Raw genomic sequence first — 72,089 nt, 5'->3', positions numbered from 1 at the left:
GTTTAATATAGACTTTAAAAATTTACCTATTTTGAATAAAAAGCATAAAATTATGGTGAAAGAAACAATTTAATTCAGGAGATTAAGTCATCATTATAAGATACACTAAGAAAAATTTTAGTGATGAAAGAACGTTTTAAAAATTCAGAACACAATTCAATATGTCCTTCTCTGAAAGCCAGTCTCTACTCTCTAGATGCCCCTCCTTTTAGTATTCATCATAGTTCTAGAGACTCTTCTTCAGATTCAGAAATATTTGAAAATATCATGTGTGAGAATGATGTTCATGAATGATGGCCATAAACTAGAGCATTGTTATCTTCCTAAATGTATATAGTTAAATAAGCATTACTTGAGAAGTGTAGAATACAATTTTTGAGTTGACAGTACTTTTTATAGGAGAAAAATATCTACAAATATGATATAAAAATTACTGCAACAGAAGGTGTTAAATGCAGAAAAAATGACTTCAGTGGACCCATAATCAAAGGTTTTTAACCAGGATTTGCATCCTGGCAACATTTTGACTGCCAAGATATGCAATCCCGTGACCCATGGTGGTCTGGTGGTTAAAAGTCTGCCCTCAATAGGACATGGATTCCATCCCTGGTCAGGGAACTCAGGTCCCACAGCCGCAGGGCAACTAAGCTGGCACTCCACAACTAGAGACTCTGTATGCCACAGCTAAAAAGAAAAAAGGCTTATAATCCAAGTTTCTGGTGATCATTTCCATGTTTTGATTAAAACTGTGAATAAGTCACCTTCGGTGGGATAGCTTCATGACTGACTTTTATTCAAAGACTCATCAGGCCCTGCTTCTTGTTCATGTCCCCTGTACTCTAGGATGTCCCTGGATCTCTCCCCTTGTAGAGTATCTTGCTTTATCATTCTTCTCCCATATCTATTTGGTTCTTTAAGGCCAAAATCAGCAAAAAGATGTGAGATTTTTAAAAAACTCAAGAAGGAAAATTTATAGGTTAAATATTGGGCTTAGGAATCTTAGAGTCTGCTCCTGCTGCTAAGTCACTTCAGTCGTGTCCGACTCTGTGCGACCCCATAGACGGCAGCCCACCAGGCTCCCCCATCCCTGGGATTCTCCAGGCAAGAACACTGGAGTGGGTTGCCATTTCCTTCTCCAATGCATGAAAGTGAAAAGTGAAAGTGAAGTCGCTCAGTCGTATCTGACTCTTGCGACCCCATGGACTGCAGCCTACCAGGCTCCTCTGTCCATGGATTTTCCAGGCAAGAGTCTGCTCCTAAAGAAAGTTAAAGAACTTTAATTAAGGTTTGAAAGTCAAACACAAGAAATTCACTTCCCACACTGAAAATAAGTAAAAGTTAAAGTCTTTTGTTTATGTCCTCTGTGTTACATTATACAAGTTACATGAGGACATGAGTAATATCTTACTCATGGCTGCATCTCACCAAGGTCATGGCTAAATATTGGCTTGATGACCTAAAACAAAACACACACACACGCACAAGGAAGGAAGGAGGAAACATTAATTAATTTAATGATAAATTAAGCAACTTGGACTTTAAAACCATTTTAGTCTGAATCTTGGGGCAAAGCAATCAATCATATATTTAAAAATGTTTCTTGATTTTTTTTCAATGCATCACCTTATCCTTTTACAGACCCTTTCAGATCCTGTTTGAATCTCTCGCTGATTTGACATCTCATACGTGAATGTCCCTGTACTCTTTAGATACAAATCTGCAAACACTGTTTGGACTGAATACTGACTGGCATTTTATGTATCACTTGCTCTACATCCTTTCTCCTTAGAAGGTGCCAGTCTCTGACTCCCCACATACTCCCTCCTCTCTGGGAGTCCATCTTCATCCAGGGACTCTCCCAGCTGGTTGGTCACACTCATACATGTTTATTCTAGGAAACAGAAACTTCATCCAAACTGTTAAATGATAACAGAAATGTCCAAAAGTCAAGTAGGCTTTAAAGTTAGTTAGAAATCTCAGTGATGTCACTTTGGAACCTCTTATCTGTTTGATCTGTGTAGAATTGGCTTCCTCGATGATTTCAAGATGGCAGTCAATAACTCTAAGAGAAACATACTTTTTCTTCTAAAGTGACAGAGAGAAATCTGGATTTGGGTTGATTCAAAAACAAGAGAGAAGTTAGGAAGTGGAAAGAGTGAGTATGGACGAAACTGTTGAAGAGTTTTCTACAAAGGGAACAGGGTAATGGAGTGATAATTGGAGGGAGATGAGGAGTCAAGGGGGAATAAGAGACTGAGTGGGATATTAAAATTGTAATGGTGATGGTGATGATTTTTCCAGACAGTTGGGCCAAAAATAATTGTTTGAGCATGTTTTCCTATATTTACTCACTATTTGTGTCTCTTTGTTCTGAAGTACTTGTTCTTTGCCTATTTTATTGGATTATATGTCTTCATGCATTCTTTTTTTTTGGTCTTCATATATTCTTGATACTAAGTCTTTTTTCTACATATACTGCAAATATCTCTATAAACTGTCACTTAATTTTAAGTTGATATCTTACTACTGAAGAAATTAAAGGATGAAATCAAATGGTTATCCTCTAAGGGGATTGAAATTTGGTCTGGAATCAATTTTTTTTTTTAACATTATAGTATTGTCACAAGAGTGTATGTTCCTCGTGCTTTGTCTCATCACAACAAAGATTTGGAGCAACGGACATTAAAGCCCTTGGCGCGTCACAGCTCTCAGGTCTTGGACAAACCGTGTTATAGCTCTTAGGCAAATCAGTGTTACAGCTCTATTTTATTTAGAAGATAGCAGGAGAATCCATCCTCGAAGCATGAGGACATGCCAACCCAAAGAATCAAAGAGAAGAGAATGGAGGAGTGTGCAGGAGAGGGAGAGAGAGAGAGTGAGGGAGGGAGAGAGAGAGAAAGAGCGCACGCTCATGGGAGAGAAAAAGACAGAGAGAAAGTGCTTTGGCTCCTCCTTTGATATATTCTTTCCTCCAGCTGGGCCTGCCCTATGCAAACTGGGCTTAGCCAGGAGTGCTGTTTCTTCTACCTGAAGTCTTTACTCTGGTCGTCGGACCTTCCTTTGACCTTCCTTTGTTCTATTTTCGCAGGCTTTTCCCTTCCTTGTCTTTTAGCCACCGTCATTTTGGACTCCTTTTCCCTATTCTATCTACCTAACAGTACTAAAACAGGAGGAAAGTATGTAGTGCCAAGAACACCATATTAATAATATCTTATGTATTAGAACACTGAAGTGCTAGCCATGATTGGTTAAGGGTATGACTAGCATTGGGCACTGTGCTTAAAGGCTGCATACATGACCTTTTTTAATTTTCACAATCGTATAAATTAAACACAGTAATTTATATTTCACAGATGAAAAACTGGGCTTCAGAGAGTTTAGGTTCATCATCCAAGGTTACACATTAATGACAGGAGACAGTCCAAATTTGAACCCTGGTCTGACTCCAAATCACTACTCTAAATTCCTACAAGGTAACTTCCAAAATCAATGATCATTAGAATTTAAACTGACCTTGAAGATCTCTTATTGCAGCTACCTGAAGAAGCACTATAGAGTGGTTGTCAAAAGTGTGCAGCTCAATCTTGGCTATGCCTTTTAGGAGTAATTTTCTGAGGCCTCATTTTTCTTATCTATGTGATAAGCAGAATATCATCAATCTGTTACTGGAGTAATTGGGATACATAAGATGATACATATAAAGAAGTACCTGGGATACAATAAGAACTCATTATTGCCTATTGTTATTATTACTATGATTATTATTACTTTTTACCCCCGCCTGACGCCCTAATCTCTTTGTTAATAGGTCCAACAAATGATAACCTAGTCCCGAGATCAAAATCTCCTGCTAAAGTTAACTCATTATCTCTTATAGAGGTCCATTTTATCTCAGGAAAGTTCTGATTATTAGAATGCTCTTTCTTACAATCAGATGAAAACTGCCCTTCTTGAAATTGTTTTAACAAGACTTTATAGGATGGCATACAAGCTTTTGAAGTTGATTTTTATTATGTTTCTGTAAATTGTCTACTAACTAAGAAAAAAAGCCTAACAGTCATCTCCTCTCTGTTCAAGCTCATCAATGCTCCTCTTAACATTCTGAACAGAACCCTATGTCTATATAGGTGTGACTAAGACAGCCCACAGGTCAGTTCAGTTCAGTTCAATCACTCAGTCCTGTCCTACTCCTTGCCACCCCATGGCCTGCAGAACGCTAGGCTTCCCTGTCCATCACCAACTTCTGGAGCTTGATCAAACTCATGTCCATCAAGTCAGTGATGCCATCCAACCATCTTATCCTCAACTCTTCCTGCCTTCAATCTTGCCCAGTATCAGGGTCTTTCCAGTGAATCAGTTCTTCACATCAAGTGGCCAAAGTTTTGGAGTTTCAGCTTCAGCATCAGTGCTTCCAATCAATATTCAGGGCTGATTTCCTTTCTCATTGACTGGTTTGATCTCCTTGCAGTCCAAGGGACTCTCAAGAGTCTACTCCAACACCTCAGTTCAAAAGCATCAATTCTTCTGTGCTCAGCCTTCTTTATGGTCCAACTCTCACATCCATACATGACTACTGGAAAAACCATAGCTCTGACTAGACAGACCTTTGTCGGCAAAGTCCACGGGTAAGCAGGATTATATTCTTTCCTGCTTTGAGTCATTCATTATGTGGCCACGCCTACTTTGCTTACTTATGCAGACGTATTATACACTCACATATATGCTACTTATATGAATACATACTGTCCTGATTTAATGAGGTTTTGGACTCAGATGTAGAGTTCATATTTGAGTGACAAGCTCAAGTACCTGTTTCTGAATTATTGTTTCCCTATTCTTATAGTATAATTAATTTTTCAAATATAATCAAAATCAAATGTTTAAACTGGCAGTTAATAATAAAAACCATGGAACTCTTCCTTAATAGCTTTTTAAAAAAAGATTTTGATTAATTCCATCTAATTCTTTAGAATCATCACCTGTGCACATACTACATATGAAACTGCAATATCTTTTGATTATATCTATATACTGCCATGTTTCAGGAAACAGCTTGATTTCATTTCTTATTTCTTTCATTAGCCTAATAAATAATCATGAACTGTCCTTCCTCCTCCAGGCAATCTTTCTATGCCTTACATGTGCCATAAAATTCATTCTACTTGTCCTTGATATATAAGGAATTCTTGATTCCTTTTCCTAGTTTCCTTTCTTCTTTCCTTCCTTCCCTCATCTTTTCTTTGTTTCTTTTTTTTTTTTCTTAAATCTTGATTTAAATGAAATCAGAAACCTTTTGGTATGTGGGGCATTAGTATGTGAGAGAGGGAAATGCAAAAGAAGGTGCTGACATGTGACATGGTAGATAATCCAGCCCAAGCCATCACTACAGCATAAACAGAGAAAAACTCACTCTCCTAGAACTACTTAATAATTTGTATTGTCTAGTATTTACATGGAGAAGGTGATGGCACCCCACTCCAGTACTCTCGCCTGGAGAATCCCATGGGCGGAGGAGCCTGGTAGGCTGCAGTCCATGGGGTTGCTAGGAGTTGGACACGACTGAGTGACTTCACTTTCACTTTTCACTTTCATGCATTGGAGAAGGGAATGGCAACCCACTCCAGTGTTCTTGCCTAGAGAGTCCCAGGGACCGGAGAGCCTGGTGGGCTGCCGTCTATGGGGTCACACAGAGTCGGACATGACTGAAGTGACTTAGCAGCAGCAGCAGCAGCAGTATTTACAAGCCAATAGTCAATCACACATTGCTGTATCTTATTATCACTGTTTTTTCTTTTTTTTTTAATTCACACACCATGCCTCTCTGAACAAAAATATTTTAGATGCTTGCAGTAAAAGAATAATGCAATCTGAATGAACCATTGTCATGGAATCAATATAATATCAAGTGATGGAGAAGAATGTGATTTAAGGGTACATACACAATTGCAATAATGACATCAATGGCTGTTTTCCCTTCTTCTTCAAACACTTCCACTTGTCCTGCTAGAATTCCCACTCTGTCCAGAAAATTTTCCTCTATCTCTGCTTGTCAGACAATGTACCCCTTCCTTGAGTTTACTCTGTGGTTGTCAACTGAGGGTTCACATCAGACTTATAGAAACAGCTCAGGATAAAAGCTGAGGCCCTGTAATCCACCTCAATCCAACTGAATCAGTGTGTAGAAAGGGAGCGGTACCTGAGGGTACTGCTCCCTCCACAGTCCCTAAAGGAAGAGGATGCTTTATACTCATTCCCCAAATTCCTCAGGGTCAAGAACTCTGGTCACTGTTCTTGATCCTCAGTATCTCTTTTGACCATGATTTTCCTGTGCTCATAAAAAAGGCACTGACTCTCCACCTTCTTCTCTTTTATCTACAGTCATCCTTATCTTGCCCTCCAATTCAGGAAGATTTCGGAATCCAGCTCATGGTTTCAATTTCTTTCCTTACTCTTATTCTCATTCTTAAAAATACAGGGTGGTGAATATAAGAGTAAGTTCTGCATCCTGACTTTGAGAACTTATTCTCAGTTCTGCTATTACTGCTTGTGCTGCCATAGGAAGATTATTTAAACCTTCTTTGCCAGAAGATGGACAGGGTACAAGGAAGGAGTGATAGCTTTCAACGTTAGGATTAAATAAACTACTATGTTTATTTCTATGAGTTCTTACCTCATATTATGCTTTGCTTGAATGAGGGTCCTGAATCTGTCATTGACACCCTATCAGAATTCTCACCCCTCCTCTAATCAATTACCATTCTTTCACAAATACAAATCTAATCATATGACTTCCCTAATAAAACTCCCCTATCTACCATTGCCTATAAGGTACAATATAGTTCTCTAGGACCTGCATAAAAACCATTCAGTGAGCCAGTTTCTGCCAGATCTCCCTATTCTGTCTTCCTTCACTTAACACCTTCCCCCTTTTCCTTCTTTCCCACTCTGGTCATGTATATTATGGATCCCATAGATATAGCTTCATGCTTTTATGCAGTATACCTTGATCAAACTTTCCAAATACGTGGGCATCTTTCCTTGGGTAAGTTTTTCAAGCATTCAGTAATATCCTCAGTTATAAAATTAGAATAATAATAATAATTACCTTGAGAGATTGTGTGAACATTAGATGTATTTATAGACCCATACATATTTGAATACATATGTATATAGGGCTTCCCAGGTGGCTCAGTGGGTAAAGAATCTGCTTACAATGCAGAAGCCACAGGAGACAGAGGTTTGATCCCTGGGTTGGGAAGATCCCCAGGAGAATGAAATGGTAACCCACTCTAGTATTCTTGCCTGGAGAATCCCCATGGACAGGGGAGCCCAATGGGCTACGATCCATGGGGTCACAAAGAGTCGGACACGACTGAGCTCAACAGTAATTCAGACACATTTACAGGAGACACACGCAAATGATAGGGGCCGAAAAAATATCAGTAGCTGCATTGAATCTGGTCATTAAAATTGCTGCTTTTCTTCTTATCAGTAACATCATTATCACAGCTACTCTGCAAAGTTTGTCCTGTGTCCCCTTCTACTTATTCTCTGGGTCCCCCAGCCCATCGTCTCTATGGCTATGTGACACTTGTCCCCTGAGTTGTGATCGTTGCCTTTTATAACCACCATTCCACTCATACAGGATCATTTTGAGGGCATAGCCCATCCCGGACCTGCTCGTTGGAAAGAAAATAGTCCCTTGATCAGATTCACGGAGTGCTCACTTCAAAGAATTGTATATACCTCAAGGTCATCAGGGAGAGTGTGAATTACCTGACCCTGGAAAACCTGACGCTGACAGGCTTTTCTGTGGAGGCTCAGCTTTCTGTGAAAACAGGAAAACTGCCTCCGGAGAAGGTCAACGCCCCTTCTCTGTGCAACCCTTCCTCTGCATTCACACCTCCCTAATTTGGCTGTATCCTGAGCTTTCTTTCTTCTGCTGCTGCTGCCAAGTCGCTTCAGTCGTGTCGGACTCTGTACGACCCCATAGACGGCAGCCCACCAGGCTCCCCCGTCCCTAAGCGCCCCCAAATGGGGTTTACTTCTCATTAATAACCTTTCTCCCCGCCCCTTTTTGGCCCTCTCTTTCTCCTTCTGCCTCTATTTCTCTCCGCCTTTCTCTGTTTTCCGCCTCCCCTCCTCTCTTCCCTCACTCCATCAGTTTTGACCTTTTCTATTTCTGCATCTCAGCATACAGGGGCCCCCACCTCCTCCCCATCCTGCACTGGCAGTCTGGTACCTCTCTCTTTGCGCTCCTTCTCTGCCTGATCATAATCCAGCGGTGAAGATCTGGGCTTCCCAGGCAGCGCTAGAGATAAAGAACCTGCCTGCCAATTCGGGTTAGATCCCCGGCTCGGGAAGATCCCCTGGAAAAAGAAATGGCAAGTCACACCAGTATTCTTGCCTGGAGAATCCCAAGCACAGGGGAGTCTGGCAGGCTATGGTCCAAAGATTGGTTGCAAAGAGTTGGACAAGACTGCAGCGACTTCACGTGCAGGAAGATCTGACTTAGAATCTATACCTTAGAAAAGGAATGAAAACAAATGTATGGGTTTCTTTTTTTTTTTTTTTTGCTCCCAGCACATCAGGATTACAGCAAGTTATGTCTACAAAGCATAGAGGAGAAAAACTGTGTTGTAGCTCGTGAAAGCCAGTGTCCATACAGCCTTGAGAAGCCAGAGTTCTCGACGTGTCCAGAAAAGGTTTTGTCAGGTCGCTCCATCAAGACCTACTAAAGGGCAATTTCTCTTTCTTAGTATTAACCCTCAGTTGGGAGTCAGGGCAGGCAAGGCCTTGCTCTTCACAAACACTCCAGGATAAGGTGATAAGAAGATTACAAGTAAAGCCTCTCTTTAGCTATTCCACATCTCCTGTCAGACAGAGCAAGTTAAATTACAGCACAGGCCACACATCCATTGATCATCCACTCGGCGTGTACTACGCAGGGCTTTAAAAAACCATGCCGAGGATAAGTGAAGTCATCTCAGCCAAGTTTATTTTAGCAAGGAGGGTTAACCAAGTTCAAGGAGGTGAGGGACTTGGGCAGGCGGGGCTCTAACTCCTCAATGCTGAGTTCGATTTATATGTCATCTTCATCAGTGAATATTTTCTTACAGCCCAGGAGAGGTGTTGAGAGAATGCACAGATGAGGCCATAGCCCTTAAATGCTCTTAACTGGCTTACACGTGCCTCTATTGGTTCCTGGCCCCACCCTCAGCTTGGAAAGCCAGGCTCAAAACACAGAGAATATTGCTAAAATTGGCATTTATCCTATTTAGAGTTTGTACATCCGTGTTCAAGATGTAAGATTAGTTAAGTCTTAGTACATTTGAGGGGCCCTAATCTGCTTTATGAATAAAGATAAAAATTTAGTTTTTGTCTGTTTGTTTATTTGGACAAGATGCTCTCTTGAAAGAAGCTTCGATGATCTTAGTTCAGCTCATAAAACTTACCGTGTAGTTTAACAAAGATATAAATTCTTTGAATGGTTTTGAGAGTCCAGTCTTCATAGAAATACCATAGGCCATTTTGAGGCTAAAACAGAAAAAAAAAAAAAAAGATAAATTATTAGAAACACTTAAAAATTCTGTGCATGACACTCTTCTTTATTAAAAAGACCCATTGTAAATTGGAAAGTTCCGAAGTCTTTGTGGTGAGGGAGAATGAATTATAATGACATCACTGGGTCGTGAACTAGGCCCACTGGCTACTTTCCAGAATGAAATTGACTAAGAGAGATCAGATGAGCCCATTCGTAGCACAAGACATCTGGGAGGCAGCCAGGGAATCGAGGTTCAAGCCCCCTATTTAGGACACACTTCCTCTTCCTCTTCATCATCAAATATAATCACAATTTCTCAGGCAAGGCATCCAGCCTAGCAGTGCATTTCCATTCATATTCTAAAGAACACCCCAAAAGTTCTTCGCACTCACTCCTCAGTGAAAGGCCTCATGAGAAATAGTAACATGTCAACATCTGCCTGACACCTTTGGTGCATTTTCATCATGTTGCTGATGGGAAGCATTTTGCCTTCAAATAAGCATAATTTTCCAGTCTTTTCCATCTCCTTTTTTTTGTCTCTCTCCCAGCGTAATAAATGGTGTCTGAAGCCCAAGAGAAACTCATTTCTGTTAACAGATCATTTGTAAACCTTTAAGGGCAGCTGGTGAGAAAGGGGATTTTTTTGCTTCTGTCTTAACTTTCCTGGTTGTCTCTCTAAATGCAAAATGACACCTCATTCAAAGCTTTCTGGTGTCATCTTAATCTCCCTTATTTTACACTTTCTATCTTTTTGATATTGCTATAGACTGCATGGAGGCTTTTTACCTAATACTGTAATACCTATTATCTTAGGCATTTAGGTATATAGGCTCTTGCCAGCTAAGAATAATACAGATCAATTGGATGTCAGTAGCCCAATAAAGTCAGAGAATATATATATATATTTTCAGGGTAGAAAAAAAGACGCCTACCTGCTTGACCTTAAAGCCAGCACATTTCAATATTAATATATTTTATGCATGCATGTGATAACGTCTTACCATTCTTATGGATCTGTAGGGAAGTCTCACTTTTCTCAGTGGAGGATTATTACCTATACCAAGGGGGCTATGATTATAGATACTTACTAAGACAAGAATAATTGACCATAAAAAACCTTTTATATCCCCACAATTATTTTTGCATTGACTAAAAGTGTCAAGAAAATCTGATTTTATTAGCCAGCCCCTAATTTGGACTCCATTTAATTCTTTATCTGGCTTTTTCCCCCAATAAGTTTTTAGTCTGAGAGAGTTGGCAATTGTACAAAAGAACAATTTGTTACAGAACCTTTACTGAATGGAAGTTCTATAATCCAAGCATAACATCAAGTATCAAATAAAATAAAAATGTATGAGATCAGTAAAGGGGACATGCTCCAAGGTAAGAAACTGATCTAGGGACTAGGAAAAAAGAAGTTTAAATCAGAATTTGACTGCTCAGCTATGAAGTAAGGCTGTGGAACAAAGGGTCAAATGCAGTTTTGACCCCTCATTCCCCTCCACCCACCAAAAGATCAGATCCGGTCAGCACTGAGCCGATTTCCAGTAAGAAGCAAGAAGCAGAATTGTGCTTGTTAAGAAGCAGTGTGGGCATCTCTAAAGGACATTGGAGGGGATGAGTGAGGAAGTACTTTGGCTCTTCAGAAGCTAGGGGATGCCGTAGACAGGAGGAGCCCAATGATCTGGTACTCATTTGACTGGAGCAAAGGGCTGCTTACCACAGGTGTTTCTTTTCATGGCTCTCTTTGAAATATTAGAAACAAGGACAAAACAGTGATTACAAGTGGACCTTGTGGTCAAAAGTATGACTGCTTCTGGAAAGAACTCAGATGAAGAGGAGCACAAGTGTTTCGGTGTCCCTGCAGATGGTGGAGAATCCTTGGCAACTTCCTTCTAGGACTCGCATTCTGATGTTGGCAATCCTAAATGCATTGGCTTGTCATGCAGTAGAGGATTCAGTGGACAGGAAAAAACAGAAGTGACATGGCATCCATTATGGCATCCATTTCACCCTTGCAAATAAAACCCATCCTGTCTTCCATATGCAAACATATATATATATATATATATATAAACAAACATATATATATAACATATATATATATATACATGAATGAATGAAAGTGAAAGTCAGTCATCAGTCGTGTCCAACTCTTTGGGACCTCATGGACTGTAGCCCGCCAGGTTCTTCTGTCCGTGGTATTCTTCAGGCAAGAATACTGGAATGGGTGGGTTGCCATTCCCTTCTCCAGGGGATCTTCCCAACCCAGGGATTGAACCCAGATCTCCTTCATTGCCGGCAGATTCTTTACCATCTAAGTCACCATACATATATGGGTGAAGAGTGCTGTTATTTTATGACTGATTTAAGTGTATAAAACTTTAGTTTTTTGTATTTTCCTGAAAGCTGTGAGCATGGTATACAACTGGAAATGAGATTCGTGGGTGCCCCACACTCAAGTCACCAGTGAACCAACTGCGGTTGGGGCCAGACATTTCCCCTGGGTGATGTAAGCAGAGTCTGCTACCACCAAGCCAGTCTCATTTAACTCAATCTCAACCTCCTTCCCAGTCTACTGGTGGTGGACATCATGGAGGAGAAAATCTCTCAGCTCTATGAGTTGAGCAGGCTCTGGAGAGAGGCTATTTCCTCCCCATTCCCAAGGTAACTGGTTGCAAAATAAGGGATTCAAGGGGATAACTTACACAGCTTGGAGGCACCTGTGAGAAAAAGAACTGAGTTACTCTCTAGCTGGGTATTTTCTGGAACTGAGAAATTGCAGTATATCTTATTACCACCGTGACTGAGTGGAAGAACACAGTGAGGAAGATTCTGTGTGACCTAAAGTGAAAGTGAAAGTGAAAAGTGAAAGTGAAGTTGCTCAGTCGTGTCCGACTCTTTGCAACCCCGTGGACTGTAGCCTACCAGGCTCCTCCGTCCATGGGATTCTCCAGGCAAGAATACTGGAGTGGGTTGCCATTACCTTCTCAGAGGATCCTCCTGACCCAGGGATTGAACCCAGGGATTGAACCCAGGGATCAAACCCAGGTCTCCCACATTGGAAGCAGACGCTTTAACCTCTGAGCCACCAGGGCAGCCTGTGTGACCTCAACAAGTGCCTAATTGTGTTTTAGGGTGAAATTCCCATAGAAACTGGGCTCAAGGCTGGTCAAAAGAGGTCGTCAAGGGGGGAAGTCTACTAGTATGTGTGTAGGTATTTAGTCATGTCTGACTCTGTGACCCCATGGACCATAGCCCACCAGGCTTCTCTGTCCATGAGATAGAGAAGATAGATAGATTCTTGTCCTGGCAAGAATACTGGAGTGGATTGCCATTGCTTACTCCAGGGGATCTTCCCAACCCAGGGATCGAATCCAAGTGTCTTGCAAATCCTGAATTTGCAGGCAGGTTCTTTACCACCAGCACCACTGAAAGTGGAGCTTGCTGGAATCATGGTTCAGTGTGCCTGGGAAGAAGATAGAGCCACTGCCCTCACTCTAAGGGGCCTTCCTGCCCCCGGAGGGTGAGAAGAAGACTCAGTGGTTTCATCTCCAGTTGAGCAAGCACTGAAACTAAAGAGTGTTCGGGAAACTTAGGGCCACCCAGGAGGCTACTTGGCCAATGGAGAAGTAGACTAAGAATTTCTGGGGACATCAAGGAAATAGGCAAGGTCTTCAGAAAGTTGCCTGAGGTTAAGCTACACACCTCAAGGGGAAAGAATGCATCATGAGTGGTAGTTACCAGTTGCAAAGAGAATCAATGAAACCACGGGTCATGTCCCAGTCTGAGTTTTCTGCCAATTTAGATAAATCCTTCCTCCTTTACCTTCCTTCCCAACATCTTTTATCCAACAACAGAAGATCAAGTCAAGAACAGGGAAAGCCAAATGTGCTTTTAGCTCTTCCTGATAGGAGTCAGATAAGGCAGACCAGGAGAATTTGACCAGGAGGAGAGAGAATGATAAGAGTATCAATAAAAATTCTTAATCCCCTTTTCCAATCCAAGTAGTCATGATAGAGTCTGTTGTGGCGTCTGCTGGGGGAAAGAGAAGAATTTTTTTATATATATAATATAATAACAGTTATTTTCATTATTGTTTTCTGAAGAGAACTCTGTTTTTTTTAACCTTAAACTTATTATTTTGTATTGGGGTATAGCCAATGAACAATATTGTGGTAGTTTCAGGTGTACAGCGAAGGGACTCAGCCATATGTATGTGTGTGTGTGTGTGTGTGTGTGTGTGTATCCATTCTCCCCCAAACTTCCCTCCCATCCAGGCTGGCACATAGCATTGAGGAGAGTTCCCTGTGCTATACAGTAGGTCCTTGTTGGTTATCCATTTTCAATATAGCAGTGTGTACATGACCTTCCCCAACCCCCTAACTATCCCTTCCTTCTGGCAACCATAAGTCTGTGAGTCTCTTTCTGTTCTATAAGTAAGTTCATTTGTATTATTTCTTTTTAGGTTCCACATATAAGGGATGTCACACAATATTTCTTCTCTGTCTTACTTCACTCAGTATGACACTCTCTAGGTTCATGTGTGTTGCTGCAAAGGGCATTGTTTCATTCTTTTTAATGGATCAGTAGTATTCCATTGTGTATATATATGCCTCTTTGTAAATGTATCCATTCCTCTCTCAATGGATATTTAGGTTGCTTCCATGCTTTGGCTATTGTAAACAGTGCTGCAATGACCATTGCAGTGCATGTATACTTTCGGATCATGTTTTTCTCTGGATATATGCCCAGGAGTGGGATTGCAGGGTCATATATTTGCTTTACTTTTAGTTTTTTAAGGAACCTCTGTATCTTTCTCCATAATAGCTGAACCAATTTACATTCCCACCAACAGTGTAAGAGGGTTCCAAAAGAAGAAATTTGAATCCAATATGAGATTTTAGTTTCAAAATAGACTGCACTGAGTTTTTATATCTGAGAAGGACTAGAAAGTTATAGAGCCCTGCCAAGTTATTTTTCAAGAATGGAAAAGGGAGGTTTTGGCATTGCATGGTTGAAAATCAGAGTTGGAAAACAAAGTAAAACAACAACAAAAAGAACTTGTTTTGTTTCTTAACCCATTTAAGGTTATTTGATAAACCAACTTTACTGCTAAGGCATCCATTGTACTCTCTGTCAATCTGACCAAACTAATCACCTTCTGACTGGCTTAAGAATCTCATATAAGCAACAGGAAGACCTAAAGAGATTGTTAGAGGGTTATTTGTCATATAAGTAGCTGTTGATGATTCCAAAGCAAACCATGACTACTATGTCAAATTTAATTACATATATTTGCTTCCCTAGAACATTATTTATTTGGCAGAACTCACTGCCATTAAGTACAGCCACTTCCAGTCATCAGGTTTCATTTAAAAGGGACAACTGTTAAGAACCATCTGTAAATAAACACATACCACTGATTTTATTCTCAAAATAGAGAAGAAATACCTTACTTTATACATCCTGCTGTCTCTTTTGGTACCTCAGGGAATGAAAAGACAACACAGTCATTTCATCCTATATCATTGAAGGAAAGAAACACATAAAATAGATACTTCAGGTTAATTAGCAGAAGCTTCCTGTGGTGATTCATCAGTCCATTTTCAAGACTCCACGAATTTGATGGGTATAAACACAACCACCATAATGAAAAAGCAGGGGGCTGTCCATTTAGGATTCCAGAGCAATAGGTTACACTAGCAGCACTCAATCGACCACTTTTATTTTCCACCCATTTCCTACTGAACTCAACTCTGATCTCACAATCCAGACCAGCCTTCATTTCTATTTGTCTTCAGAGGGCTCTGCTTATTTCGGCCTGTGGGTTCAGGTGCCTACACCAGCCTTGGTTCTGGAAATGACATATCCATGGCTTCCTTTGTCTTTGATGTTTATCCACTCAGTATTTCAAAAGATGAACATGATCTTGGTATTCTGTGCTCTGTACCTTTACCCCTTTTTTGCTCTTTGACCTGGATTCTCGACTCCTTTTGTCCTGAACCTCAGCCTCAAGACTGGACCGTAACAAAATATAGTAAAGTGACTATAGTTTTCACTGCACAGCATAGTGGGTAAGTCATCTTCAACAGATCCTATAGGAAACATCCCTAATAGTTCAAATACCCTGAAATTAATTCACTCAGAGAGTCATCCCAGCCTCTTTCAGTTGACCTCAATCAATGACTTCTAGACTGGCTTCAGGAAGCCACCTTGTTCTCTTCTTCCTCAACCTAGGAAGCCCTCCTGATAAATCCCATAGGTAGGAGAAGGTACCATGTAGTCATAAGCAAAAGTGTTATAAACCTTGACCAAGAGTGAGAACCATAAAGATTTAGACTCAGGCTTTAGAGCTGGATGGACTCGGCTCCAAATCCTCGCTCTGCCTTTTTCCAATGTGTAGACTTAGACAAGTCATAGAAGTCATACTCTGTACCTTCTTTATAAAATAAAGACAATAATATTTCCTCAATCCAGGTGACATAGAGGATAAAAGCCCAGGCTGGATGGCAAATTGTTCTAGGTTTATGTCTAAGATCATCACTTATCAAGTGTGATCCACGGGAAAGTTACAAACACTTGAGTTCTCCATGTTTTGGCTTCATCACCTATTAAATGAAGATGCTAATGGCAACGGAGTCATTCAAACACTGTGGATACGAATTTAATTAGTATTGACAAAATGTTTAGAAAGTGCCTGGCCATGGTTAATGCTTAATAGGTGTAAGTATTTTGAAACAAATTGTTGTAATATACTATGACTCATTTCTACCTATAATAAGCCAGAGGATAAGGTGAATATTAATGATCTTCTTGACAGATTTGACTTGGAGGTAACTATAGCTCATTAGTTGACTGAAAGGGATCTAAACCCAAAAGACTGAGAAACAAAATGTCCCTAAATTGGTACATCATGAGAAACATTGGGCTGGAGGACGCACAAGCTGGAATCAAGATTGCTGGGAGAAATATCAATAACCTCAGATATGCAGATGATACCACCCTTATGGCAGAAAGTGAAGAAGAACTAAAGAGCCTCTTGATGAAAGTGAAAGAGGAGAGTGAAAAAATTGGCTTAAAACTCAACATTCAGAAAACTAAGATCAATGGCATCTGGTTCCATCGCTTCATGGCAAATAGATGGGGAAACAGTGGAAACAGTGGCTGACTTTATTTTGGGGGGCACCAAAATCACTGTGGATGGTGATTGCAGCCATGAAATTAAAAGACGCTTACTCCTTGGAAGGAAAGTTATGACCAACCTAGATAGCATATTAAAAAGCAGAGACATTACTTTGCCAACAAAGGTCCATCTAGTCAAGGCTATGGTTTTTCCAGTAGTCATGTATGGATGTGAGAGTTTGACTAAAGAAAGCTAAGTGCTGAAGAATTGATGTTTTTGAACTGTGGTGTTGGAGAAGACTCCTGAGAGTCCTTTGGACTGCAAGGAGATCAAACCAGTCCATCCTAAAGGAGATCAGTCCTGGGTGTTCATTTGAAGGACTGATGTTGAAGCTGAAACTCCAGTACTTTGGCCACCTGATGCGAAGAGCTGACTTGTTTGAAAAGGCCCTGATGTTCGGAAAGATTGAAGGCGGGAGGAGAAGGGGATGACAGAGGATGAGATGGTTGGATGGCATCACAAACTCAATGGACATGAGTTTGGGTAAGCTCCGGGAGTTGGTGATGGACAGGGATACATGGTGTGCTGCGGTTCTTGGGGTCTCAAAGAGTCGGACACTACTGAGTGACTGAACTGAACTGAAACTGACCCCTTAACCACTCAAGATCCGTCACTTTCTATCTCTGCTGAGAATTTAGCAAATCACATCTTATGGGGGTTTCGTGTCAGTCCCCAGGCTCTGCCTGAGAAGCCCTAAGTTGAGTGAGTAGTAAAGAGGAAATACCTTGACTTTTTTTTTTTTTTTTTAATTCTACAAGAATCAGTGGTATTAGAAGAAATCACTGCTTTAAGAGCAGGAAGAAAACAAGCTCAGCCAAATTTCCTGGGTGATGAGGAAGGTGTAGCACACTCATCAATGCTTAATATGCAACAAGCTGTGTAACAAAAAGCCGAGCTTCTTTTCACCCATGTAAAGTCCATAAATAAAATGACCAAGAACTCCTCTATGATAGACAGAGTGAAAGTGAAATACATTGGCTTTCATATATATGTATACATATAATTTTAAGTTGAATGCACTGTGGGGAATACCAGGATAAAACAGTCTCTAGTTTCTCTGCTGTGTAATGAAAGTAAAATAGGTACACAAATATCTCTGATGCAAAGCAGGAAGTAGTAATTGTCAAAGAAATCCACAAATGGAGAGCAGTTAGAGTGCTGAGCCTGTTGAGAGGGTTTCCTGTATAGGGGACCAGGCAATGGTCTGCAGCAGAAGTGGCATTTGAATCACTTTTAGCTTCTATTAGGGACTCTTACGCCAAATATTAACCTTCACCCCACCACCAATGGACCAAGCGCTAACTCATGCCAGGAACTCTCCTTTCCTGTCTTTGCCTGGCAAGCATGTACTCATAAAACCCATCTCAAGGGTTATTCCTCTGCTGCACCCTCTTCAAATAGATTTTTCCCTCCCTTATTTGGGAACACACACAGCATCGTACCCAGTTCTCTCTTTTTGACATTTTTGCACATTACTCCGTTACCATTCCTGTCTTTTTCACTGAACTGTGATTCCCCATAAGGGACTGGGCAATGCCTTTCAGTCCTCAGTACCTAGGGATACTTTGTCAAATCATTGAACTTTGTCAAAATATTGCACTCTAATTTTAAAAATGAGGTCATGTCCTGAAGAAAATGAAGCTTCCTGCCACCTGTGAAAAGTAAAAGTGTGGAAGAAAGTGAGAAAGGAGCTCTTGGCATGTGATTGCCTGGTGATACATAATTTGACTTGTCATGATCCAATGTTCCCAGTTAGCATCATTATCTCCTTTGACTCTTGTTGAGATTGAGGCTCAGAGAAATTCAAGGACTTGTCCCAAGTCACAGATCTGTTATAGTGAGTGGCTGGGATTCAAACCCGGGTGCTTTCTGTCACTGTGTGATGTTCCCAAATGAAGAGATGCTCCAGCAGATGTACCACCTCTGAAGGTTACTCAACATTAAAAAGCCAGTAACCACTTTGACAAAATCCACAATGAGTCCTTCCTATCACCCCCAAGACCACCATGGAGTTTGCTCTAAAAAAAATAGTTTGCCTGCCTAGAGAAAATTCATCTGTTTCTGAGAAAAAGAATCTGTGTCCTCTTTCTTGCCTTCTTCCTTCATCTTTTCTTCAGTTTCTTTTCCCTCTCTCTGTTTGTGCTTTTTTCTCTCTCTTCCTGATGCAGGGGAGGATTAACTCTCCCAAGTGAAGATGGTAGTGATGATGATGGTTGGGTCAAGCTTATGGTAGGCTGGCTTATTCCTTCAAGGATCTGCTCTGGGCTTCAGGTTCTAGAATGGTACAAGACTGATATTTAGATTTAAACTTTCTATACCATTGGAAATAAGACAAACAACGTTTTGTTTAAAAGTTGTTTTCTTAAGGAAAAATAAGAAATGAACAAAATGATCTACACACAAAATTGCACATCATTTATAATTTTAAAAACTAGACTAATTAGAAATAACATTAATGTTCAATGATAAGAGTTTAATAATTTGTGGTACTCTATACATATGGAATATTTTGTATTCATTAAAATATGTTTACAAAGAGAACATAAGAAAATACTGTGTTATGTTATTTCAGATGTCGGAATACAAACATATAAAAAGCAAAATTCAAATTTTATAAGCACTGTGTATATATCTGAAGAAAAAAGAAAGAGATTGGAAAAATATTAACAGTTGCTCATTCTGGTTCTTTAGCTGGTGATTCTTTCTATAGTTTCCTATCCTACCAGTAACATGGAATACCTTTGTAATCAGGAAATAAATTCAGATTTGATAAATGCTTGTCAAGTGCATGCAATTTCATCTTGCAATTCTTCCTAGGGAAAAAAAAAAATGAATTTTGGTATTTATTGCTTCATCCCAACCACTGTTCCAGGAAGGAAGCTCTGTCATCCTGTAGCTTGTGTTTATTCATACCTCTTCACTCGAACTCCCACCAGTCTGCCTTCCAAAAAACATCTTTGATATAGTTTGGTGTACTGAAAAGAATGTAAGCTTCAAAATGAGGCAGCTCTGGGTCTCAATCCATTTTCCTGTATTTCTTAGCTGTGAAATATTCATAAAATTCTATTTTCTTTGAGTTTCAGCTTCAGGATTCGGTGAGAATTAAATGGGGTTGCATATGTTGTGCTGCCGACACAGGTCCTGGGATACAATGTATTAGTCACTAACACAGCTCGTTACTTCCTCCCGCCTCTCCAGTTCTCTGCACCTCCCCAAACTTATTGACCTTTCAAGTTCCAACTGCCATTCTAGTTCAAAGTTCTTCATGACTTTCCCTGGGCGGCCATGGCGTCAATTTCTAACTTTGTTTTCTGGAGGACTCACTTAGCACTTACTCACAGCTTCGCACAGTTATTGAGTGCCTGGCAGGCCTCCTCCACCAAACAGAAGAAGCAATCCCATCCCCCACCCCATCTCATCTGAGACTCTCATTTATTACAAGCCTTCAATCAGCAGCTTATGCTGCAGAGCTCAGTCTACCATGTTGAGTTTTGAATGCTAAAGCAAACTTATGAGTCATAACATAGAATAGTTAAAACTGCAGTCTGGATCATGCCTCCTCTTGTTTCACCTGGAACAGGCTGAAAAGCTATCAGTGGCCGGTGGGTGGTACCTGGTGGCTGGATCTGAGTTGTCAAGATAGAATGTCACCATCCGGAGAGACAAGAGGGCTCCAAAAGCCCTGGAACAGTCCTGATTCTTGTCAGACTGTGGAAAAAGAGCATAAATTGGTGAGTGCATTTGATAAGGTGAAGTAAAGTAGTCGGGTCCTACAGCTATAATTTCTTTCCTTACAAGTCCGTCAGTCAAGTAGATTGCTTGGGAGCTCGGTTTCCATGGGATGGAAGCAGAAAAAAGAGAGAGAAAGACAGAGACACACAATAGTATCTCTCTCAGGTATGTTTCTATAAGTGCTTTTCAGTCTAAAATTATTGACATGCCAAGTCTAATGATTAAATTCCAAGCTTTAGGCCCAAATGCCTTAAAAGTCTTTATCTTACTTCTAAGATGTCACTGGTTCTTTTGTTCTCATAGATTTACTTATCTTCTAAGCAGTGAAAATCCTAAATAAAGCTATTTCAGTATTTGATCATTTAAAACCATCACTTAATTATATATCTTTAATATGGTGTTCTTTTTAACGGTCCTTTCAAAGTCTTATTTTTACATATTCAGAAAAAAGCAAGTCGTGTTTTCCTGGTGATGTCTACAATATAAATAGGAATAAATATATGGATAGGAATTACGTGTTGTACTGTCAATTGAGATTGATTCTTTTCTTAAAAAAGCTGAAACAAAAATGCACTGACTAGTGCATGAAAGAATCCCTTCTTACTACATTGTCCCCATGAATGAAAGTTGAATGTTTGGCCTCAAACATTAGGAAAATTACAAATAAAGAGGAAGGCAGGCTTTTACGAAAACTTTGGTCATAAATATAAGATTTTTATGCCAGAGAGTAATTAGTGTTTTGTTCCTCTTTTGAATAGCAAGGGAGGGGAGGGTTTGTTGGCTCTCTCTCATTTAATTCTATTGACCTGCCACAATTTTACAGAATTTAGTAACATCTATTATTTCTTTTTACATATAGTTGTCCTTGTCCCTTTAATGAGATCTTACTTGTATTATTACCTGTTTCTTCCTTCCTTTCCTTTATTTTGTATGTCATAAAACTGCTGAATTTGTACAACTTTCAGGTAATTATTTTTATGAGCTCACTGGAGGTTATCTTCAATGCTATCACAAAGTCTTCCAGTGGTCAATGAATCATGCAGTATATTTCATGATTCCTCTTCCAGGATTGCTAGAGAAGCATAGGTCAGTCCACAGAAATACTTTTGAAAGCTTGGAGCAAAATATATTATTGTAATACTTTTTTCCCCTAATTATACAAGCAGTATACACATTGTGAACAATTTAGAAAGTAGAAAAAGAGTAGAAAGAAGCAATTAACTTCCCCCAAAATATTTTTAATATTTTAATTTCTATATTTCAGTTACATATAGATCTACACACAAATGTAGGTTTGCACTCATTTTCGTTTACATCAGAAAGAGAATATTCTCCTTTGTCAACAAAAAGTTTTTGACTTTATTCAATAATTACTTTTATATTATTATTTGAATAAACTATAGTTTAAATTGATACTGACTTTTAGACTACTTGGGATTTTTACCTGAAAAATATAACATAGGAAAACCAGAAGACAGGATTTTATGCAGTTTAATTTGGTCTGGTTATGCAAATTCTCCCCCAATACCATACCTGAGTCACACATAATTAAGATTCTCCACTAATTTCAATGAGTTTGAAAACTTTCATGAGCCTTTTCTGAAATAACAAAAGATAAGATTAAAGTAAAGAACCTTTATTCTTAAGAGATGATAGTTAAATAATAAGTGACAGCTGTCACTGAACTGAGAGTAGCCAACAAAGGCCTGTCATTCTGTAGAATCTGATACACAAACTTGAACTAGAATTTCTGAACTCTAGAACCGAGAGTTCTATGCCAAACAGTGGCCCAACCGCCAAATCCAGGCCAATGGCTGCTTTTGTATTACCTGTGAGCCAAGAATAGTTTTTACATTTGTAAATGGTTGGAAAAAAAAATTAAAGAAGAATGATAACTTGAGATAACATGAAAATTCTATGAAATTCATAATTTCATGTCCATAATAAAGTTTTATTGATATGTGGTCAACACTCATTTGTTTAAATATTTCATTGGGTGTTTCATACTGTAACAGTCGAGTTTAGTAACTGCTGAACAAAGCACAAAATTATTTACTATCAGATCATTCACAGAAAAAATTTTAGAGAAAGAGAGTCTTACTCTAGATTGAACATCAGGTTTTAAGTAAAGTAGCATTAGAGAAGTCTAGGTTCATTTTCTTTCAGCCCTCTCATCTGAATCTCCTTCCTTTTAATTAGCAATAGTATTTGCTCCCTTCAGGGAAACGAGGATTGCCTGTATTCATTTGCTGTCAGAGCTGCCTTTGAACTTCAGGAAAGCCACCATCTTGTTTTGTTCACTTCGCTAAAGCTTAGTGTCTGCCACATGAAACACCAGTAAGTTCTTTAAACTTCTTGTTATCTTGAGGCAGGGCAAGACCTTTACCCAATTTATTTAGTTATGGAGGAGGAGGATGAAAGATTGGGTCCTAAGTGTTACTCAATGGCATGACATGGTTTTGCCTGGAAAGCAGCCAGAACTGATGCTTATGAGGTGTTTGTCTGATGAACTGCACCCCAGTGACTCTAAGCAGAGCCAGAGGAGGCGGCAGTCCGTCTTTCTAGCTCAGGTTTGACTCACAAATCAGAAGAATGTGCAAAGTCCATGGAAGCCAGACCCACCCCTAAGACGGTCTAACAGGGAAATAATAGCTTCTTTTGGATAACCATTTAGCAGGTGGGATGATTTGGATTATTGTTGATGTGTATTGTAGTATTTTCATAAGAGCAAAATAGACCCTAGGTAACTGCTGACTGTAATATTTGCTTTAGTAACAGGAAGTGTGGGAAGTAATTATTAGCCAATGTATAGGCTGCAGAGAACCTTTCTACATAAAGGAAGCCATGTGTTGAATGTATGGAAACTTCCGGCACAGCTGACGTAAACGGAAAAAATAAACCAAAAAACTGGGAGGTAGAGGGGAAAGGAACACTGGGTCACAATGCCTCCAGAATAAAATTCTACATGCAGAATAACGAGATGAACCCAAGACTTTGACAGTGAAATTCTCTTATAACAGGATTTCATTATTCCATAAATCTAGAAGTGCTATGAGGTACTTCCTGGTATCCCACTGTCCTCAACTTCAGTCTTATAGTCAGATTGGAATTGTACATGGTCTGTCCAATTTCATGAGGCTCTAAGAACTGGTTTTAGATCTAGCCATGAAAACAAAATTTAATAAGAATATTTGACAATGTTTATAAAAAGTGAAATTCTGGTTATCTGAGATCAGTATGAAATATAAGACACTTATCATGTATGCATTAGTATGTTTATTATAGAAAAATTTGAAAATACAGAAATTTTAAATGAAACAAAAATAACTTCTACAATCTCTCTACCCAAAGACAACATTATTTAAGTATTGTTTCCTCTCAGTCTTTTACTGTGATATTTTTTTTCACAGTTTTAATTATACTCAAAGTTCAGTACAGTCTCTTGCTTATTAAATTTAACTGTATCACATAATTTGTAAATAAGACATTTACAGTTATCTTGAAAAAGCCTGAGAGATGGCTAGTCAACCTGTTAGAATGTCTGGGTATTAAGAATAAAACTAAATTCAAAACCCAAAATGCATATTTTTTGGAGTCATGGAAAAGGCAAAGTTTTATAGCTTTCTTTTTTATCTCATGACTTCTTTTTTGGTAATGATGATATATGCTGGATGAACACCAAAACAAAACAAACAAAAAAAAGAGTGAGGGAATAGGACTGGGAGAAACAAAACAAAACAAAAAAAGTCAAGAAAAAAATGAGAAGGAAGAGCCAGAGAATTGAAAAGAAAATATACCAGTCCCCAAATTTCCCAAATACATCTGGTCCTGCTGAGAGTAATAGCATTGGTGTAAATGTGTAGACAACTCCCTGAGCTGAATTTTTTAAAAAAGCCTATCTCTTTGATACTGCATTAATTCCATGGTCCACGTAACTGACATTCAGTAAAGAAAAATAGAGCCAGAACAGAATTAATTTTTTTTTTGATACTGAAGTCTCTTAATTTGCATTTCATTTTCTCTTTCTTATGTAAATAAAGGCAAATTAGGTATGGAGATAGGTCCACTCCAGGGTGGCATGGCTGAGGTTGAGTTGTGGTGGGGCTGTTTCCATGTAATGGGTCAGTGGCTGGTCTTAGGAGCATCTTGTTTCCCAGCACAAAAGTCTGATGTCAAGAGGGAGCACTTGTTCTTTCCCAATTCCTTAACCTCCCCAAACCAGCTTTTCCTTGAGGTCTTCTTTTTGTGAAATTCCTTTATCAAGGCTGCATGTGGCCATGATATAAAACCCCAAGCCATTTGCCCTCTTCACAGGATCCAGGCGAGAATGTAATCCAAGCTTTTCTTGGTCTATCTCTACACTGCAAAATCATAACATTGAAGTGTAGATTTATAGCATGCTTTATGTATATTTTCTTAGTCCCAGGGCCCCCCTTTTCACAGATACATACACAACATGTCATGTAGAAAATATAAATCGTTGATGGTATAGGCACTTTCTTCCTTTTTAAACCTTTCCAAAGGTCTTTTTGTTAAATACACCCAGATGCCGTTTGACAGATGAGGGGCTAATTGCTCTGTGAATTACCTCTATCGATTCCTGTTTCATGTTGAGCCAAACAAACAAAAGATATTAATGCTTTGAAAAAAATGAATGATGACCTTTCTCTGCAAACACAGCTTGTGGTCTCTGATTATTGGTGATTCCGGAGAGCAGCGGTCAATGGCAATAGCTGTAACGCTATGATCACTATAATAAGCTTGCCTGACCTTCTCTGCCATGTTAAGTGGTTTAAATTTATTTGCCCAACAACAGAAGAGCTTTCATTTAAAGTCACAGAACATTCAATTCAATTTAAAGACATAGTGTCTTCTTTCCTCTCCTTCCTTTCCTGTCCATTTCCCCACTTCAAACACCTCCATCCCAAGTTCCTTAATCATTTTGCCACTGCAGAATAATCACCTTACCTGTGAAACTCATTCTTTCAGTTCTTTTGGGAACCCTGGATGACATTTTCTCTTTTGACTTGCTCTTTCTTGTTTTAAGACACTAGAATATTTTGTTTATCTCTTTGTATAAGTTTTGTTTGTGAATCAGGTTTGGGGTTCTAGATAATATGAGCTCTATAAGAAATCAAGAATACATATTATCTAAAATACCAAACTTGTATACTACTGTATAGCATAGAAGACTGTACTCACCATTCTGTAGTAACATATATGGGAAACTAATCTGAAAAAGAATTGATATATATATAGGTATATATGCACATATGTATAAATATATGAATATAATATGTATAACTGATTCAGGCAGCTATATACCTGAAACTAACACAACATTGTAAATCAACTATACTCTAGTAAAGATAAAAATAAAAAACTCAAATGTAGAGAATTGATTAAAATGAATGCCTTTAATATACAAAATCTGAACTCTTATAGGTAGGGAACTTTTGGACTGTGTTAAATGACAATAAAGATATAATCAAAGGAAAAACAGAATGAATGAATAGTGATGCTGAGTAATAATTCTAAAGAAACCAAGAAAATGTTTGCTCAGATAAATATTTGAAAACAGTTTCATTAAAAAAAAAAAAATGCAAGAGGGTATAGTTCTAAACTCGCTAGCCTGGAAGCCAAGAGATTCAGTTCCATATTGTCCTTAATTAATGAGATTTTTGAATCAGTCATTATTATTGTTATTACTACTTCACACCCAGAACAGGCTCATCCAACTTGGTAAATGGGGAGGACTGGACCCAACGAGTTCAGAGCTTCTTTCCAATTGAAACACACTAATTTTCAATATGTCTCTTAAAAAAAAAGTTTCTTGTAAATAATAGAGTTATAACTTGACAGCTAAGAAAATATGGTTCTGGGACCTTTAAGGACTTCCTGAGTTTTTCTCAACAATCTCCATGATAGTCAACATGAGTAAACCACAGATGGCCAAAGCCTTGAATGGTTAGGAAGTAGATGCAGCCCCCCTAGGTTCAAGTGGAAATCTCTTGAAAAGGGTACCCCTGACACTTCCACCAGTTTCCTGGTAAGAGACACGCCAAAAATACCAAGGAAGTGGTTCCCCTTAGAATAGCTTGGTCCCTGTGCTATAAGATTAAAGCAGGAAGCGAAGAGAAAAACACCACAAATAATCAAAAGGCTTCCTGCCTAAGTCTGACATTCTCAAGAAGTTAGGTCTGAGTTTAGATAGAGAGCTGGGAAATTTTAAGGTGACTTTCCTCAAGCATTATCTCTAGTTTCTTCTCAAGACATTAATCAACAATATCATCAAGGCACTCTTGAGCTTTACCCAGGTTTGCCATGTTAAAAACCATATGGAGTTCAAGAAAATAAGAGATATAGTTCCTGACTGTGTGAAATTCCTCATTCTGCCCTTAACGTACCAGGATCTTTCTCAGCAATAGGATATTGACAAACGCTGTGTGCTTTCTCAACATAGAATGCTTTTTTATCCTTCTCCTCTTCAAAATCTAAACTTAGGGCCTTCCCAATTCCTGTTGTTGTTATTGTTTAGCTGCTAAGTCGTGTTCACCTCTTTTGAGACCAACCAGTCTCCTCTGTCCATGCGGTTTCTCAGGCAAGAATACTGGAGTGGGTTGCCGTTTCCTTTTCCAGAGGATCTTCCCGACCAGGGATGGAACCTGCATCTCCTGCATTGCAGGCAGATTCTTTACCACTGAGCCACCAAGGAAGCCCTCCCAATTCCTACTCTTTAAAATTCCTCTATATTTATCTCTCCTTTTCCAGAATGCGCTCTGTAGCACCCTATGGGTTTCATCATAGCCCCGAAAATATGCTTTCATCTCAGCACTTTGCAAATGTATGTAATTTGCTGTTCCTTCTACCTCTTTCCCCTAGAAGTTAGACCTTTGTATCTCAGACTACTAACATAGAACTGGGGTCTTGTTAGGTGTCCAACTGATGTTGGAAGATGGGTGAGTGAACAAATGAGTCTTACTGTATCAGATAATTGCTGCTGTACAACAAACCACTCTCAAAGGCAGTGACTTTAGACAGTCAGTGACTGTTCATTATCACTTGTGAATCTCCAGGTGAGTGCAGGCTTCCTTGCTCAGGCTGAACTTGGCTGGGGTGACCCAGATGTGATGTCTCCAGTCTTTATGTTCTTCATCCTCCTCTTGGAACCAGGCACATGCTTCTCAAGGCCGCAGCAGAAGCACAAGAAGCAAAGCAGAAACTTCCAAAGCCTGTTAAAGCATACCATCATTTCCACCTTGTTCTTTCAGCCACAGCAAGCCATGTGGGGACCCTAAGCCAAAGGACAGTCAATATACTCCTTCCCTTTAGTCACATGACAAGGTCACATATTAAAGGGTATGGGTACAACTGCTACTGCTAAGTCACTTCAGTCGTGTCCGACTCTGTGCGACCCCTAGACGGCAGCCTACCAGGCTCCCCCATCCCTAGGATTCTCCAGGCAAGAACACTGGCGTGGGTTGCCATTTCCTTCTCCAATGAAAGTGAAAAGTGAAAGTGAAGTCGCTCAGTCATGTCCAACTCTTAGCGACCCCATGGACTGCAGCCTACCAGGCTCCTCCGTCCATGGGATTTTCCAGGCAAGAGTACTGGAGTGGAGTGCCATTGCCTTCTCCGGTATGGGTACAAAGAGAGACGAAAAATAAGTCTCAGTCATGAAACCAAACCATTAAGAAGGAAATACTGGGACTTCCCGGGCGGTCAAGTGGTTAAGATTCTGAGAATCTGATGCAGAGGGCACAGGTTCGACCCCTGGTCAGGGAACTAGGATCCCATGTGCCATGTGGCACGGCCAAGAATTTAAATAAATAAATGACATTTAAGAAGGAATACTGACGACCATATTAAGATAGAAATATAAAATTGGTTACCCACCATTTAAGCCATTTGGCCAAAGTCATCTCCTTCATTCTCACATCATCAACCCAATGATTTAATGACCTATGTGGCCTATAAATATGTACCAGATTAGATTACATTAACAGATGGTAAATAGAGTAATTAGAATTGGAAGAATCCTGATATCTTGATTTTAACTTTTTTTTTTTTTAATTAAAGAAAATAGGTATGGTGGCCAGATGTGTTTTGAATACAAACCAAAAGCTTTAAGCAACAAAATGTTTCTCCTTTATAAAGGAAGACACTTTTGCTTAAGCTTATATACTTTACTATGGAAGTTTGTTTAAAACTGTTCATAGCTCAGGCAATAACCTTCTTTTCACTTTTAAACAAGCTGGGAGAAATCTCATGTAGGCATTGTTGTGGCTTCTTTACAGAGCTTCTGCTCACTTCTCTGAGTTGAAGTTAAATTTCTAATGTCCAGGCGTTGATTTACTAGGAAGAGCACAGTTCACTTAAAATCAGAAAAAGCCCTGGCAGTAATCAAGCCCTATGAATTCCTGGCCCTTTTCCTTGAAGGCCCAGTGGGGCCCACTTGACTGGGCCAACCCCACACCACGCACACTGGATTGGTGGTCCTCTTATCATAGAAAATTCCACCAGTGCAGCCAAAAAACACAAAAGGAAGCACACACAGACAAAAAATGTGAATATAATATACAGGCCTGTGGATTGAGTTTTATGAAAAGGAAGAAAAAAGGGGGGTGGAATTTTTCTTAGTTCTTTTGCAAAATTCATTGGACAAGAAATAATGAGATAAATGGCTTATCAAATGTAAATACCTTCATTATTTTTAATGACACTACAAAGACAGTTTTAAAATGTCTCCTAATTTTGCCCCATAATCAGATCACTTGATTGTGACTATTTGGTAAATAGAATCATACATTTTCCCGTGATTTGCATTTCATGTCCTATGCTAAAGAGTTTATATTCATTAAAAGTATGCAGATCCAAGTATTCCCAACACTTCTTTCTTGCTTGACTTTACTTTGTAATAATGTATGGTATCAGGACTCTGCCCTATAGCTGAGAAATGTGAAGTTCTTGGAGGAAAAAGGATTCTTATGGTTGTTGTTTATTAAACCCAAATATTTCAGAATCTAGTCCTTCCAGTTTCAGGAGAGAAAAGTGAAAGATGATAATGTGATTTCCTGCTAGTCTCCTGGATTCATCTGTGTGTTTCAGTATGTAGAATCTTCTTTATATAAGACTAGCTCCTACGTAAAGGACTAGCTCCTTCTTTACATAGGACTAGCATTCTAATTTCTCTGCATTTCTGTTTATAATTCTTCTCCATTTTTATCAAGAAAACTTTTAACTAATCAGCTTAGAGAGTCTTTAAATGTTGAATCGTGATGCCATTTGAGCAAGGAATTGTGACAGAGTTCTCACGGCCATCAGTAAAATTCCTTCCGATGTGAGCCAGGACCTAGGAAATGCAAAAATCCCTAATAAATGTCAGGCAAGGCTCAACTGCTTATCTGTTGCCTACAAAACGTTCAAAAAGAAATGAGTTTGCTGCTAGGAACTGATATGATCCAACATTCTCATTCATTCTTTCCTGTTCCATCATTAACTCCAACACTGGATAAGACACTGGTTGAGGATGGAGGCTGGGAACAGGGAATTGCCAGAGATGGGAAACCAAGCTGCTTTACAAATATTCACAGCTGCAGCTTTCTGTAACCATGCTCCATTTCCAGTGGACTTTAAAAGACAAATTCATAAGTTATTTTGCCATAAAAGGGAATCAGCTCTTAAGTCCGTCTTCCCAAAGACCTCAGACATGAAATTACCACAGCACTCCCTAAGGTCCAGAACACAGAATTTTCCTCCCCTCCCACATGCCTATCCCTAAGAAAATAGTTTTCCCACTAGATAAAATAATTAAGACCATTCTCAGAATAGAAAACAAAACATGTATTGCTTGGACATGAGCCTATTTTCAGGCTTAATCAATTGATTTCATATTTACTGTTTGATATTCCAATAGCTGTGAAGCTATCATATGTAGGATTTAATTGCATGGAAGAATCAATAAATAAAGTGTACAAGAGTAATTGTGTGTGTGTATGTGTGTTTTCTTGTTCAGCCTACTTCTGATTTGTTAACTAATTTAGGAGAGAATCCATAAAAGCATAATACACCAGCTGCTGTGAAGTCCCTGGGTATCTCTGAACTGGAACCTGGCTTTTTAAATCCTGTCTAGGTAAATTACCTTTCCAGTGCAGGGTATTTCCTTTTAGGAGATTCCTTGGGAAGGGTCTCCAGGGAACTAAGTAACTTTTTAATGGTTCACTCAGATTAAGAGGAAGGAAATGTGAACTCCTCTCGGGGGAGGCACCACACTCTCGGCCGTCTGCATCCTGTAATTCTTCCCAAGTCCGTGAATCATACTTTTAAGACGCCTTTTCAAGGGCATTTGTCTTCCTTTAAGAGAAGGCCAACGCAGAAAAGATGAGGTTTAAAATAGGTCTCAATCAAGCTTTAGCTATAAAAACAGTCGCCCAAGTCTCCCCCATCTGTCTAGAGAAGGTTTCTCTGCATCCTTTACCTACACACCGCTCCTCACCTCACACAGTACTTGACTGGATCATTTTTACATTTATTTTGCTTTCAGATTTAGGATGATTTCTAATATCATCTGAGGGATTTTGAACTGTAATTCTGGATCACGTTGACCAGCCTCTGGACTGATTTCACTTATGCTGCAAGAATCTGAAGACGTGAGCTATCATAAGTAGCTTTCTCCAAGTCTTTTTAGACCGCAATCTTGTTTTTAAGCTATGTTTTTATTTAGTAAAAATCTTGTATGTGAGCAAATATAGACTATGTTTGCCCCTTTTCCCAAAAAACATGAAAAGTGTTCGTCATACAGTTATGTCTGACTTTTTGCAACCCCCATGGACTGACTGTAGCCTGCAAGTCTTCTCTGTCCATGAAATTCTCCAGGCAAGAATACTGGAGTGGGTTGTCATTTCCTTGTCCAAGGGATCTTCCCAACCCAGGGATGGAAGCCAGATCCCCTGCAATTCAGGCAGTTTCTTTACCATCTGAGCCACCAGAGAAGCCCACCAAAAAGCATGAACGCTACTGTAAATAATGTTGGCAGTGGATAGAATTGGACAAGGATTGAAGCATGAAGTCATTCAAAATTTCTCTACAAGAATGAAGTAACAAGGGCATATTCTAAATGGCAGTATCGAGTATATTGAAATATCAATAGCATTACAATATCAGTTACTCAATGAATAAACTATATTTTATTGATCATATACTTAATGGCAACTTCTAATGTTTTAAGCTACTACCAAGAGTGGAAATGCCCTGAAAAAGAACAAGTGTGCTATGATAAGGCATATCCATGTGAACTCTGTCAACTATGGACTTTGGGTGATATTGAGTGTAGATTCATCGATTCAGACAAACATACCACTCTGGTGGGATTTTGATAATGAGTGAGGCTAGGCATAAGTGGAAAATCTCAGTACATCCCACTCAACGTTGATGTGAAGTTAAAACTTCTCTAAAAAAGCAAAAATCTTTTTTTTTTAGATACCCAAAAGTAAGTTTATTTATTTTGGGGAAAGTTTGAGCAAGCTCCAGGAGTTAGTGATGGACAGGGAAGACTGGCTTGCTGTAGTCCATGGGATCACAAAGGGTCGGGCACTACCGAGCGACTGAACTGAAGTCTAAATTGTATTAACTGAATGTTCAGTGTTGGTTTGTGTAGATATGCATACAATCCCCTCTGTGTAATCCCTAATCTAAGAATCTTTGGTAAATCAACAGGTATTTTTCTGTGTGTGTGCCTCTGTGTGTGTGCACCTGTGTGTGTGTGTGTGTGCGTGTGTGCGTGTGTGTACGTGTGTGTGTTGGGGGCATGGCTGTGCGTGTGTGTTAGTTGCTCAGTAATGTCCGACTCTTTGCAACCCCATGGACTGTAGCCTACCAGGCTCCTCTGTCCATGGGATTCTCCAGGCAAGAATACTGGAGTGGGTAGCCATTTCCTTCTCCAGGGGATCTTCCCAACCCAGGAACCAAAGCTGGGTATCCTGCAATACAGGCAGATTCTTTACTGTCTGAGCCATCAGGCACTTAAAACTACAGCAAAATGTAACCCAGGCTGATGTAAGCTCTGCTTAGTCTTTACGCCCATTTACTGCGAGTGTTCATATGTGTTGTTGCAGACATATTCATATATGAAACTCCAGACTCCACTTGTGATAGGAGGGTAATGTACGGATATGTGTACCATGTTACTTTTCAACATCCTAATGGTTCTGATTTATAAAGCACATTTTATCCTAAGAGTTTTGAACAGGGATTGTGGACAAAATAAGTTGAAAGAGAGAAAGTAGGAAAGGAAGAAAATAGCAGAGAAGAGAACAGTTGAATTCTATTTTATTCCTTCCCTGATTTCTTGGCAAATTCAAGTCCTAGCTGTCTATATGCTGTGTTGGCTCCTCTGTCCATAGGATTATCCAGGCAAGAGTGCCAAAGTAAGTTGCCATGCCCTCCTCCAGGGAATCTTCCTGACCCAGGGACTGGACCCAATTCTCTTATGTCTCCTGTATTGGCAAGTGGATCCTTTACTGCTAGCACCACCTGGGATGTTCCCATCTCTAGTGACCTCTGAACACGGTTAGGAGACACAAAAATTCTCAATCGTCAATTAAGATCACCCAATGTTGTTGTACTGTTTCTTACAAATATCATTATCAATAGGTCAGTTCTTTCAGAGGGCCTGAATCTGGTGCTATGGAGACTGTTCTCAGTAAAGCACTGTTGTAGGCTTTGAGATATTTGGGTGCAGGAAAATTGTTTTCCTCATAAAATGTTGAATATTCAATTTTGTGTGAAAGGGTAAAAAAATAAGTGAGGCTAAGGATTGAAAGCATAAATCAGGCATTTGTTGATGAAAAGAATGGCAGGAAGGAGGGAAGGAAGAACGATCAAGGAAAGACGTTCTAGTTTGCAGGATCCTCATTAATTGTTTCCCGATGCTAGAGAATTGAAAGAAAGACATCATAGGCAGATTCTAATATTCTAAAACTGCAACCTGATTGCATTAAGGCATAAATTTAAATCTAAATCATTTGGGACAGAATATTTAAACATCTTCTATTTTTGTTTATGGCTGATATCTATAAAAATCTGTTCTGTTACACAGACCTATATTATAGAGATTATATATACAAATATTTTACTACTTATGCATAAAACATGATTTGTTGGGGGATATAAACTATGGCTTTCTCAGGTATCACTGCTACTTGATTGTTCTGAGTATTGGCTTTCTGACAGGGTTTGGAATGAAGCCATTTTTATTAATTTAGTTATTTTTGCTGATATAAAAGGCCGTCTATCATGTTAATGATGTATCGGTCTGCGGTCCCACCGAACAATAATTACAGAATGTTCCTAATAGTAAATCATTTGTCACAATCACAGCTCAGTACAACAACCTTTTGTGGAGCAGGGGAAGACATTATCCGAATAGCAATACACCTTTCTGTGGACGCACTGGAGGAAGTGAACACCAAGAACCCTGCAAAACCCTGAGCTTCAAGTCAGAAATGACCTCTCCCAAATCTCAGCTCGGGGATGAGCACAGGCCCTGCTGAATTTTCTGTGGTGTTGTTTAGCCTATTTGATTAGATGGAACCAAAACATTCTGCTGAGGACAGAACAGACTAGGTTCCATAAGCATCTTTAAAAAAAGAAGAAAAAGAAGAAAGCTCTCCTCTGAAAAAGTGGCAAAACAAAATGATTGGAAAAAGAAAAAGTGTTAAAGATTTTACTGCACTCTAGTTTTTACTAAGAACCAGAGAAAGAAAGGACCCAACACCCCACCCCACCTCATCCCTGTCAAAAAAAAAAAAATTGGGATTAACAAGAAGGTGTCAATGTCTATATTAAGTGAGAATTACACTGGAATAATGATCAGACTTCTGTTTTGTAAAGAGTCAGAACCTGATTTCGATTATTATTAAGCAACATTTGTAAATAATAAAAGCAAATATTATTGAGTATTTCTATGTTCAGGGAATCTTCGTTTTGTTGCTATTCTTTATTCTCTCTCTCTTTTTAATAGACTTTATTTTTGCTGCAGTTTTAGGCTCATAGTGAAACTGAGAGGAAAGTACAGAGTGTTCCCAGCTCCTCTTCCCAAAACACACACAGGTTCCCCCACTGTCAACATCCTCCACGTTTTTCACAATTAATGAACCCACATTGATATGCCATCATCACCCAGACTGTACCGTTTACATCAGGACTTCTTCTAAGCAAAAATTTGGAGACGAGCTCCTTTTGAGAAGAGAGTTAACTCAGCGCTGAACTGTGGAGGGCAACAAGGGAGATTTCCGAGATTTTTGCCAGTTTCAAGCCATAGCCCAGTTGATTAACCACAGTTTGTCATTGGGGTAGCAGTGAAATAAATGGGCATCATTTGTCCAGCACCCATACATTTATTGATTTTTGCCAAGGTGATGTCAACCATGCTTGTTGGGCAACAGTATCTTCATTTCATAGACAAAGTAACCAAACCTCAGAGGAGGGAAAGCCAGGATTTCAGTTGAGGTCCTTTGGCATGAACCTGCATTGTATCACACTGCCTCTGTCCCCAGGTTATGCAGGAAAAGCTGTCATGGAGTTGCTGACAAGTAACTGAGTCAGGGTTTGCTTTGCATGGTGACTGTGGTTTTTATAACATTGATACTCAAACTGAAAATTCGTGGATTTTGGTTTTTTTAAAAAAAAAAACTTTAAATTATATTTCTACTTTTATTTTTTCTAAATATGTGGATTCTTGGTTAGGAATTTTATTGAGTATGGAACACAAGGAATGCACACACAGGAGGAGATTTTAAAGTACTTGTTCACCAAGCCCCATGATTTGAAAATAGCCTCAAGATCAATTAGAACATAAAGAGTGAGGAGGGAGTCATAGCTGTGAAAAGCTTCTAAAAGACCACATAGCAAAATAAAGAGGTTTTCCTCGAGCATCAACAGTGGAAATTGTTCTAGAAGTGTATGCAGAGGACAATGGTGACGGGTGCAAAGTCCAGACTTTCCAATTCTCTTTGGGCTTTAAAAAGCCACAAATAGAGCTCTTTGCCCCACAACTAAATTTGTGAGCCTCAAATTAGCATTAAATGGAATAATTTGTATGTACTCTCTCCCTTCATATGTTTACCTATTTTTTTTAAATATCTAGAATTCTGTTAAAGGTATCCAAGGATTCAGCAAGCATGTCATACTTTGTATTTCTAGTATCACTAAAATGCACATTTCTATAGATTGTTGAGAGCTACTGGTAACAATGAAGAAGTCTGTAACTGAAGCTTGAAGCAAGGTATCAGAGGACACTATGGGGACCAGAAAGATGATTCTGGCCAAGTCTTTGCATCCCTTTTCCTCCAGTTCCCCAGACAACCAGCCTGAAGAACTTAGAGCATCTTCTCTGCGGACCCTGGTTCAAACACACAGGCGTCCTTGACATGGGTACCACTTTTCCAAAGGAAGGAAAGTCCCTTAAAAAATCAGATGGCTTCCTCTTGCCCCAACCCCGATGTCCCCTATCCCCTATGTTCTGTCCAGAAGAAAAATCCCTCAGCCGCAATGGTTGTTTTTATTAAATTCTCCTCAATAAAAAGCTCAGGCAGGATTTATTAGGTACTCAGGGCGGACGTTTAGTATTTCGCCAGTTATTAAGTGAAAATCAATAGAAAGCAAAGAAAATGGAACTCACTGCACTGTTAGCGCACCCGTTGTCGCCCAGATATTATGTCGGCTGTCTCGTAGATTCATGACAGACGAAAGAGGCCGGGAGAGAACTTTCTGCTTACATTGCACGCGCCAAAGTGGGGTTATTCATTAGAGCAGGCAGCCGGCCAGATGGATTTCCAGTTCGGGTTTACCATTTATCTTTAAAACGCCTGTATCGAGTGAGAAAGAACACTGATATTATGTGATATCAATGGCAGGTTTATGTATCTAAATCAGGATTTATTGTTATTTTGTTCCAAAGACCTTTTTTTCTCAAGAAATACCATTTCACTGGAAGAAAATAATAGCTAAAACCTTGTCAAAGATAACCTTTCATGCTGTCCGTGCAGCACTAGCTGTAAAACAAATAGAACCCGGTATATAAATAGTTTTAACCATATCCTTACAAATCATTTCTTCTGAATCTGTTTCTCCCATTTCAATATGTGTGTGTGTATGTGTTTTAAATACCGCAAACATGATTTTTGGTCATTTGAAGTTTTCTTTGCCAGGAGTTTACATAATGTTAGCAATTGTTAGAGTCGTGTTAAAAGGTTTGGCTGTTTTATGTACTTCCATGGAATGCTACTTTTCCAAAAAGCATTCTTTGGAAAAGCAGAGTGGTCTCTTCTGATTCTTTTCTTTCCTTACCTTAGAATAAGCTTTACAGTCAAAACCACTGATCACTTTTTTTTTTTTTTCCAAATTATTTCAGGGTCTTCAGAAGCAGGGATGTGTTTTCCTTTCACTTCAATGGACCTTTCGACAGCTTCTGAGTTTTCTATTCCTTCTCACTTAAAGGCTGGATTATAGTCGACCTGATCAGGTTGGATCTTCCGTCAGTCTTGTTAAGTAACTAAGCTGGTCAAGTGATAGAATGAACCCCTCTACCTTCTTTATAAATTGCTCAGAAGAAAAAAATGCAATCCGCATTTGCAAAATGTCATTAGTGACACTATGATGAGGAAGGAAAACTGATGCCTGTGTTTCGGTTGAAGCAGCTACTAATAGAACGTGTTTTTAACCTGCCTTAGTTTTGCTCTTTTTTTCTTTATGTTTGGGAAAAGGGACTGTAAATTTAGCTCTATACAGACCAATATCAGATGGTACCCAAATACAGATGGTTATTTAAAGATCAAAATTCACTTAAGTGACACCAACTTAGAATAGTTCTCTAAAGCTTTTTGCTCCTCTTGAAAAAAAGTGATGTTATAATAGAATTTTTAAAAGTATTCGAAGGATTCTGATTCTTTTTTAAACTGATCTCTTTCTTTATCAAACCAGGTAAATGCATCAAATTTTACCAGAAATCTTTTCTTGCATTTTCCTATTTAGACATGGGCACACGTGTTCTATTTTTAAATGTGTCAATAATCCAAACTGTATTGGCACATAGACGCTATCCTGAAATAAAAACACGGGAGGATCTTTCTGCTTTTCTTGTTCCTTTAGAAAGGTCATTCTTAACTTTTCCTGTGTGTGTAAAGCATCTGTAAGTAATTATATGTGTGTATCTGGACCTGTTGATGAGGAAGTGAGAAAGACCAGTGTGGTTAAGAAGTGGGTTCTAAAGTTACATTAAGTTCAACTCCCAACTCTGTCATTCACTGGCCATATGATTTGGGCGATTTGTCATAGTCCTGCACCTCAGTTTTGTCTTCTGTATAATGGACATAATAGTCTTACAGATTTTCAACTAGGAATAAATGGGTCAACATATGTAAGGTTCATAGAGTACTGTGGTTCTTGTTGTTTAGGCACTAAGTCATGCCCAACTCTTTTACCACCCCATGAACTGTAGCCTGCCAGGCTCCTTGGCCATTGAATTTCCTAAGCAAGAATACTGAAAGTGGGTTACGATTTCCTTCTCCAAGGGATCTTCCCAATCCAGGGATTGAACCTGATTCTCCTGCTTAGCAGATGAGCCCCAGGGAAGCCCCCAGGGTAGGGTTTCCCTCAAAACTCAATTGGTGAAGAAGCCCCCTGCAATGCGGGAGACATGGGTTCAATCCCTGGGTAGGGAAGGTCCCCTGGAGAAGGCAAAGGCTACCCACTGCAGTATTCTGGCCTGGAGAATTCCATGGACTGTACAGTCCATGGCATCGCAAAGATTCAGACACAGCTGAATGGCTTACACTTTCACTTTCTTTCACAAAATATAGAACATAAGCTTTCCCATTTTAATATTTTAGTTTCCTAACAAAATAGAATACAATCCCACTGGGGACTCAATGAATATAGCTTTCCCCCTATTTCCTCATGTATTTGAACTGTGAAGAAAGATATAAAGTCTTCAGTTTTAGTCATAACGAGAATCCCACTTAACCAAAATTTTGTATTAAGTACATTTATTTTAAAAGACGCTTTTCTTGTGGTTTCAACATTCAATCTGAAATAATAACAGCAACAGTAATAGTCAATGAGGATAGCTAAAATACTGATTTATCAGTAGCTGCAGTGATACAGTAGCCATGAGGCTTAATGTTGAGCGGGGACCTATTTATAGACGTCGTCTTAATTCGTTGAAAACAATGTCTGGTTATTTCATTATCTAACAATTAACATCAGTAACATATGCAGCTATGAGAAAGAAATGATGCCACTAATTAATATGACTTGGGCAATCAGAAAAAGAAAACATTAGAGCCAAGAAAAATCCAAGTCGATGACTCGGGTCCCTTGCCCACGTCCATCACGTCACTTGAACACTTGCCAAGACTGTTTGACTTTGACTTTACAGAGTTAGCCCACTAGCCTTTCATCTTGCTTCCCCTCTCTGAATGTTGCTGCTGCTGCTTCTGCTGCTAAATCGCTTCAGTCGTGTCTGACTCTGTGTGACCCCATAGATGGCAGCCCACTAGACGGCAGCCCACCAGTCTCCGCCGTCCCTGGGATTCTCCAGGCAAGAACACTGGAGTGGGTTGCCATTTCCTTCTCCAATGCATGAAAGTGAAAAGTGAAAGTGAAGTCGCTCAGTTGTGTCCGACTCTTAGCGACCCCATCCAGGCAAGAGTACTGTTTCTTAATTGTGCATCGGGTATACTCTGCCTTTTTTGTCCCCACTCCAGTGGAGAGCTGAAGGAAGAAAGTGGAAATCATTTATCAAAAGAAAACACTTCCTATCCTCAAGCTGGTGGGGAAATTGATATAATTTTAAACACAGTGTTGTTATGAAAGAGTAACTATTGTCTACTTTCATGCCTGTGCCTGGGTACTCCACATTGTTTCAACAAAACTGTGTGGGTGTTAACAACAGGGGCACGGTGTAAGAGCTGCCATCAGACTGCCTGTTCTAGCTCCCACTCTTCCTCTCCAGATCTGCAAGACTTGGGCTAGTGGTTTAGGTCTAGTCTTGCTCAGGCTCTTCATTTGCTGCATTGAGATGACAGCTAGTCCCCACTTATGCTCTAACTGAGATAAATAGCACTTATTCATGTATCAAGTGAGGCCATACATGTAAATTATACAGTGGCACCTAGAAATGCTCAATAAATACTTTTGTTACCATTTTTTCTCTAAGGGGGCAAAATGATGGTGGTCCATATTCTGATGCTGAAGCTAAAGCTCCAATACTTTGGCCACCTGCTGAGAAGAGCTGACTCATTGGAAAAGGCCCTGATACTGGGAAAGATTGAAGGCAAAAGGAAAAGGTGGCAGAAGATGAGATGGTTAGAAAGCATCACCGACTCAATGGACATGAATTTGAGCAAACTTCGGGAGATAGTGAAGGACAGGGAAGCCTGGCATGCTGCAGTCAATGGGGTATCAAAAATTGGACATGACTGAGTGACTGAACAACAATACTCTGATAAGTCCTTGACCTCACTGAGCTCATGGTTGCTCAGGCAATTCACATAAGCACCCAGGTAACTCCCATATAGTAGGATATTGGAGAGGACAATCCAACAGTTCATTAAGACACAGGGTGGGTGTGGGAAAGACTTCCTTGTGGAAAGGATACCTAAGCTGTAAAGTTAATGAAGGTAGGGATCTTCTGATCACTGTAGACCTGTGATGTCCAAGGGAAATCTCTGCAGGGATGGAATAATCAATAACAGCACCATCCAAGATGGTGGCCACTAGCCACATATGATGATTGAGTGCCTAAAATGTGCCAAGTGCAAGCTACATTTTTAATGCTATTTCATTTTAATTTTTTTTAGTTTCAATTTCAATAGCCACTTCAGGTTAGTAGCTAATGTACGAGGTAGCGCAGCTCTAGACAGAGAGAAAAACTCATGTGAAGATGCAGAGGTGAGGGAGTTCTTATACTTTTAAGACCTGATATTTTGAAGAGAAGATTTATGAAGGACGAGAGTTTCAGAAATTAACAGAGGCAATTCACGACTTACTAAAAAGTTCAGGCTTTCACCGAGGGCCATGGAAAAGTCATTGAATGACAGTAAGGAAAGAGATGTGATCAGATTGGCATTTTAGTAAAACCACTTCAACTGCTGTTATAAAAATATCTAGAACTATTAGCATTTTATATTAACAAACTTTTCTGATACCTCAACCTCATTTACCCTTCCAATCAACTATATGAGATAGATTTATAACACATCTCCCATCATACAGCTTTACATACCTGTCTTCAGCTTAGCAATTTATGTTCATACCATGACACACTCCCAGAAGACAGAGTTGACAAAAGTAAAACATTCGCCTGATATTTGTGCACAAATTCAGGCATAAGGATTTTTGATGAATCAATTTGGAAATGGCACCAGGTTAAAGTAAAGTGTGTTCATCACTCAGTCAAGTCTGACTCTTTGCAACCCTATGGACTATAGCCCACCAGGCTCCTCTGTCCACGGAATTCTCCAGGCAAGAATACTAGAGGGGGTTGCTATTTCCTCTTCCGGGGATCTTCTGATCCAGGGATCAAACCCTGGTCTCCTGCATTGCAAGCAGATTTTTTACCCTCTAAGCCACCTGGGAAGCACCAGACTACTTCAAAGAAATGTTGAAGATTTTTTTCCTATAATGTGACCTGATTTGGAGGTGTAAATCTGTCTGGCTGTGACCTGCGGGCTGCCCACCATCCTAGCACGTGTGTGATCTCCTCCGGCTGTTGGTGGTGAGAGGGATGAACTTGCCTGTGCACACAGGAGCCGTGATGATGCTGGAGCAGACTCGCCCTGCTTCACAAGCATTTCCTTTCCCTCACATGTGCATCTCCATCTTCTCCTCCCAGACTAGTTGAAAAGAGAACCCAGCCTAGACAAGGCTGGCCACGGCCATATGCCGCCAGGCCACGGTTGCTGACCTGACTCTCCATGTCAGGTCTGCAAAAATAAAAGATGGCACCTTTCCAAGTAGAAATGAGGGAAGAGCACAGTCACCCCATGCTGAGATCACCCCTCACAGACACACACAGACACACACACACAACTTTCATTCAGCAATTCTCTCGGTTAAAACATTTTGAAAAAAACACTAACATCTAATTTTATTAGATCAAGTCATTTTCTCACTCTTTTAAGGCAGATTATTCATAAAATCATAGTTCCTTAAAAAAAAAAAAAACTACAGGGAATGTAAATGCTGCACTAATTTAATTACACACTGGCTCTGTAAGACACTAATGTAAATATTCTGGTGAGGAGGCCTAAGACACTTGAAGTAATTACTTAAGGACTCCCTTTCAAAGAATCTCTCCCTTTTTTATTAAATGCCTTTTAACATTAGCACTTTCTTCCTGACAAATTAAATGAAATTTCATTACTCTCCCTGACTTAATGGCATGGGGCTCCTGCCGAGGTGTGAGTTAACCCTCCCCGGACAGCTGACAAGGGCTCCTCCGTTCAGTCAAAATGCCACTGTCCTCACACGCAGGAGAAAGGAGGCCCCGAAGAATCCTTTGTGTTTTCACCAGAGTGTCCGGAATCCTTCATCTCTTCAGTGTTTTTTCAGCTGTGAGCCTAACAAAAACTTAAAAAAAAAAAAAAACACAGCAAAATTGCTATTTCCCAGTCTTCTCCAGTTCAGAGCAACAACATTAAAAAATAAAAATAATGTAATCAACTGAGACCCTAATGATGGCCATGTCAAGGGCAATAACAGTAGCAAACAGTTATAGATTATGAATTTATAAATACACTTTAAGTCGTTTACCTCTTTAAACTCATGTAAACCCTGGCAAAAATACTAGAAGGTAAATACCGATTTCTCTGATATCTGAAAGTAGAGTATTCCTCTGAAAACTTTTGCAAACTGAAATGATGTAAACTGAAGAGGCACCTACCTTAGGATACAACTTGCAGATGGATGAGCAAAATACACTGAGATCAAGCCCAGATGCTTACAGACACAGAGCAGTGCCCTCATCCCCAGATGCTGAGTGTTGTTCCAGGGAAGGAGCTTGGTGGAGACGTACTCTCTCTAATTGGGGTGTGGATTACCTCTAGAAGGGGTCTCTGCAAAACAGATGCTGAACACTAATTTCACCCCCCTCCCCTTTTTTTTTCCTGTAAAGCAGGAATTCTCTTTGAATTTCTTTCTGTTAGCAAAAACAGGTAACTCATGCGAAGTCATTCAGAAAAGTGAAATGGTGTAAAGCAAGCCTTCAAAAATTGGGGAATACCAGAACTATTAATATCCCCAGTCTAAAAGGAGGAAATTAACATGCAGAGTGGGCAAGCCCCTGACTCGGGGTGACAGAGCTAACACGCACCAGAACTGAGATTCAACCCAGTTGTGCAGTAGTCACACACAACTACTGAATCCTCAAGCCTGGACAGACTCAGAATTCCTCCCATATCCCTTTTTACATTTGTGCAAACTAAGAAGCATCCGTTACACAACAGACCCAAGATCCTGCATCTCAGCTCCTTCCAGGGTCTCGCCCCAGCCATGGCTCCAAAACAGCTGTGTCTCAGAATGAAGTTTCCAAAAGATGAGTCCTGGAAAATTTATTTCTAGATCTGCTTTATTAAACCTGTGAAGAAAAAAAATAGTAGTAACTTAATCTTGAAATAAAATAAAGGAAACATTACTGGTAAGATTGGATTTATTCTTAATAGGTTAGGGATCAAGTTTTAAAAGTCGGAGAAAATATAGAGTAACTACTCAGGAACTATGGAGCTGAGGTTCTTATTCCACAGGATTCCATATGAACCAAGAATAAATCCAGGTCTACTTTTGTTAAAGTGGTCAAGAAAGCTTTTTACAAAACTAAACCAGCTAAAATTGTTCTACTTTGAGAGATATAGTATGGTTGAGGATATGCCAGAGAGAGATTATTGAGACAAGGTTGATGCTCATGAGAAAGGTCTGAGAATGGGCTCTGTAACCCATGTCCCTGGTATTTTTTATTTCACTTTTTGGGGAAAAAAAAAGTCCTATTTTTCTGCCCATCAAGTTTTGCTCCACTATGTTTGAAGACTATGTGTTACTTTTTGCTTAGACCTATTTTTCCTTCTCACTCTCTAAAGCGGGGTTTAATTTTACCCTATCTTCTTTAATTTCTTCCTGTTCTGTGGATTATATAGATGCATGATGAAAGAACATTTTATTTGGTTAACTTTGAATTTCAAGAGACAGAGCCAACCTTTAATGAGACTGCACTACGATTTTGTTTCCCTTTTCTCTATGTGACCCAGTGATATTTCTCTTTGGCTGAAATTGTTTTCTTGAAGCACTACCCTTTTCCTGTCCTTGTCTCCAGTAGCTCGAACTTCCCCAAATCATGCTGTATCTTCCCTAAAGGGTGTCCTTTCTAAGACCTCAGGCCATGTGGAAGAAAAATAATCAGCTCCAAGTTCAGAAGACACATGTTACAAGGAAGAATTTTGGGTTTTTTTCCTCTTCTTGGTTGTTCTTAAACATATGTAGTTTGGGGGGATCAGCATGTTATTGTTTTGAAAGAAGCAAGGGCTTGAGTTTATTTTGGTGCATCTATCACCAAAAGATCCAGATTTTGAGGGGCTGGATTAGTTTCTTTCCTCTTGTGAGGTCCAGGTAAAACTTCACTCCCTCCATGGCCAGGCTCTTCTGACAAGCAAAAATCAAGGACCCAGAATAAGTTTTTTTATCTAAAAAATGTGAACTATCCCAAAACAAACATGAAAAAGCGCAGCTGCCAAATTCCACAAGTAAAAAAGAGTTGAAGGTTGAGACAGTGCAGGATCTCGCTGGGGAGTAATGGGTAAAGTTTGGCCAGCTGCCCTTAAGGCCTTCAGGGACACTCAATCCAATTGCCATGTCTTAGCAGATGTGAATTTCAAGGTTACACCTGGGTGTTCAAGGGCAGGGCCAAGTGTAATCGGCACTTAGATCATAGATTAATCTTATTTGCCATCTATTAGGTTTGATTCCTCTTCCCTCTCTCCCTCCCTAAAGCCAGGATTATTGTGATAGTTTAAGATAATGGATTCTAACAGGAAGAAAGGTCACACAGGCATGGAGATTTGGAACCTTAAGATAATATGATTAATCTAAAAGCTTCTTTCTCAAAGGGGAGGGAGGACTTTTCATATGTCTAATTGAGAGAGGAGGGCTGAAAGACCAGGAAAGAGCAACAGAAAAGGGAGTGCAAAGGAACTGAGTCTTTGTCAACAACCGCAATTAATTATCATTGTCAGGATGATCTTTCATTAGTTTTCACACTAATAAGATAGATTTGCCTCGTGCCTGAAGCTGATAAAACCTTATTGGCAATGTTGATAAGACTATGTCAGTATGGAGAGGCATTCATGAATATCTTCATCTTATTTTATTTTTCTAGTTTTCCAAAACTCAATGACTCCGTGGATTTTGCTAAAAGTAACTACATCTGGGCCCTGAGGTGCAGGAAAAGTCCTTAACACAGTGGTTGGTGTATGTAGCAATAAGTAAATGCTGACCGTGGTTATAAATGTCACAAAACACATGAGTGAATATTATATACAGGATGCAGTTTGCTCCATCTCTTTTAGATATTTCCAGGTAACCCTAAGCAACAAACATGGAGAGGCCCACAGAAAGAAAGGCTGCTAATATTTATGTATTAATCATGATGGATCAAGAATCTAGGCTTTTAAAAAAGAAACCGTTATTCTTGGTCCATCTGCAAAAAAATGGAACTTATATGTGATTCTCTACTCTCTTATATTTTTCCATTCTTCTAGGAGAAATTGTTTTGCTCTTTAGTTATGGTAACCGCTAAATAGTTTTCATCATTGTGGCTCACTGTTACTTTGGTGTTATTTAAATGTATAGAAACACTTGTATATCCTTTTGCTTTATATACAGTTTACTCGATATGCACATATTATAATGTTTTATATATATTACATATAATATATAATTACATATATTTTCTTATATATATTTATTGATATATGCACCCTATGGGGTTTCCCCAGTGGCTCAGCTGGTAAAGAACCCAACTGCTAATGCAGGAGACGTAAGAGATGTGGATTCAATCCCTGGGTCCAGAAGATACCCTGGAGAAGGAATTGGCAACCCACTCCAGTATTCTGGCGTGAAAAATGCCATGGACTGAGGAGCCTGGCGATCGCAAAGAGTCAAACACAACTGAGTATGTGCACGTGTGTACACACACATATTGTAATGTTATATAATTAATATATAATTATACAATAATTAATATATATTACACAGTATAATATATACTATGACATTATATTATAACACTATGATGTGTATATCAAATATCTGTTTATATATATGTATATAAGAGATGTATCTTTTCCATTCAATTCAATTCTCCCTGCTTTCCTCACTTTCTTTAACTAAATAAAAATGTGCTGTTGGATTGTTTAAGGCGAACAACAGAGGAGAGGGATAGCTCTCTACTATAGCTGACTCCTTCCCAAAGGCTCCGAGTTGTAGTCTTAGGGAAAGAAATATGAGATTTTAATTTGTAATTTCATAAACAGATACTTTCTTTTACCACGTGGAGCTCCCTTGATTCCTTCACAAGGAATAAAAGCAGGCATGTGGTGTTTCCTTAACCAAGATGTTAGACAGAATAGAGAGGAGGCCATTCCTGGATTTAGGGAGCCCAGCACAAGGAAGGCATGCCGGGTGTCAGCATAGTTAGCACATAAGACAGGCTGCTTCATATAACTTGTGAGATGATAATAGATGTCTGTCAGCATCCTGGGAGATTCTCAGGGCTCTGTACAGTGTTAAAGCTATAGGAAATAATTACTTCTCAGTACAAATCCTACAGCCTTGCATGAGGACCAGCTGCCATAGGAGCAAAAACGCTTTTCTGCAAATCAGACTCACCAACAGTGGCTTCAAGATGAAGTGCAGAGAAGCTAGAATAAATTGATGTTGAACATATAGAAAAGTAAAACACTTTCCTCTGGGTGAAACTTCTCTTCTTATGAACTTTTTGAAACTTCTCACTAGGTAATGCTGTAATTCATGGACTACCCAACTGGAAAATGTAGTAGTCACTAATTTCTTCTGTAGCTAAGGGGGTGGAAGAAAATATACTTGTAATTTCTGGAATTAAAAAAAAAAAAAAAACCAGAAGAAGAATTGCTTTCTCATTCTCTAAAGCTAAATTTTGATTATTAAAAAAAAAAAAATCAGCTTTCAAAAATGTGTAAAATGGAGCATTGTGGAATTGCAGACTCAGAGAAATTAGTCAATTCCTGTCCGTTTGTTTAAACTGGTTGAGATTGAAATGTTCCAGGTTTGCCTGTGGTATCAGTTCTTCAGTGTTTTGTTTCATTTCGATTTGTAGTAAGTGGAAAGAGAAACAAATAATGAGGGCCATATCCTATTGCTTCTTTCCCAGTGACCACCAGAAAATCCAGCAAAACAAAAATGAAGAAAATACCTGCTTTGCCTGCTCAGTTTCTTCTGAACTGAGAGGTTCCGAGGGAACTGGTGGGATTCTGGTCTGTTAAGACTCTTTCCTACCCTAATCTCACTCCCACTTTCTGATCTTCCTTATCCTCAGAAAGAGGTGTTGGCGTTCAGCAACCCCCATACATCACAGCTTTACCTAATATATGATGTGTTTATTCTTCCCAGGCCTCAGGCTGTATCACTCTCAAATGACTGACAACAACTCTGAAATGAAGTGGGCCCAAAGTGGCCTCTAATAGGTATGGGATGCCTCTCTAGTCAAACATAAAGCAAATTAATGTGCGCCCCTCCTGCACCTTCAGTCTGGAAATGTCATAAAGTAATAAGCAAGGAACCCTTCGCGATGTGGAAGGCTGGATTTCAATCGATTTACATATTAAAGGGACAGGCCACATTTCATTTGCTCTAATATCAAAGGTATAAGTTTCTAAACTCTAAGTTCGGTTTTTCCTAAAGTAGTCCTGATTGTAGACTGAATGCAAGGATGAATGATGACACAAATGCCGTTATATATCTGTCTCATTTCCTGTTGTTTAGTTGTAAAGAATGAAATCAAGCAAAGACTTAGGAATAATTTATATTGCTATGTGTTATCAGTGTTTATATGATATCAGAATGTATGTGTGCGTGTTAAAAAATAGTGTAGGAAAATACACTGAAGAAGAAAATACAGAAATATCATTTGAATTTAATATATTTTTAAATGTTTCTATAATTTTGTTTTTATCCCATTCCACCAGTGCTGGGGAAAGTGCTAAAAAAAAGTGATAGCCTTAATGATAGATTGCTGCAGAAGACTAACAAAAACAAACTCAAAATTTTTATGAAACTTTGAACCTCTAATATCCTAAAATATCTGGCATAAAAATATATCACAGAGCCATCTACTCTGTGACTGTAAAAGACTTCTTATGCCTGATTTCCAGCTCGCTTTGGTAAATTCCTTTGCTTTCCATTTACGTTTGATATGACTATCCTGTGATGTTAGTTAAAAGACCAAGTAAGTAAGTTATGTGTGAAAAGAAAGTATGCACACACAGATTCTCTCTCCTATCTCTCTCAAAAACACACACATCCACAGCCACACACATACACACACCACATGATGCAATTTTAGGTTATCTCTTTTGAAAGCAAAAAAAAAAAAAAAAAACCTGAGCATGCAACTTAAAATTGGTAATACAAATGAGTATACAACAGAATTCGTTGTTTTGTTCTTCAGTTGCTGCTAGGATGTCTTAAAAGAATTATTTATTTCAAATATTTTGAGTCAGTTTACAAATAAAGTACAATGTAAGCTTTCTTCTGAATGAAAGTTAGGCAATTCATCTCTTATTAAAGAAACTGAGAAAGTTTTGCAAACCCTGATTATTTTAAGTAGGAAGAAAGAAGTTTAGGAACTTATCTGCAGACATTTTCAATATTTGGTTTATTTTTACTTATTTTTATTTTTTTCTTTTTAACTTCCCCTAGTTGATTACAAACAAATGGAATTAAAATGCAGCTTCTAAGGAAACCTTTCGTAACACAAAGCCAAATGTCGCATCAAAATGTGAAAGTAAAACAAAGCTGAATCTGGCATAGAACATATTTTATTAAAAGAAACTAATATTTTCTTAATTTTTCCTTTCTTTTAGATTATGAGATTTGCAGGTAAACTTAAAAGTTATGTGATTATCGTTTGTAAAATTAAAGCAAACATCCCTTTCTTTCTGCTGTTATAGAAACTAAAATATTTTACTATTGTGTGTGTGCTCATTTTATGTGTGTGTTTAGACCAGCAATATTTTGATCTCTAGAACCTAGAACATTCTTTCTTGTGTAGGAAGATACTTCAGCATTCTTCTAATTATAGAACCAAGACCAAAAATACATATTTAAAATAGTTTTTTTCTATAAAATAGATTCGGATTTTCTTTATAGAAATTAAAATAAAAATAGCTTACTTCCCCATAAGGAAACTCTTCTGTTGTGACCTGGGTTACAATTTTTGTGTTTTCATTAATTTTATTGATTTTGTATTTATTTCAAAGAATATTTCTACTTTTATATTTAATACGAACTTTCCATGTTCAAAAAACATTTAAGACCTTAATAAAAACTTGGCCTGATAAAGGGAACATGTGTTAGATGTTTATGCCTTAAAAAAAAAATTGCTTTGTTTGTGAATAATCTTAAAAATTTAGAACACCAAGAGGGTTAAACAAAACAAAATCTTTTCAGTGCACTAAATTGTTTAACGCAGCATTACTAAAGCTTATCTACAACAACATTTTATGATATGCACGGTCACTTAAGGTCTTACATTACATGCACGTAGTTCCAGAAAGTTCTAATTAGGTGAAATCCTAGTATTGATATTTGAAGAAACTGGTGAGATTGTCTATTAATAGAAATAAAAGCCTGAGGCTGGACACTTGGGGACCTTAAAAGTCAAAAGATCTTTTTACCTGCAAGCCTCACATGGAAGAAAAAAGACCAGAATCCAAGATGACCTTTTGGAAAAGAGAAAAAACACATATGTTACAGAACACGTTATTTTTTTAATGCATTTTAAACTGAAGTCTATCCTAAAACTCATTCACAGACTGTAGATGACATAAATTTTATAGGAGACAATCATAAGCTTTTTGTGGGGGTAAAATCATAGAGACCATTATTTCTATGGACTCACAAATAGAAGATCAACTTTTAATAAAGAGATACAGCATTTTAAGTGTGTATCTTTTTAAAATCAGTCTCTCTTTGCAAGTAAAGCTTTATTACTTTTGAGTTCTTGACAGGCACTTAAAGAAAGGTCACATAATAAAACTGTGCTTATTTCTCATTGCAGAAAAACAATAAGTCATGTCTCCATCCATTATTTACCAAATTGTCTTCATTTTTCTTCACCTGCTGGGTTTATAGGAAGAAAGATAAATAATATTATAAAACTAGCCTAGATATTTTCACAATTATCCAGTTATGTGATAGTGAGCTAGTCTTCCAGAGTTGATGAGAGTAAAGGGAAGAATTTGTTATCCAAGTAATTTACCAGAAATATGTTAAAGGTAGTTTTCACAGAAAGATATATCTGGAATCACAAATGTATATGTTGGGGGAAAAAAAAAACTTTTAAATAGAAAGTGGTGCAAAAAATTTCATTATACCATTTTCTTTCAAAGAAATTATATTTTTTATAGGCAAATCTTCTGTTTCAACTTTTTTCTCCTTTCCCTCTCGGTCATCGATAGTTACTGTCCTGTTTAAACTCCTCATTAAAGCAAAGAAAAATTTTAAAATCTGTTGTCAAAGAAAGCAGGGTATTTAAATGTGCTTCCTTAACTATTAGAATATCTTAGTGGTTAAGAGCCTATCCTCAAGCGCCAGAGTACAAATCTGTGCTCTAGTCCATGCATGCACTGAACTGGTCATTTAATTTTTCTATGCCTCAGTGGCCTTGCACAAGTAAAATGATGGTAATACTGTTTATAGTCTCTGCTCTTACTTAAATTGCTCAAGATGATATAACAAGCAGGTTAAAGCTGGAATCTGAACATAGACAATTTATATTCCACAGCCCTGCTCTTAACCAAAATCTAGTATGCCTCATATTCTTTCAACTATAGGAAGGAGCTTCAAAGACAATTTTGTGCCCTTCCCTGCCACCCTACTGGTATTTTATTCAGCAGGTCCAATCTAGCTCAGCCAGTGTTTTGTCACAAATTGGATCACACAGAACTCAAATTAAGAGTCCATGCAAATGCAGGAGTGTGGAGCATCCATCATCTGCCATGGTTCAGGGAAATAATCTGGAGAAAGAACAGCCAGATGGAGAGATTTGCAAAGACAGAGACCAGGAAACTCCTGTAATTGGGACAAAGTCTCCTGGTGGCCTGAGACACTTCCAGGCTTTCTTCCTTGATGTTTGGGAGTTTTCTTGACAGCACGCCATACCCTTGGTCAGCAGAAACACTTGGCAGGTGTGTGCATATGTGTGCTGGGGAAAATCATGAGATTTAAACTAGTTTGAGTGAGTTTCTATTCTTCATATACACACAGTCCTTCAAGCATATAATAATACTTTGCTATATGAATTGAACTTTAGTGGGTCAGACGGTAAAGAATCTGCCTGTAATACAGGAGACCTGAGTTCAATCCCTGGGTGTGGAAGATCCCCTGGAAGAGGGAATGGCAAACCACTCCAATATTCTTGCCTGGAGAATTTCACGAACAGAGGAACATGGCAGGCTATAGTCCATGGGGTCACTGAGAGTTAGACACGACTGATCAACTTTCACTTGGTATTTGCTCCTTTTTTATGGTTTCCCAGTGCACATGGCATCAACTTAACATTTTCTAGCCTCTTCTTTCAGATTCATTCTTAGCTAGATCCAAAGCAGTCCCTTTCACCTCTTCCTAGTAAAAATCTCCCATTCCTCCTTTTGGGGCTCCAGCATCTTTGTTTCTGTTCAGCACTTTCCTTCACATTCATTCCTAGATTTTTTAGGTAATCTCCTGCTCAACTCAAAACTCAACAAACTATTTCCTCCTCTGCAATTTCTTTCTGAATAAGTCAGGAAGGATTAATCATTCTGCTGTTCATATTGATACAATACATACATACACACACACACACACACACACACACATATATATATATATAATTTTTTTTGCTGTAGTATCATCATTGGAGAAGGAAATGGCAACCCACTCCATTATTTGTGCCTGGAGAACCCCATAGACAGAGGAGACTGGCAAGCTACAGTCCATGGAACTGCAAGAGTCAGACAGGACTCAGAGACTAAACCACCACCATCTTATCATTAGTTTTTAAAGTGTTTCCCTTCCAAGGGCAGGGACTGGGCACCTTTTCTTTTTAACTCCATCACTTAGAATGGTCCTTGGAGCAAAATAGGTGCTCAGAAGAAAAAAAAAATCTGTTTCTGTGTGACTAAACTTGTCAAACATCATGGGAAAATTATTTATGTATATATGAAACTCTGTGAATTCTACAAAGAAACTACATCATCAGAAGTGGCATATATGTGTATATATATATATATGAACTCTATATAGCATATAGTACTTGGGGTAATCACCAAATACAGTAGTTAATGAAAATGGAGAAATATATTGAAATGAAGTTTTTTTAAAAGCTAAAGGGCAGACTAGTGTTTATTTCCTTTTTCCTTAAAACTAAAATATTAATTAAAAGTAAACAACTTACAAGCTTAGCTTTTTGAATGAAACTTACTTATTCAAACCAGAAGATGGATTCATTCCTTATATTATTAAGAAATATGCATATTATGTGTGTAGTTGTGTATAAGATTTTAAAATATAAAGTATACATTATTTTCCTCAATTCAGTAAAAAATGATCTTAAGGACTTACTTTTACTTATTTTATTATAATGAACACAGTGCATTTGGTAATTATATATAATTGTATTACTATAAACAGTTTACTAATTGTATTATTATAATTGTGTTATTTACTAATTGTATTATTATGAGCATTGAACTGCAAGGAGATCAAACCAGTCAATCCTAAAGAATATTCATTGGAATATTCTTTGGAAGAACTGATGCTGAAGGTGAAGCTCCAATACTTTGGCCACCTAATATGAAGAGTGGACTCATTTGAAAAGACCCTGATGCTTGGGAAAGATTGAAGGCAGGAGGAGAAGGGGATGACAGAGGCTGAGATGGTTGGACGGCCATTACTGACTCAATGGGTGTGAGTTTGAGCAAGCTCCGGGAGGGGTGAAGGACGGGAAGCCTGGCGTGCTGCAGTCCATGGGGTCTCAAAGTCTGACACAACTGAGCGACTGAACAACAGCAAACAAGCATTTTACATATTATATGACATATAATTTATAATAAAACAAAAGTATATAGTATTGTATATTGCTAGGACATATATTCTATAAAAATCTCATTTTCCATTAGTGCTTTCTCTGTCTTTTCCTGGTAATTGGGAAAATCACAGAACATTCCGGACTAGCAGTCAGGAGACGTTGGCCTGGCCCATCAGCCCACTGCAGTCTGCAGCACAGGCCTCCTCTTAGCTCTTCCCTACTTAAGTCTGAAGGTTGTTGTGAAGATAAAATAGGATAATGTGCATGCTAGTGCTTTGAAAAGTATAAAGCACTATATAAATGTAAGATGTTATTGTAAAAGGGGGCTTAAAACTATAGCATAAAAAGACTTGTTATAAAAATAAAAGTGACTCTAGTCACTTATTTTTATGAGGTACTTTTCTCTCTTTGGAAAAATATAATTTACTAATTCAAGAGAGAGCTATTAATTTCTCAGTCCTTCACAGCTGTTAAAGCTGGGATGATGACTTCAATTCAGTTTACAAATGGAGTGGGCATACTGTAGGGGAATGTTACTCTCAGGTTACATATCAATGGAATTAAATTAAATTAATGAAAAGACAAGAAAATCCTGTGTAGATAAACAAGTAACTCATCCCCAGTGAGGTCTAGTCAATGTCTGAATGAGGCATCAGTTGAAATATATTCACTTTTGCACATCTCTTTTCCATGCTTCTTCAGATTTTATTTGGAAATTATTTCTAAAATATGATTCATAAAAATAATATCTGTATGGTAACTGTAGCATTACGGGAAAAAATATCGGGCTTTAAATTCAATGCGTAGTAGTGAGCCTCTATGTATCTACAATAAAATATCAAAGAGAGCACTTCATGATTTTATACAATGTTTCCAGAACCCACAGCACAAAACTTTCAGTGTCAGAAGTTAATCTTAAATGGTGAAAGGTGGACAGCTGAACTCATGGCAATAGATACTTTTAATTAGATAAAGTTATTCTCCATACTTTGATATTTGACTATTATATCAAACTGCTTTGGATTTTTTAAAATAATTTCCAAAATACAATGATAGATCAAAGTATAGAGTGTAAGAAAAAGAAAATCTCTAAAGGGTATGAATCTTCATTCATTCTGTAGTTATTATCTGATTCAAGCTTCCTGATAATCTGTGATAATCTGTTGCTGACAACAAATTCTGTTGTGTTATTGTAGAGGGAGAACTCTCAGTAATCTTAGGGAAATTTGTGAATCTCTCTATGACACTATTTCTTTATTAGCAAATGGAGGCATTTATTGATACTTAATTTTTAAGCTCTTTGTAATGCTTTGAAGAGTTAATTGTTATAACCAAATTGCATAACTTTAACAAATGTAGCTTTTATTAATATGCCATGATGCCATGTATGTATTTATTGGGAGGGATGTATACTTGTGGCATGCCATACAACTTACTGTAAATAACTCTTTTGTCATTTTATTGATAACTTGTAGGAAGGTAAAGGGCACATTAATAGAATCTGCTAATGGCAAAAAAATAAGGATATCAGAAATTAGATAGATGATTTGATACCAAAAATAAACTCAAATTAAGAAGATGAAACTTACAAAGATATAGGACCTTATACTTAGGTTTCAAAATCCAAATTTTGAAAAATAAGTTAGAGAATATGTGACTTAGCAGTGGTAATGCTATCTATATCTGTCTGTCAGTTTATTTTTCTATCTATAAGCTAAAAGAGAAAATTACTTAAGGCTTAAGTTAAGGGTAAGTGTTATTGAAGAGATATGGCTACAAAGATATTAAGATTTGAGGGAATGGAATATAATATTCATTCTGAAATAGTCCTATTGTACCTGAAACCTTAAAACTGTTCAGACAAACTTGGGAATATTTTGTACAGTTGTGGTACAAGGTTTTTTGTTTTTTTTTTTTTTTTTGAGGAAGAGACAAACTAGAATATTAGAAAAGAGTAAGAAGGATATCAGTAACAAATGCCATTACATATGTATCAATCTGTGCTAAGCTTTTATTCATATTACAGCCCACTGTGGAAGGTTTCACTTTTACCTGTAAGTTAGGAGAGAAAAAGAAGATCCCATAACCATATAGTGAGCAAGTGCTGATGCCAGATTTGAATCTAGATGTCTACCTCCGGAATTGAGGCTGTCCGTTCCAGGTCACTCTTGTTCCTCTAATATGTGATGTATACTACAGAGACATGATCAGGCTTCCCTCATAGCTCAGTCGGTAAAGAATCTGCCTGTGATGCAGGAGACCCCAGTTCGATTCCTGGCTTGGGAAGATTCCCTGGAGAAGACATAGGCTACCCACTCCAGTATTCTTGGGCTTCCCTTGTGGCTCAGCTAAAGAATCTGCCTTCAATGTGGGAGACCTGCGTTCGATCCCTGGGTTGGGACAATCCCCTGGAAAAGGGCAAGGCTACCCACTCCCGTATTCTGGTCTGGAGAATATACTCCATTGTATAGTCCATGGGGTCGCAAAGAATTGGACAGGACCGAGTGATTTTCACTTTCACAGAGAAAGAGGGGCTGTTTAGCTTGGAACAGAAAAGACCCAAGGGAAATGCTGACAAGTGCCTTCAAATTTGTGAAGGTCTGTTAAGGTCAATGGGATGAAACTGCAGATGGATTTGTTATATGTGTTTAGATGCGCTAGGAAGCTTCTCTTGATGGTATAACGTGTTCATGACCGGCATAGTTTTCAGATACGGTTATTATCTCTAGCTTCTGCTGAGGAATGAACAGGTATTAAGTATTCTTTGTCTTTTCTGAAGATAAACCTGATTTCTTAAAATGAACTTTTTTCACTTGATTTTCATATAATCTGCCTGGAGCATTTACTGAAAATAGTGTCTAAGCAAAAGTAGCTGACTTACTGTCTTAGAAATAACTGAAAAAATTATGAGAGTAAAACTTTTCAGCAAGCTTCATATAGTCTTAGCTATCCATATATCTTTTAATTCTGAATATTTTTTGTGGCAGAAATGGAAACATTTCCCTTTATAAAAACTTGCAGACCTTGTCAGCGGGAAAGACTGCCAGTCTCTACATTGTTTAGTTTTCGTATGTGAAAAATCCATTGGTTTAGTAGTCTTATTTTTAAAACTGATAACACTTTTAAGCTATTATTACTTGGTTCTGTTTCATTTAATTTAGCATTCTGGCTTATTCACCCATTTGTCTAAGGCTTTCAACAATGTGGCAGCTTAAAAATTCATTAGGAAACAAAGTTGTGCATCAGGAATCTCTAAGATTTTGTTTCTCCCTTGCCCAAATAAAAGATTAAATAAGAAGCAAATAGACAAGCAAATAAAAAACTAAGGAGAAACTGTCTGAACCAACTTTGTCAGAGCTCTGTAAAATAACCACAGGCTTAGGGCAACCGAATGATCAGCCAGTCAAGAAAGATTTATTTTTAAAGGGAAAACTTTGTGTTGTTCTATTGCCTGCTTGACCCCACTCTTTGCCTGGCACAGCAGTGGATCTTCTACCCAGGTGCCTCTCCTGAACCAGAGGGAATGACATAGATCTTATCTACAAACCATTGTAGACACTTTTTCTAATCTTTTTGCGGGATAGCTAAAAGACTAATTTAAGTGGTAATGATCTCTATCTTGCCTGAATCAGAATTCAGACAGGAAAACAATAGACGTTGTAAAAAATTTAAGGTGACAACGGACCAGGAGATACCTGGAGCAAGTGTTTATGAGTAGACTATGCAGTAACCATCTATCTAAAGCTGGGAGGAAAAGCTAGCATAAAGTTAGAGAAATTAATACAATATTGTAAAGTAATTAACCTCCAATTAAAATAAATAAATCTATATTTTAAAAAAAACATTCAAAAGCAATAATGTTTAAAAAGGAATTTACCTGGATGAAGGGGAGTTCGGGGGAGAATGGATATATGTGAGGCTGAATCCCTTCACTGTCCACCTGAAACTATCACACCATTGTTAATCAGCTATACCCCAATACAAAATAAAACATTTACAAAAAATAAAAAGGAGTTTATTTAGAAGGCCATGCACATATCCAGGCAAGATGCTTCCTCAAAAGAATCCTGTGAAAACCTAAGCTTTCACCTTGGGCTGATCCCTAAATTTAGAGCAGGCCAAAATAAACGTTGATGGAATGCCCCAGAATAGTCAAGTCAATCCACAATGAGTGGAAGAGCTCCTGAAATTCAAGGAAATTTCTATCAAAACATTATCTGAACATAAGATAAAAACTCAGAGACTTTCGTGATCGCACAGGACATAAAATAGTCTTTGAAAAAATAATTTGGGCAAGTCTCAAAAGAATAGACTATCACACTTTCAACCATCAAACACACATATACACACAAATATGCACATACGAAATAAAAACTGCATACTATCAGGGAAGCTATCAGGTTCCTGAACTACCAGGGAAGCCTGAAATCTACACATGCCATTACAAAAAAACAACTAATCAAAAAAGAAAGCAGTAATAGAGAAAAGGGACAAAAACGATATAAGAGATACAAAAAAACAAGTAAAAAGCAGATGTAAGACCCCTTTCACAAAATTTAAGTGTAAATGGATTAAACTCTCAATTCAAAAGGCAGAAATTGGGATAATGGATTAAAAAAGAAACACAAGATCCAACGACATGTGTCCATCTGTGCTAAGTCGCTTCAGTCGTGTCCCACTCTTTGCCTCCCTAAGGACTGTAGCCCTCCAGGCCCCTCTGTCCATGGGAGTCTCCAGGCAAGAATCCTGGAGTGGGTTGCCATGTCCTCCTCCAGGGGATCTTCCCTATCCAGGATTGAACCCTCATCTCTTATGTCTCCTGCACTGGCAGGTGGGTTCTTTACCACTGGGGCCACCTGAGAAGCCCCAGATCCCATGACACATGGTTTAAAAGGGACTCATTTTAGATCTAAAGGCCTCAAAAGGATAAAATTGAAAATAGAAAAGATTTTCCAGGTAAATAGCAACCAAAGAGAGAACTATGGTGACTATACTAATATCAGACAAAATAGACTTTAACAGCTCTTCTTAGAGACAAAGAGGAAAATTACATATTGATAAAAGGGTCATCATGAAGACGAATCAAGTATAAGTATATATGCACAGAGCCCCAAAAGATACCAAGCAACATTGGCAGAATTGAAGGGAGAAACAGACAATTCTATAATAGTCTGAGGCGTCTGTACTATACATTCAAAAGATATCCTCTTTCCCAGGTGATGATTATGTAAATTCACCCACATTCTCCATCCCTTTCTTTCCTTCTTCCCTTTTATTATCATTAAGAAATGCTCCCTACTCTTATCACATATTTGTGAATTGTTCAGTTTTCCTTTTCTATTGATTTTTAGTTTCATTTCATTGTGATTGGACAAGATACAATGTTAGCAACCATCTCTTTAAATTTATTCAGATTTGTTTTGTGGCATAAACTATAGCCTAGTGTACTCAAGAAAAACATTTATTCTGCTGTCTCTGGTTCAAGTGTAATGTATAAGTCTAATTGGTTTATAATGTCATTCAAGAACTTCATTTCCTTATAGATTTCTGTTAGAAAAAATATAATAAAGTAAAAACTTCATCAAATAATAAATGAAGTAATAATATAATAAAGTCAAACTCCCATCAAATTTCACATCCTCCTCCATATTCCCTTCCCTTTAAACCCAATTCATGAAAGGATGGGAGTGCAAGGTGTAAGTTTACATACGTAGTAATGAGGAAAATACTTCCCTGCTGGCTCAGACGGAAAAGCATCCGTCTACAATGCAGGAGACCTGGGTTCAATCCCTGGTTTGGGAAGATCCCCTGGAGAAGGAAATGGAAATCCACTCCAGTACTATTGCCTGGAAAATCCCATGGACAGAGGAGCCTGGTAGGCTACAGTCCATGGGGTCGCAAAGAGTCGGACACGACCGAGCAACTTCACTTTCTAATGAGGAAAATAAGACAGTTCTTTGTAAAGCTCATTTTTCTGAGGAAGATGTGACAGTAATATTTGACCAGCTTTGAGAGTAAGTAGAAGTTATAACGGGTTGCTTTGATTCTAATAAAATAGAACTCAATCTGATGTTCTATCGGAGAAGGCAATGGCACCCCACTGCAGTACTCTTGCCTGGAAAATCCCATGGGTGGAGGAGCCTGGCAGGCTGCAGTCCATGGGATCGAGAAGAGTTGAACACGACTGAGCGACTTCACTTTCACTTTTCACTTTCATGCATTGGAGAAGGAAATGGCAACCCACTCCAGTGTTCTTGCCTGGAGAATCCCAGGGACGGGGGAGCCTGGTGGGCTGCCGTCTATGGGGTCACACAGAGTCGGACACGACTGAAGCGACTTAGCAGCAGCAGCAGATGTTCTATAAGATCCTGATACATCACTTTGACGAGATTCTCCTAGATAAATTATGGCACCCTATCCAATTTATGGCTTATTACTTGTATAAATGTTCATAAACAGCTACGAAATTTTAGATAGCTTAAAATATTTTTAAATATTTAGTCATCCCATTTCTGTAAAAAACTGGTTAAATTTTAATAACAAACCAGAATTAATATTGTTATGAACATAAAAATATATGTTTATATATATATATATATATATATGGAATCATTTAGTTAATTATTAAATTTAACTAGGGCCTTCCTGGCAGACAAAGCAAAAGGGATGCATATTGACATAGATTTCTTATTACAATATAAAGAAAATCACCTGAGAAAACATTTACTTTTTTGATGCTGTCAAGCATAAAACATATCATATAAATCTTCATCTAAGGGACATTAAGTAATATAGTGGCAATATCTTCAACTTTGAACTTCCAAAAACATGAAAGGAAAGAAAGTGATGTCGCTCAGTCGTGTCCTACTCTTTGCCACCCCGTGGACTGTAGCCCACCAGGCTCCTCTGTCCATGGGATTTTCCAGGCAAGAGTATTGGAGTGGGTTGCTATTTCCTTCTCCAAGGGATCTTCCCAACTCAGGGATCGAACTTGGGTCGCCTGCATTGCAGGTAGACGCTTTACCCTCTGAGCCACCAGGGAAGCCCATTATTCAGAAGGGCATTTCCTATAATATCCTTCAGTGAAAGTTGAGAGAAGGTATTTCTCTGTAAAGTTAAGATGACTTTACACTCTTTTTAAATTAATCTTCATTGGAGTATAGTTAATTTACAACATTGTGTTAGTTTCTGCTGTACAGCAAAATATATATGCATGTATATATATATATATATATATATATATATATATACACACACACACACACACTCTTATTTAGATTCTTTTCCATATAGGCCATTACAGAGTATTGAGTAGAGTTCACTCTGCTATAAAATAGGTCCTGTTAGATATCTATTTGATATCCAGTAGTCTGTATATGTCAATTCCAACTCCCAATGTATGCCTCCTGCAACCCTCCCCACTTTGTGACCATAGTTTGTTTTCTTGATATGACATCCATGTCATGTTATGCCACTGTAAATGGCATGATTTCATTCTTTTTTATGGCTGAATAATATTCTATTGTATGTATGTACCACAATAATCTTTACCCATTCATCTGTTGATGGGCATTCAGGTTGCTTCCATGTCCTGGATATTGTAAAATAGTGCTGAAATGAACATTGAGTTGCATGTATCTTTTTAATTTTTTTTTCAGGAACTTATTTAGTTGGTTTTTCTTTTTTTCTTTTTTAATTTTTGGCTATACCATTTGGCTTGTAGGCTTCCCTTGTGGCTCAGCTGGTAAACAATCTGCCTGCAATGCAGGAGACCTGGGTTTGATCCCTGGATTGGGAAAATCTTCTGGAGAAAGGAAAGGCTACCCACTCCAGTATTCTGGCCTGGAGAATTCCATGGACTGTGGAACTTCTTTAACCAGGGATCTAACCTATGACCTCTGCAGTGGAAGTACAGTCTTAACCATTGGACAACCAGGGGAGTCAACATATATTTTTTTTTAATTATGGTTTTCTCCAGATAACATTCAGGGACTCTGTTTTTAGTGATCATGTGGCAACTCTGTTTTTAGTTTTGCTCTTAACTGTGATCTGATGGTTTACTTAAATCTGAGAAAAAAATGAGGATTCTAGAGGAAGAGAGAGATGGTTTATTTGTTTTCAACAATTGCTCTGAAGCATCACATATCTGAATCTGATTTTTAGCAAGAGTTAGTGTAAGATCAATTCTTATCAGAATAGTGTTGATGGGGGCCTATGTAAGTATCTGCCTGTCTTCCAGATCACTAAATATATTCTTCAGTTGTACATATTCTGCTATTTGATCATTGGGTCAAAATCACATTGCTTTAATATTAATAATAATTTTATGATTGGAATTTCATTTCCAAAATCTTTATGTACTTCTTTACTAGATTATATAACTTCTTACATTTCTTTTTAGGATTTTAACTCACTTATTTTAATATATTTATCTATTTGCCCTATTAACTCTGTTTCCAAAAATATAATTTGTGGAGGTAGATATCCTTCTCGTCTTTGATCAGTTGTGTGTTTCTTAGACATCTGCACACATTCAATTACAGAGGCCTTCCTCTGGTTATGGTATAGACACATAAAATGAGTTGCCTGGTGAGGAGGGAACAGTATCACTTCATCTTCTGAGTATGGATATGTCCATTTCAGTCTGGGTGTCACCATACTCTGTTTCTCAGTGCTTTCAGAAAGATTGAGAGTTGGAGTGAGCTTGGTTCCCTGAATCCTCCTGATGTGATAACAAAAGCATCACTCCATGGGATGTGTCTTTTGCATTTCACTTTGGAGTAACCCAGGAGATAATGCCACCTTCAACATCGTATTTTTCTGATAGATTTCTGGTTCTTATCTCCTTCCTTAATCTAATTTCACATGCCTTTCATCTTTCAGATTTCTTTTTAATTACTGATGTAGTATGTTTCTGTTCTTTTTTTCAGATGTAGTTAAATTTTAAAAAAATAAAAATTGCTTTCTGCAGTTACTAGTTACTGGGGACAGGACGGAATGGGAATATTTCCTCATGTGCTCAGTCTGCCATCTCGTTCAAATCCTTCATGATTCCAATGGGATTTAGAATACTAAACAAATAAACATTTAATTAAATGGCTCCCTGAAAAGATATTTCTGATAAATGGAAATACCAAAATCTGATTTTAAACATGACCAGATTTTACTTACAGAATAATGTAAAGGATTTCCTCTATTGATTCATGAAGCTGAAAATGAACAAATCTAACATTTAAATTATGATTTTCTGTAGCTGAGATGTCTCTTTCATAGCTCATTGAGTATTTTGTAGAGTATAACTGCGTGCACAGAAAATCCTCATTCAGTGATTTTTATATGGATCTTTTCCATTTAGAAAAATAGTAGTCAAATGTTTTTATGTTCAAACCTTCTGACAATTAAGTTTTATTTTTCAGGTGATCTAAATTCTTTTTCTACTTTACAGTACTTCTCATAACAATAATGCTTATAGTAATTTAACTGAGATTTTACATTTGTAAACTGTAAAATGCTGTTAAGAAATGACACGCAATTTTAGTTTCATGGCCCACACACACAAAATTTGATCAAATGTTGTTTGATCAATTCTAATGCTTAAGGAAAAATAGAAAAAAATTCTTCCCTTTCACAGATAATATGGGAATAAGACATCAGTAGTTTTCAAACATTTCCAGTAGAATCTAAGTTACTACACCCACAATATAAAATAAGAAGTTATAGGGGACCCTCTTCCTGTGCAATATCCCAGAGCTTGGTAACTTGACTTTCATTCATTTTTTTCCCTCTAATTTTTCTCTAACAAGTTCATTTTAAGTGCACATATATTCACATGCACGTTAAGGAAAATGATGTTAATCACTTTAAGGTAGTTTTCTTTTCTTTCTTTTTTTTTCTGGTAAAAAAGGATCAGAAGCTGGAATAGATTATTCAAAAGACAGACATCAAGTTAAACAGGAATGTATGCTTTCAATATGAATAATGATCTCTAAAGCTGAAAAAAAAGTGCCTGCTTTCAAACATAGGTGACCTATTCAGCACTTTATGACTAGGGGAACTCAGTTTTTTCTTCTGGAAAATGGAATTGATAATATTAAATATTTGGTGAAGGGCTATTTGGATGTGGAACTGCATAAATTATATCCGTGATATTGGTATCTGATAATTGCATTTCCAATAGGAATTACAATTAAGACCCTTGCAATATGACATACTTTTGATCATTTTAATTTCCTTTGTGATTGCAGAGAATGATAATGCTTTGGGGGACTTGACTCCAATTTTCACATTACAGAAGAAAAGTCTGGATAATGGAGTAGTGCAGCAGTGAGGAAGTCTTGATCTCACATCTCCTGCTTCTCCCATTCCCATTTCTGCAGTGGGGATGCCACCTGTGTTCTGTTCATTATAAAACTTTTAGCAAGAGGCTAATGAAACGCAAAGCTTTCTATAAGACCAGGACTAGCCTTCCTATCAAATCATCTGAAATATTTATTTGCCCTCTTGAATAATTGATAGGGGCATCAGCTCTCCCGGTCAATTGATTTATTAAGGGACTGTTTGGAATTAAACAGCTTAAAGATATTAGATTTAGCAGTGATCTTGCTTGTTAGCATATTCATTTACCTACGGGAGCCCCCATTAGATATTGTTAATACATGACGTTTCCAGTCACGGCCTGGATCTCCTCAAATTGCATTAACGCCAGGCTGTTTAGCCACAGAATAACAGGTTTGATTGAGTGCTTGGGTTTGGTGTAATTAGATTTTCCTAGAAAAAGGGGGACTACTTTAACGCCATGTGCATTAAACTAGATATGTCATCAACATTACTGTAATTGGAGAACAGGACGCCGGAGACCCGGCTGCATCTGAATGTTTGTGTTTATGGCTCACCCGTCCATTCTCATAGATGGCACATAATAGCCATGCTTACTTACATATGCATGACCCTGAAAGGGGGGGAAAAAAAGAAGGAACTGACCTCTTTAATAAGCATCTCTTTTGAAAAAGGTGGAAAATTCTCATCCTGAGTAATGGGATCAATTTTTTGTTTGCTAAAACTGCCAATTATTTCTCTTACTGAAAAGGTCATGTGGCTGGTTAATCAATGATGAAAATAGTAGTGAATATATGTGGGTATGTTCAGGAATCTGATTTGCATTTCAGTCTGAAACTATCTGTTTCCGTTTCAAACTGCTGTTCTGATTAAAGGCCATAAACCATACTAGAAGAATTCTTGTTCACTAAGGCTTTCTTCTAGGAGTAACAGAGGTAAACATATAGCAAATAAAATGATTTCTGATCACTTTTCCCTAATGGAGATGATTCACCTTGGGTGCAGAGAACGCTAAACTTTGACCATCAAGGAACAATGACCCCCTATACAGCAATCCTTAGAGCAGGATAATTCAGGAGTGTAAGTAAGCTTGGTGCTAGACCAGTTGAGAAGCATCCAATCTTTCTTTTGCGATTCCATTTCTATCTACTTTGTCTCTTCTCTGAGTTTAAGGTGGCCTTGGATCACATACATCTCAGTTGTCCACAACTTAACCTGGAGTGCTCCAGTTGGTTCTCCCTTCCTCTTTCTCTGTGTAATATCTCCAAAAAAAAAAAAAAAAAAAAATCCTAGCCTTCTCCATTTCCTTAGGTTTTTGATTACACAAAATAGCATAATACTATTTTATTTGATGTTACATGTAAATTAATACATAATAATGAAATGTATATGTAACTTTATAATTTACAAGGTTAGCTCATTTACTGCTATCACATCTACATTTTAGTTAAAGAATCTGAACACTGGGGAGATCAAGCTAATTCTATAAATTCACTCAGCAAATAGTATTAGAATCAGCATTTGAATCATTTCAATTGTTCATGCTTCTGCAAAAACCACACAACTCACATTGGGACTTGAACCCACTGTCTTTAAAATGAAATCACATACCTGGTCTCAGGACTTAATGAAGCTCAGGCTCTTTATGTCACATTGCATAAAAAATTCAGTGAGGTAAAAAGGGATAAGTAAGAAGTGGATTTATTTAGAGATACACAGCCCATAGACAGATTGCAGTCTGTCGCAAAGGATGAATTGCAAAGTGAGAGTGGCCAGGGAAGAAACATACTCCACAGACAGAAGGTGGGCCATTTCAGAAAGCAAAAGGCCTAAAAATGTGGCGGGGTCGAGGGCTAGTTTTTATAGGCTGGGTAACTTCATAGGCTAGTAAGTGGGGCTTCCCTGGTGGCTCAGACAGTAAAGAATCGAATGCAGTACAGGAGACCCAGGTTTGATCCCTGGCTTGGGAAGATCCCCTGGGGAAGAGAATGGCTACCCACTCCAGTATTCTTGGCTGGAGAATCCCATGGACAGAGGAGCCTGGAGGGCTACAGTCCACGTGGTCACCAAGAGTCGGACAGGAGTGAAAGACCACCACTTTCACTTTACTGAGTGGGAGGATTATCCCAACTATTTTAGAGAAGGGGCAGGGATTTCCAAGAACTGGGCCACCACCCACTTTCTGGCCTTTCATGGTTGGCTTGAGAACGGTCATTGTGCCTGTACATGAACCGTTTAGCTAAAGCATTACAATGAGCCCATAATGAGGCTCAAGGTCGACTGGGAGTCCAATCTTCTGCCATCTTGGGCTTAATCAGTTTTAACCAACTATGTTTTATCCTCTATAGCTAAGTCTTTCTTTAAAGATACTAGCCTGCTCCCTTTCCCCCTATTTCATTTCCACTAAAGTATACTGTTTCCTCAACAACATTGACAGTCAGCAATACTTTTTGAAGATAGCTCCTTAATTCAAAGGAAAGACACAGATTGGGTTATTTTGGGGGGAAGGATAAACTGATAGTAAAAAGCTGCTGTGTCAGGTTGAGTTTGAGGGTAAAGGGAAATTCAGGGAAGGGATCATTGCAAATGTGTTCTTTTGATATTGGGAGGAGGAGTGTTAGAAAATTTAGTAAATGTCCTGGTGTCCTTTTAATTTTGTACAGCAACTGTGACTCTCTTAACATCAGAAGTTGTTGATGGGTTTGTAGAACAGTGGCAACTCCAAATGTCTATGGGAAGGGATTCAAGTAGCAATCATCAGAAGGAGTCTTGTTTTGATGATAAGTTCACATAGCAAATGCCCTGTTTTTACTTGGATTGGGGACCCATGTAGATTACATAGCAGGATAATACCACCCCCAGCTCTGATCATACCTACACTCTGAGAGAGGAGGAAGTTTAGCAAGATGAAGAAAATCATCACAACCCACTTCCACTGGCCATTTGCAGAACCGACATTATCCTGCCAGGTTGCAAATAGCATCAATATAAACATATTTGCAAAGGGTGTTTTCACTAAATTTGTGATGGCATTGTAGATTTCCAAATGAACTTCTCAAGAACAAAATGCTTTCTAAAATGTTTTTAAAACCTTTCAAACAATGAGTTACATCAGCAATTATCCATGAATAAAGGCAAAAGCAATGGGAGTAAAGAGATGTTGGAGTCTATTTTACTCCATTATGTTGTCACCTTATGATACTGGTAAAGATTGAGGGCAGGAGGAGAAGGGGATGACAGAGGATGAGATCGTTGGATGGTTTCGCCGACTATATGGACATGAGTTTGGGTGGACTCCGGGAGTTGGTGATGGACAGGGAGGCCTGGCGTGCTGTGGTTCATGGTGTTGCAAAGAGTCAGACACGACTGAGTGACTGAACTGAACTGTACTGAACTATGATATGTTCAAACTTCTTTACCAATTTCTCAAATATATAATTTTAACAGCACATGTTCTCCCTAATAATGACTGTGTAAAGGGTTTGTCTGTTAATACAGAGACCAATGGAGATAACAATTCCTAGAAAGGCAGTTTTTGGGGAGTTAGAATTGATATAATCTACTTCATTTTCTTGAATAAAATATATACATACATATATATTTATAGATATAATATGCATTTGGCATAATATGAAAAATGTATGTTATATGTTGTATATGTATACAGCACACATATGTATACATATGAACAATATACATACAATATATATGATATACTACACATAATACTACTATTATATGTAAAGGAAAGCAATGACTTCCAGTAATGAGGCTATAAACTGGCTTCCAAATGCTGATAAGAGGCAGCCTTGAACTACTATGAGTACTATTGGAAACAGTGCAAGTCAAGCATTAGCCACTCAGCCCTGTCCGACTCTGCAACCGCATGGACTGTAGCCCGCCGGGCTCCTCTGTCCATGGAATTCTTCAGACAAGTATACTGGAGTGGGTTGCCATTCTCTTCTCTAGGGAATCTTTCTGACCCAGGGATCAAACCTGGGTCTCCTGCAGGCAGATTCTTTACAGTCTGAGCTGTTAGGGTAGCATTCATGGTTCAAAAAGGGGGATAATATCAGAGTGCCGTTTACTTAGGGCAATTCTGCAATATTTATGTAAATATAAAAATACCTTTACAATTCTCTGGAAAGGTTACTATACCATTTCTCTCTCCCCTCCCCCAAACCTCTTCCTCTCTCACACATACATACACCTGCACCCTCCCACCCCCACGCACACACAGAGCCAGTTTCCTGAGCTATGACCAGAGTGGGTCCGTTCCCCAGTGTAGCCTGATGAAGGATTGGAGAGGGTTGGGACAAGTGCTCACCACTGTTCTGGCCACAGGAAGGTTCATTCAAGGAGCAGATCATCAGGGTACCCTCCAAATATTGAGTATGAAGGTGAGAGAAAGTGAAGTCACTCAGTCATGTCCAACTCTTTGCGACCGCATGGACTGCAGCCTACCATGCTCCTCTGTCCATGGGATTTTCCAGGCAAGAATACTAGAGTGGGTTGCCATTTCCTTCTCCAGGAGATCTTCCTGATCCAGGGATTGACCCAGGTCTCCTGCATTATAGGCAGACACTTTGCCACCAGGAAAGCCCAGGTTCAGTTCAGTTCAGTTCAGTTGCTCAGTCGTGTCTGACTCTTTATGACCCCATGGACCACAGCACACCACGCCTCCCTGTCCACCACCAACTCCTGGAGTTTACTCAAACTCATCTCCATTGAGTCAGTGATGCCATCGAACCATCTGATCCTCTGTCATCGCCTTCTCCTCCTGCCTTCAATCTTTCCCAGCATCAAGGTCTTTTCAAATGAGTCAGCTCTTCATATCAGGTGGCCAGCCCAGGAACACTGAGTATACCCCAGCATAAGGTTACAATCTATTGGGGATGGGGATGGGGTATGGGGTCTTGTTCATGTGCTAGGGTGCTGTGACTTCAAGTAGGGGAGTTCTGGGTTCCCAGACAAGCCCTGCAGTTTCAGTGTTCACTGAGTCCAGCCAGCTCCATAGCCAGTCCACACATATATGCTCACAACGTGCTCAAAGCAATGACTGTCCTCAAACACTGGCCTCACCAGCTCCAAGTGCTTCTGTAATTATTGAGGCTCTAACCACCACTTCCAACAGACACAGACTTGGAAATAATAAACCTTGCAATGGTTCAGTGATTTGCCTACATGTAGAGAATTCTCTCAATACTTCTGTCATTAACAGGGAAGTGATCAAATGCTTGTCAAAAATCCCTAGAGATAATGGTGCATGTGTGCTCAGTCCCTCAGTCTTTTCTGACTCTCTGCATAGCCTGCTAGATTCCTCTGTCCATGGAGTTTTCCAGGTAAGAATACTGGAGTGAGTTGCCATTTCCCACTCCAGGGGATCTTCCCTACCCAGGGATCAAACCTGTGTCTCTTGCATTAGTAGGTGGATTCTTTGCCACTGTGCCACCTGGGAAGTCCTAGAGAGAGTGGGTTAGTAAGTTAATTAAGCCTTTTCCTAGACACAGTTATCTTGTGTCAAAATGGATATCAATGATTGCTAATGACCAAGAAACTTTTAGCACGTCTATGAATATTTCTTCCCTTCCTCCTTCTTCTTCCCCTCTTCCCCTTTCTCCTCTCTCCTCCTCCCTCTTCTTCCTATTATTATTATTACCATTACTGTTATTATTACACCCCACTGACAAGTCTGGGTCAAATAAACCAAGATCCCTGCATTCCCTTCAACACCAGTGTCTACTAGCTGACTATCCACAAATAAACTTAACCTCTTCTTTTTCTTTTTTTTCCTCCATCTTGGGATTTTCCCCTTCATTTCTTTATTTCCCCTTCCCCTAGTGTGTCTGGTTTCCAGCACTCAGAGCCATTTATGAACAATGTTAGCTTTGCTGTAGGGAACACCACAAATGTGAGATGCTATGCCCCTCAATTTTGACAATGCCTCAAAAAAAAACCTGAGTGGCTATTAACAAAACTCTTGTCTTTTAGAGACATTTGGGAGAGAATCTATGCAAATATTTAGTAATTTCTTTTGAGGACTATCAGCTCCCTGTGTGAACACATTAAATTTTTGCCATATTTTTATTTTCCTTTAAATTAAAAAAAGTCGCACTTCCTTGACTCTTCATAAGCAAACTTGAACCATCCCACTCTGAAGCAAGTTAAGGTTGTCTAGGACTCCCCTGGTGGCTCAGTCAGTAAAGAATCTGCCTGCAATGCAGAAGATCTGGGTTCAATCCCTGGGTTGGGAAGATCTCCTGAAGCAGGGCATAGCAACACACACCAGTATTCCTGCCTGGAGAATCCCCACGGACAGAGGAGCCTAGCGGGCTATATATTCCACAGGATCACAAAGAGTAGGACACGACTGAGTGACTAAGCATAGCACAAGCACAAGGCTAAATACAGTCTCCTCTAGGAGCTGGCCAGGGTGTAGTAACTTCTCATGAATCCACCAGCTTCTCCTGGTTCACGTTTCTGATTCATGATCAGCTTGTTGGCAACTATGAGACCTAGATTCTGTGTCTGTACTGTTCATTGCTGTTTCTTCTACGGTATGTGGAACTGCACTCAGAAGACCCAGTTCTGCTTGTTTCTGACTGTTTCTCCAAGTTGTCAGGAGTGTTTTTGAATTATACTTATGTATTCTAGAGTTTCAGTCAGCCTTCTCTCTTTGATTCAAAGTGCAGGTACAGTGAGTATGCTCCATGTGAAAACATTTTGATAAAAACCTAATGCATTTCTAATTATTGTGGTTAGAGTGTTGTAAAAAGATTAAAAATAGGATAGATATTATATATAGTGAATATATGTATCCATACATAGATATGTGTGCATGCTCAGTTGCTTCAGTGTCCAACTCTTTGCAGTGTCCAACCCTTTGGACTGCCAGGCTCCCCTGTCTATGAAATTCTCCAGGCAAGAATATTGGAGTGGGTTGCCATGCCTTCCTCCAGGGGATCTTCCCGACCCAGAGATCAAACCCGTGTCTTCTGTTTTCTGCTGCATTCCAGGCAGATTCTTTACTGCTGAAGAAAAGGGAAAGTGAAAGCCGCTCAGTTGTGTCCAACTCTTTGGGACCCCATACAGTCCATGGAATTCTCCAGGCCAGAATAATGGAGTGGGTAGCCTTTTCCTTCTCCAGGGGATCTTCCCAACCCAGGGATCAAACCCAGGTCTCCTGCATTGCAGGTGGATTCTTTACCAGCTGAGCTACAAGGGAATCCCTTTATTGCTGAGCCACCAGGAAAGCCTCATGAATAGACATATATGGTATCTATCTCTATCTATAAATAGATGGATTGATGCCAATGTATATATGTGCATTTGGAATTTATTCTTCTGGCTTAAGGCAACTCAATGAAATGACATGCTTCTACTAAACAGCACACATCAGCATTTTTAAAGGCTACCTCTGATTTATCCCACCTATCTGAGAAATTGAGATTGCATTATGAGTAGGATCCAACCAGACAAAAAAGGAGGGGATGTGGAATTGGACAAATGCCGGCTTACATTTGTGACTTGATATTTTATTTAGAAAGGCAATTCTCATCACACATCCAAAATGAAAAAAAAAAAAAAGAGAACAAAAGGGAGGGAAATGAAGATCCTAAAATATTCATTTTATTTTTCAGGATAAGAAAGCATCTCACCTGGAAGGAACACGAATCCTTCTCTCTGCCTAACTTCTCACTTCACTCCCTCAGCTTTGGCCATCCTGAGGATTCCTCCCTTCCCCCTTTGGTTTCTGTGTGTGTGTGTGTGTGTGTGTGTGTGTGAGTGCGTGCATGTAAGGAGAAGCAGCCATGTGTCTGAGGTGGTGACAACAGTCAGCCGGAGCCAGAGCCTTAATCACTGTTTACTGATTTAGTCCATTTTACTAGCAGACAGTGCTTTTCCTGAGAGCCGTTTTCCTGGCGGGGTGCAAAGCCTGCTTCCAGGGGCGAAAGTGCGTGTCTCCGGGCTGCCTGGCTCCCGGTCCCTGGCACGGTCTCGCCACCGCTGGCAGGGCCACGCGCCGAGGCAACGGGCCGGCATGTCAGCCTCCGCCTCTGCCGGTGCTCATCTGGCGGCGGCGTTAATGAGAGCGGCAGAGAAGCAGGAGGGAGGGCACGGAGGACCCAACGGGGCATCCAAACAATACCTATGGCAGCCAGCGCCAACACGCTTCACACTGCGTCGCCACTCATGGGGTGAAAAGAATTGAAAATGACAGATCGAGGATTCTACCTTCCCCTCTGATAGGCTTTTTTGTTCGGTTTGTTTACACTGCTCTGGGCTTGCCTGGCTCTTATTGTTGCTGTCTCGCCTTTGCGCGTTTCCATACAATTGTGGACGTGTTGCACTTAAAATAGCAGATGAGAGGTGAAACAAAAAAACAACAGAAAAAGGACTCCTTAGAAATCGCTATTTCTTGAAGAGTTTTTTCATCACCTTCAGTATTCCCCCTCCTTGTTCCCCTGTTTGTTGTGATCAACTGGTGAATCTGAATAATTGTAGATGTGGTGGGCTGACCTCTGAAATGAGGGTGGCAGGCAAAAGAGAATAGGGTGGTGGAGGCTCTGAAAACACACTGAAGGTATTTACATTGGCATGTGGACATCGGAAGGTGTTCCTGGGCTCTTGTAAGAAGCCATCCCCAGTATCAACCAAATGGCTGCAATTCATTCCCATTCACGCGTCATGTTCGAATCTGTTCAGGGTGAGGAGGCAAATCAATGGTCGGATGTGGTGGCCTTCACTGATCTTAGGTCTGGGAAAATTCAGGGCCATGCACTGAACCCAGGGAGGGGACCCAGGGCTTTATCTAAAGATAGGCTGTCAGCCTGATGAAGTTCACGGTCACAGTCATTCCCCAAAGGAAAGTGTTCTCTCCCTCTCAGGCTCTTTGCTCCTCTGCTGTCAAGTCCAGATGC

General features: G+C 38.9%; 2 long non-coding RNA genes across 2 annotated transcripts; both read right to left on the bottom strand.

The window, feature by feature from the left end:
• Positions 1-14,947: 14,947 nt before the first annotated feature.
• On the bottom strand, positions 14,948-36,310 carry LOC133234111 (uncharacterized). Its single transcript, XR_009732020.1, has 3 exons — positions 36,142-36,310; positions 20,344-20,438; positions 14,948-19,004 (listed from the first exon to the last, which is right to left on the bottom strand). It is a non-coding gene; the product is annotated as an uncharacterized LOC133234111 (long non-coding RNA).
• A 5,493-nt stretch (positions 36,311-41,803) lies between these two features.
• LOC133233968 (uncharacterized) lies at positions 41,804-43,113 on the bottom strand. Its single transcript, XR_009731939.1, has 2 exons — positions 42,970-43,113; positions 41,804-42,092 (listed from the first exon to the last, which is right to left on the bottom strand). It is a non-coding gene; the product is annotated as an uncharacterized LOC133233968 (long non-coding RNA).
• Positions 43,114-72,089: the final 28,976 nt, after the last annotated feature.

Source organism: Bos javanicus, chromosome 21, assembly GCF_032452875.1.
Source record: "Bos javanicus breed banteng chromosome 21, ARS-OSU_banteng_1.0, whole genome shotgun sequence".
Classification (NCBI taxonomy): domain Eukaryota; kingdom Metazoa; phylum Chordata; class Mammalia; order Artiodactyla; family Bovidae; genus Bos; species Bos javanicus.
This window is presented reverse-complemented; position numbering and strand designations above follow the sequence as displayed.